The sequence below is a fragment of the Olea europaea genome, chromosome 14, assembly GCF_002742605.1.
Source record: "Olea europaea var. sylvestris chromosome 14, O_europaea_v1, whole genome shotgun sequence".
Lineage (NCBI taxonomy): Eukaryota > Viridiplantae > Streptophyta > Magnoliopsida > Lamiales > Oleaceae > Olea > Olea europaea.
The window spans coordinates 8,446,327-8,518,415 of NC_036250.1; the positions used below are offsets into that span (position 1 = coordinate 8,446,327).

Sequence of the window (72,089 nt, forward strand, 5' to 3'; positions counted from 1 at the left end):
TTAAGTTTGGGCTAAATTAATTAGTTATCAAAATTTTTTAGAAAAATAATAAAATAATTTGGCTTATTTATGATAAATAAATTTTAAAAAATTAGGAAGATTCGATTTTTCGGTTCTTGGTCTAAAATCAAGAACAGAACACCGAACCAAATCGAACTCTCTGTTCTTGATTCAAATACCCGTTCGAATATTTAATTTAAGAAGAACTACTCGATTCGAATCGGGTAGGGTCCAATTCGGTTCGGGAGTTTTGTTCGGCCCTACCATTGAGTACAATAAATGCCTCCGCAACTAAGGTAACATATTTATCGGTCTTATAGATGTCTATGCACTTGACATGTCTCGCCATGCACCGCAATCAAGTTTCTTAGGATTCAGGGGATGTGGAATTATTTTCATGGACTGATACCTCTAATGGAACAAGGACTTTGGTGTAGCACACATTAATATAACATTTCAAGAAATTAAAAATGGCCACTACTAGCAATAGTTGCTTCAACAGCTTTCATATCAATGACCTTGAATTCTACATAGTTTTTAGGTTCAATAAGTTCTTACGGTTACTCAGCCATTCGAGCTTGAAAATTGATCTTATGCAGGTACACTATGTTGCAATTTCACCATCCATTGTAAAGTGCCATTTTCTATGTTTCTTCACAAATTTTTTCCTCGATTTTCTCTTTGAATTACTCTTTACTTCATGTTTTCATTCCAGATTGGTTTTGCTTGATTATTTTCTTTTCTGCAGTTAGGACTAGAGAAGAGCTATGAGATCCTTTGTAAAGCATTTGACCATGAAGCACCGCAATCAAGTATGTACTTTTTTATTGTTTTTTCTAAATAAATATATCCATACAGATTGCATAATAACAATCAATCTTAATCTACACAAGGAACTCTACACATACAAGTTGAAGCCATTGTAATTTGGAGGTTATATTATATTATAGGAGCAGGAAACCTTCAATTAGGAGAAAATATTCATGCACTGTCAAAGACATTACCAGACTAATATTACAGTACTCGATTGAACTCTGACTTATATTAGATCCAACTCATTCTCTGTCTTCAATTCTTGACTTATATGCTTGCACCGTTTTATCCTGACAGTCTTGTAGACTGAAAATATGTTTCGTTCATGAAACTTGTATTATACGTTGATTTTAGCTGAGACTATGGGTTACCAGATTTACTTTTCAATTTTATCCATCATTACAACAAAGCCTATGATAATCATCATGTATCTTCAATAGATCTATAATTTGTCATATGATAAGTATGGATCCAGGAGACTTCGACTTTGGAAACGACAAAAAGCAATGGATTATATTGATTACTAGTCCATGTTACGTGCGTTGCACGAGATTTGTATTTGTTGTGTTTTTATTAGTGTAGAAATTGTAAATTTTTGGAGAAAAAAATTTGAAAGTTCAAGTAAATGTTTTTACAATTTTGAACTAAAAGTTAATTACTTATTGATTGCATATTGTAGTTAGTTATTTATGTGATTCATGTATAAGATGAGAATGATATTATTGGTAGGTAAAACATGGATATAAAATCCCATCAGATTTATCATCTCAAAATTGTGATGAAATCTATGAGTCAAAAGTTGGAATTTGCAAATGAAGATATTCACTTAATAATATAAGAGAAATGTGAAAATCCATAATTGAATATATTTATTTAGAAAAAACAATAAAAAAGTTGAAATTAGGTATATAGTGAGTGTAACAAATATAAAAGAATTTGGTTGAAAATAGGTGTATTTAAAGGGAGTGTAACTAATATAGAATAATCTGTGTAACTTATCGATGGGAGTGCATACTTACGTCCACTCAAGTAAATGTGTCATAGATGTATTTGTATTTGTGTTTGTACAAAAAGGGGCAGAGAATAGAAAAATGTGAGCATGAGCATCCCCTAAATGTTTTTCCATGCAGTAAATGAATCTCAACATGAGAATTTTTTTCCCTTCAATTTTAATACGTCTTAAAATTGTAATTCCTAAATGTTGAATTTTCAAAAAGCCCATTGAATCAAACTACAACATCACTTTACACAACCAAAGAATGGAAAATATTGAAGTTTCATAAAGTAATAATATGTCTGTTTTAGACTTTCAGTTTAAAAGAATAGCATAACAGAAAATATTGTACAACATGAACAATGTACAATGATAGATTTTTTGAGAACTAAAGCATTACTGAAATAGAGGTCAAACATGAATTACAATAAGATCTTGCTGTAAAAAGTGATCATCAATTTACACTATGATTACTTTCAAGAACTTGGAAGGAAGAGATAGTTGAGAAGGTCATCAATTCACCACGATCTACCTACATGGAAAAAAATGGTTTAAGCATCGATGTTATTGTTCAAAACACTAAACAAAAGTTAGTAATCAAAGAAATGTATTAGATGTTGAGGCAGTTGTAAATAGTTTGAAAGAAAGGGAAATGAGTGTAAAAATCGTAATTGGTGAAATTTTTTGGTGCCATTTTGGATAATATTCTCAATTTAGTGATAGAAATTAGTTAGTTAAAAATAAAAATAAATGATACAATACTTACATGAAACTTTCGTCAAAATTGAAATTAAATTTAAGCTGAAAATTTTGAATCATTTGAAATACCAATTACTTCTATTGCTTAAATCCCACAAGTTCAAATGAGAAAACCACCAGAACATTAAAGAATACTTCCCAATTGCTTAAAAGATTACTTGAGTTCACTATTAGTTACATTAAGAAGGTAAGCATAAGGTTCTCCATCTTGAAGAATATAAGCATTCAATGTGGATGTAGAAATAGAAATAGAAATAGCTATTAATTACAGAGATGAAGAGAATATAAAAACATACCGCAGATGGATTCAAGAGGTATAATAGACATCTTAAGTTCTAATGGCTGTTCTCTAAATGATTTAAACATTGTAGTCACCAAAGTTTAGAAAACTCAGTTTTCCAATGTAACCCAATTTCTATATGGTTGGTTTGATGGGTTAAAACCTTCTTTGTCGTTTTGCAATCATAAAAGAGAATAATTTTAATATTTTACAAGAAACTAAAAAAAATGGCTTATTTAGATTTAACACTTTGCTTGATTTGAATGTTAAGAAGGAAGCCAGCCTTATTCATTACTTTGATACTATCCAGGACATATTTCTGTTTAATAACAACTTGAAATCTAACAACTAAATAATTAGCTTTCTATTTATCTACAGACACCTATTTATGGAACCTTGAAATATTTGAAAATTACTTATGTGACTATTCGTAAGGATTGTTTGTATAGATATCACAATTGTAGCTTCCAAGATCATCTTTTTTTTACTCAATAAAAAATCTTTATATTAATACATCCGCAGGTTCACTCCAAAGGCTCATCGAGAACATATTAAACTTCCTTTCTCATTGCATTATCTTTGAACAATTTCCTATGCATATATTGGATTTTTCAAAAGAACAAGAAGACTACAGATGAAAAAATACCCATTCAACCCGATACTCATGAGCCCCAACCTGAATGAGACAGAATTACCTGTGTAATCGGGTGATCAGGACGGGGATAGACCAGGTTATTGCTCCAAGACGAGTACATGACGGATACGAAAAACAGTCGTTGTCCCTCTACCCATCCTGTTTAATTTTTTTATTAAACAAAAAAAAAATCTTTTTTTAAAGAGAACATAAGTTGTTCTTAACAAGTTGGAAAAAAAAAATATTTACTAACTAACTAAAGATATAAAAAATAAAAGCAAACGGTAAAATTTAAAAAAAAATTAAATGGGGTGATAAATGGGGTTGGGGCCCCACCTCGAACCTACCTCGACGACCTTGTCCCGCTTTAACTAGGTATGGGGATACGGAGAGGCGACAAAAATACCCAATAGGACGGGGGTGAAAATGGTTGGCCTGCCTCGTTGTTATCCTTAAAGGAAAAGAACAATAGGAAGTAAGTTTGTCATGGGAAAATCTTAAAACGAATTATATGGACAAGCCACTAAAATTGAGTCTACAAAACCATAACATTAAAGTCAAATTACATATTGAAGTCACTTCACATTTTCATATTATTACCATCATAAAGAGATCATAGGCATATACTTATACATACTGACTAAATAAGTGTAAGTAGATAGTAAATCTGCCTAAATGGAAAAAGCAATGAAGCATACATGGTAGTAAATGTTAGGTTAGGAGTTATTTCTTAGTGCTGAATACTTATTGGGGTATATATATTGAGCGTCTTCCAAAGTTCTCATCTCTAAATTTATGAAGAAGTCTTTTAGAATCCCATCATAGATTAAAAGAGCAAATTAAAATTTTCATCGAAAAGTTTTTCTTTAGCTGTGCTTTATAATATTTATCTTCAGTTACAAAACAAGGAAATTTTTTGTGAGATATTTAGTTGCTCTTTGAACCTAGGATAGGTTTCTAGAAACTTCTTTCTAAATTAGTGATAAATGATTTGGAAGAGGCTCGGTCATCAGTGTTAATACTTGATCTTTTAGTATCAACTGCAGAATGAAGTGGACAGGAAAGAAATATTAGTAGCATTCTTTGAGCTGCTTATAAGATACAAGCTGAGAATTTTAATCAAGAATTGAAATTCGTCGCCTTCATATTAGTCAGAAAGAATGCTGAATCTATAAGAAATGAGGTAGGATCCTAAAATTTACAAAAATCAGTAAGAATATAAAATTATTGTCTTCTCTTATAATCACTCTTCAGACAAAAAAATGTATAAATATAAAAATTTAATATGTAACTTCACATAATTTGTTTACCTAGCAATGGAAATAGAGAACAGTTACTTACTGGAACGTGTAAAAACTTTCATTGATCTCCTTTTCGTAATTTAGTAAGGAACATTTACGTTTCGAAGAAGGATAAAAAAAGAACATACCGTGCTCTTCACTAATGTGTGACGTCCTTGAAACAAGATCATACCCTTTGTCAAATCTCCCATGAACAATATGATATCACTTGTTAACTCAATTCTTTAAGAGTGTTATCTATATAAGATTTATGATAGACCATGATATGGACAATATGTGTGATAGAAGAGATCCCATTTGCTTCCTCCAGCAACCAGTTATAATTAGTAAGTAATAAATTGACAAAAGTTTTAGAAATGGTATATTATAAATTGACTTAATGATGCACTGTGTTTTGAAAGTATCATTCACTTAATGATTATCTTTAGCATTGCTTCTAAAAGACTAATAATCCTAGTGAACATGCACTAAAAATGATGAAAGGAACACAATAATGACATAGGTCATAGCAAATTGAACGAAGAAAATTGCAAAGTTTGAGCAACTTTGGAAAGGCAACGACAAAAATAAGTAGGATACATAAGAGGCTAATATTTTTGACAAATGAAATAAAGAGAACGAACTGATATGAGCAGTTGGATTAAAATAACAAATCAACAAATTATAATTTAGCTAATGAAACTGCAATATGTTCAAAAATTAACTGGAACAAATAATTATATGCATCAAGAAATTTATATTGAACTTAGAATGTCCAACATATTCAAAGGCGATAAAATAACCATCTTCGAAGTCGTGATGATCAAAAAAATATTCCCATCCATTACTAAGGAGTATATTATCATTAACTCTTTCTTATTGAATACTAAAGATTATTCCATCATAATCAATTAGCGGAACAGCATCGAAAAATCATTAATCATGTAAATTAAACCAGTTATAATTTTTAGATAGGGTTATTATTTGACAAGAAAGAAATTATTACTATACAAATTTGTTTTAGAGAAATATTAAATATAGCAAATGCACAAATTTGTTTATAAAAGTAATCTTTTTGATCAATTACATACATAAAGTAGCTATTTTGAGATACAGAGCCACCAAAAAAAAATGAGCTACGAGCAATACTTTAATGATATAAGGCAAGAATTCTACACCAATGATCTTGAAAAGCATTCCAGAATTAAATTTTTAGCTATGATTTATGTAAAATAGTGTAGAGCAAAATCAGAAGAACTAAATAAAATAAAAAATAACAACAAGAAATCTCCGTTATCTAAGACAGAATTCTTGAGCTTAAAAGAAACTATAGAAACATACCTTACTCTCATAATCTCATAGGCTTATAAAAATGCATAAAAATACATGTCAAAAAAATATTATGATTTCTATTTGAATTTAAATTTTACTTACCTTTGGATAAAGTATTCCAGATTCTTCACTTTTGTCGCACTTTCCAATTAATTTTTCCGTCTCAACTACCTTCAAAGACTAATTCTTAACCTCACAGAAAAATAACCGGTTTAAAGTGTCAATCTTGAACTTAAATATGAAATAGAAGACGAAAAAATGCACTTATAGACACTTTGGATACAGAAATCATGAGATGGCATGAAATTTTTCGACTATAGAAAATGAATACCAAGACATTGAGTTACATGTATGTTTCTATAGATAAAATTCACTTGGACAATAAAAGAAATCAGAATAAACACAAGAATTTTTAAACGATCAAGAAATGAATGAATACGCAGAGAGATCAAACACATTAAGTGCAAGAAATGAAACCACAAGAACATAAAAATCCTAAATATTTAGCTTTAACTTCAAACAAAAATAATACAAGCCATAGTGAAAAAAATCACACATTCGAACCCTTACTCTTCATCATCAACTAATAAAAAAATAAATAATAGATTGAAACTGTAAATTTTCAACAAAAAAATGGAGAAAAAACCTTCAAAACCTAATTTCTAGAACAAGTATAGAAGATTAAAAAGCATTTTCGAACTACCAACACTTCAACAACAAGAAAACGCCTTCAAAGACTAACTCTTGAGGTCACCAACAACAAAATTAGCAAAGCCAATAAGTGTAAAAAAATAAAGCCACAAGGACATTAAAATCCTAAATCTTTAGCTTTAACTTCAAATGGAAACAACACAGTTCATAGATAACAAAATAATACATTCAAACACTTACTCTTCATCATCAACTAATAACTAACCAAATAACAAATTAGAATAGTAAATCTTCAACAAAGAGAAAAGAAAAACCTTCAAACCCTAAATTTTCAGTTCAAATATAGAAGACCAAAAATAACACGTTTAAAGGGTAAATCTTGAATTTAAATATGAAATAGAAGACGAAAAGATGCACTTGTAGACACTTTGGATACAGAAATCATGAGATGGCATGAAATATTTCAACTATAGAAAATGAATACCAAGACAATGAGTTGCATGTATGTTTCTATAGATAAAATGCACTTAGACAACAAAGAAACCAGCATAAACACAAGGATTTTTAGGCGATCAAGAAATGAATGAATACGCAGAAAGATCAAACACATTAAGTGCAAGAAAAGAAACCACAAGGACAAAAAAAATCCCAAATATTTAGCTTTAACTTCAAAGAAAAATAATACAAGTCAGAGAGAAAAAAAAATAACACATTCGAACCCTTACTCTTCATCATCAACTAATAAAAGAAAAACAAATAATAGATTGAAACTGTAAATTTTCAACAAAAAAATGGAGAAAAAACCTTCAAAGCCTAATTTCTAACTCAAGTATAGAAGATTAAAAAGCATTTTCGAACTACCAACACTTCAACAACAAGAAAATGCCTTCAAAAACTAAATCTTGAGGTCACCAACATCAAAATTAGAAAAGACAATAAGTGTAAAAAAATAAAGCCACAAGGACATTCAAATCCTAAACCTTCAACTTTAACTTCAATTGGAAACAACACAGTTCATAGAGAACTAAATAACACATTCGAACACTTATATCAACTAATAACTAACCAAATAACAAATTAGAATAGTAAATCTTCAACAAAGAGAAAAGAAAAACCTTCAAAACCAAGATTTTTAGCTCAAATATAGACGATCAAAAATAATTTTTGAACTTTCAACATTTTAACAGTAAGAAAACACATTTGAATAGTAAATCTTGAGGTTACCAACAACAAAAATAACATCTTTAAAAAGTAAATTTCAGAAAAAAGACAATAAGCGTAAGAAACAATGAAGAAGAAAAAGACAAAAGAACATTGAAATCCTAAATCTTCAATTCTAACCTAGAATGAAAATAACACAAAATTACAAACAACAAATAACACGTTAAAACCCTAGATATGTAGTCAACTAATAGAAAACCAAAATAGATCTAAACAGTAAATTAAAAAAAAACAAAGAAGAACAGTTTGGAAGCCAGATAAACCATCATTTAAAAAAATAATACAAACAAAGAGCTAAAGAACGAAAAAAAAAAAAAACAAACAAACAAACAAACAAACAAACTTACCCGTTGGGAAAAATCAACTTCAAATATTAAAATCCTAAATACCAAGGAAAAAATTGAAAATAAATAAAACAAATTAGTTTATACACAAAATAGAAATACACCGAAAAAGAAAATGAAAGGTTGAAGAATCTAACTATAGATTACCTAAAATTCAAATTGAACTCAAAATAAGAATTTTTTCAAGGGTCAAGCATTATAGAGACCAAGTATTTGAGGAGATAGGGGAGAAGAGTGGGAAGTATGTGTTGATGAGAAGGAGCAAAAATGGAGAAAATCTACTATGTCAGATTCTTCGTTTTGCCATAAGTTAAGACAAAACGACGTCGTTTTGTCCATGACAGGAGGAAAAATTAAAAAATAAAATTCATACGCACAAGTAAAAACAAAATAAAAAAAAATTTTAACTTGGAAGGAGATCAAGGAAAAAAGGCCACAGTGAGTGAAAATAGTTTATTAGTACAGTGATTTCCCATTCACTTTTTTATATGGTAGTGAAAATTGAAAAATTAATTTTTATTATAAAAAGAGAAAAGAATTAAAAAAAATTTTAAATTGAAAAAAAAAACTTATCTAGATATTAAAAAAAAGAAAATGGTATCTCGGTGCACGGACTCCATTTACGGAGGCAAAAGTCTCTGTACACAGAGAGGTTTTTTTTTTTTGAATATTTGTGTTGTTTACATTATAAATATTTTTTTTTCAATTTAAAATTTTTTTCTCTTCAATTTTTTACTTACAAGTAACTTCTTACATTTTATAGAAATTTTTTCTATCTTATTATTAGTATTTTTATTTTTTAGTAATTCCAAACAACATTTAATTTTATAATAATCTTTTTATTAATATTTAATTTAAAAAATTAAATATATCTAAATATTACTTTAAATTTTAAACTAACTTGGTGAGAGATATGAAAAATTGCGTGTTACAGTAAATTTAGAGGTACATTATATAATAAAATATTATGAAGAGAAAAGAATTAGAAAGAATTTTAAATTAAAAAATCATTTTATATTGTAAAAAAAATTAAATTAATAAAAAAAATAAAAGTGTCTCCATACATGGAAACGTGCATGGAGACGGACTTTTTGTCTCCATGCACACAAAGACTCTTCTAAGAGTTTCCAAAGTCCGTGCACGGAGAGATTTAAATTTTTTTTTTTGTTTTTGTTTTTTTTACATCATAAATAATTTTTTTTCAACTTAAAATTCTGTATAATTCCTTTCTATTCAATTTTTTTTACTCACAAGTAACTTTTTACTTCTTAAAAATATTTTCTGTCTTATATTATTAGTATTTTTATTTTTTAATAATTCCAAACAATATTTAATTTTATAATCTATTGCTAATATTTAATTTTTATCTAAATATTACTTTAAATTTTTTACATGAGGTATGAAAAGTTGCGTGTTGTAGTAAATTTAGATTACCTTTTTTTACTTTATAATAAAATATATATCAAGCAAGGCAAACGACGTCGTTTTTGCTTCTCCACTTAAAAAAAATGCTATAGTGAGACAAAATAGAATAAGTTAATGTTGATTTCTACTGTAACTTCACATTCTCCTTCTTATATAATAGGAACATACTCAAGTATATGCACCAGGAAAAAAGTGGCTATAGATAATATATACAGGCTTTGTTGAATATTCTTTCAAAGTCAATGGAATGATAATGGGCTAATTGTCGAGCTTAATTGTGGAATTAGTAGAATCAAAAGAAATTGAAAAATGAGAAATTTGATTTTTGCGCATAGACTTATTTTTGTGCGTACACGATATGTGTTTTGGCCAAAACATAATCAAATTTGCTTCTACTATGCGTACCCAAGATTTATATTATACATACGCATAGTGTTAAAAAATGACTGTTTGCTGGTTTTCCAATTTGAAACTTGGGGATTGTTTTGAATTAAAAATTGCCACTTTTCAACATATTTTAACAACATTTCATGGTATATTAATTGAGACACATAAATAAGTGATGAATAATCAATAAAAAATATTACAAACATTAAGAAAAGCACTTGATTACAGTTGCAATCATAATATTCATTCCACAAAGAAGAAATCAAAGTCTTTTTCATCCATATTCAATATTCCCTTTGTGTTCTTCAAGTTTTGGAGAATTCATACAAGTGATTAAGTATTGATTCTCTACAAGGCTTGATTAATCCTACAAACGATTTGTTACGAGACCCTTTAAGCACCAAAATCATATATGAGAGGGGACAAATATCGTTTGAAAATAACGATCACGTGTTTGAGCCATCATATTCATTTTGTTCTTCATCTTCTCTTCTTTCATCTTCTTAATATTCTGGTTGTTTGTTTATTCTCCATTTTACCTTGGTGATGATATTTTCCCAACAGGCTTCACATCAACAAAATCAAATTGAAGCGAAAAAAGCAAATTAAGCTACACGTCGTTTCTCTTCTTCACAGCTAGACCACTTGGTATTTTTAGATGAAAATCGCTGGCCTGGGATTTCAGCTGGTACTCCCATAGTTTATAAGGTCAGATGAGAATTGATCTTCTAAAATACTTGTTGTTTCCAGTTAACATGAACCTTTTGTAACTTGTGTACTTCCAATTTGTCTCACGCAGATTCATCAAGATGTAAATTGCATATCATTCGGCACTTACATCTGTATTCATAATAGCCTGTGACTAATTTATTTCATTGTGGAAAGAATTTGTATTGTGTTATAAAGACATAAACGAGGTCCGTTCTTTGGCTTTTGGTCTTATGGCTTTTCTTTCTTCCCTTTTTTTGAGTGGGGTGGGGTGACTATAGAGATGGATTCCCATTGTGCAGATCTATATCTGATATTTGGGAAGCAAGGCTTGTTCCTAACTTTTTGCAACCCTTTTTAGGTAATTGACTTGGAAAGAGAAATATAGAAAAGTACAAGGAACTCATCTATATTAAAATCAGAAAGGACAAATATTCCCCTTGGTGCATCTTTGCCCAAAATGTATCAAACTTTCATGTGATTTGAGTGCATTTTTATTTTGGGAAAATTGCAGTAGTTGTCTGCATCCTTTTGGGGTCATTGGCACCTGTGTCTCTTTACTTATGGGTCCCAAACATCACTTTTCATATCAAAGAAGTCCTTTCAGATGGAAACAGAACAAGTACTACTATACATTTTTTGGTCCCCATCAAAGAGATACAAAGTGTATTCAATTGAGACTTCTGAAAATTTTGGTGGACTATGTCTTCCGTAAATTTCATGAATTTTTTTGTAAATTTGTATGAAGTTGGTGGAAGTCTTTTGTAGACTTTCATTTTAAAATTTTTATATAATTCAAAAGATTTTTGAAACTTTCATTTGAAGTAAAATTCACATAAATCTGGTATAATAATATGAAACAATTTCCCTTCCCCTTCTTCTCCCCATAAAACAAAAAGTTATTTTAAAAAGAATAAAAATTTAAGACCTTAATCAAATAAATAATAATCAAAATCATACATACATATATATACATATACACACTCATATATAAAATAAATTTAATATTTAATATTATTAATATAATATACCTTTAAAAATAAATAAATAAAATCAATATATTTAAATTTAATTATAAATTTGCCATATACAATTTTATAATTAAATAGAAAATAGATATTTTTTCACAAAAAAGAATGAAAAAAAAAGTTATAAGAATCTAATTTAATTTTTTCATAAAAAATAGATATAAACAATAAGGAGAGAAAGATAAATAGAAAAAATAAATTTCCATCATAACTTTAATATTCATAGAAGGAAAAATGAAAGAGAAATATGGAAAAAAATACATTTTTTTTTTAAAAAGTCTCTCAAAATCTTGTGATTAATTAGGCAGATTTTGAGATTTCTTATGAGTATTTTTTGTTTAAAAGTTAGTCCCCCAGAGACTTTTATAAAAGTTTTTGGAAGTCATTAAAATTTGAATATCCCAAAACTTATAAAGACTTTTAAAAAGTTTTAATTGAATATATGGTGACTATAAAAGTTTCAATTGAATACATCGTTATTTTTAGAGAGTCACGAAAAATCTATTGAATACTCCTAAACTTTTAAATCCCAAAATCTCAATTGAATATGTACCCTTAGTGTACTTTATCATTTCTTTCGGGCAGTTTCCAATTGAAAATACCTCTTCGCTACCAGAAATTGAAGTTTGATTACTCTGTATGCCAGAATATGAATTGGGACTGACGCAAATGTTATATTCTTTTTCCTCAATCATTTTTTTTTCCCAACTTTTTGGGAGGCGTCAGAAATCATAAATGGTCGTAAATTAGGAATTAATCAATAATGCATTATGTGAAATAGTTTCATAAATCATCAAATTTGTTAGACAAGACATCGACCTCTGCCATGAAAATAGCTTGGACAGGTCTGTGATCCGACAGTCTCATCCCTCCTCTATTATATTGAATTTGCTTCAATCCGTTGCCAAACCAAATTATTCGATCGCACCTGCATAACTTTCTTCGTCGTCAAATTATAGGTACAGTTTGCTAATGCGAATGAAGAAATCATATTCCGCAGCAACTTACCATGCAGGAGATCTCCTCTTTTTCTCTTTTATTCTTTTATTGCATCCATAATAATCATCAGAATTTTGATTGTATTTATATGTGGGAGCAAACTTGATTTCCTCCTCATGCCAACCCTCAAAGACATGGTCTTTTGCTAGCTCAGTCTTCAGCTTTAATTTCAAATAACATAACTGAGTTATTTTATTTCTTATATCCAGTTTTTGATGTGATTCTTGTCTTTTAAATCTTGAAAGTGTTCTTTTCTGTATTTAGTTACCTGATCATTTTGTAATAAAATGCTCCACTCCTTGTTCTTTACTAAGTTTCTTGTTGTAGCCTCTGGCAGGTTTATCCTGTAGTTCAAGTCGCCTAGCCAAATCACCCGACTGTACGAAAATCAGAACCCACTGGCTATTGTTAGGACAATATGTATCAAGACACCAACATTGTAATAAGAATTTCCCGTTTTATGAGTAATTAAGTTGGAAATAAAGTTCATTTCTGACCTCTTAAGATGAATAGAACAGATTTAGTACACATACTCGTGGTCTAGGATGTTTCTTGGCAACTTTTGGAGGGGGCTGGTAGGGAAGATTGTGTGTGACAATATTCGTGCTGCATCTGCATTTCTCTGTTTCTCGTCGCCTTCTTTTCCGCCTGAAGCTAAATGACTACACACAAAGCAGATGCTTGTTTGCCACAACCAAAATCTGACAGAAACTGCACCCTGTTCATCAAGTATCATTATACATTTAAGAATTGCAACGATAATAGATGTCCTCTCTGATATTGTCAATTATTATACGGGAATGCTGCTTGTACAGCCCCCTCACAAGTGGGGGAGCCCGCAAATTTTTTATTGCACGTGAGCCCCCCGAACTGTGAGAGGGGTGTACATAGTGCTGTGTGCACAGCACTGCTCATTATTATAAGGTTTTAATAGTTTCTTTTACTGAAAGAATGACAGATTTTTTCTTACTAGAACTAATACTACTTGTGTTACCTTGTTTCCGAGGCGTCCTAAGAGACCGCAACCTACACGGGAAACACTTGGATAACTGATATGCTCATGTAGCTCGGCTCGGACCCAAATGGTAATATATATTCCTACCAGTTGTTTACTTATTATGCACTGGAAATCTGAAGCACTTGAGTTGGTAGAGTTGTGCATCTTTATAGGATGAACTCTTGGAGTCTCTCCAAATTCTGTATTCTGAAGTCTGCCTTCTATTTCCATTCTCTTGTTGAGAGTTTCTTTTATGAGAGCATTCCATGTCTTGGAAATATTGCTGTTTTCCGAGCCCAAAATATTTCCTGCATTGAGGGGCACAATTTCTTGGAACCTGCAAACAGTTTGTATGCCTTGTTTTTCAACATAATTTGATTCAACTGTTTTACATTCAAATTTGTTAAGGCATGCTGATAATTTTTTGCAGTTTTATATACTCATATAGTAGAATTACCCAAGAACGTATATATCTGCCATGCTGTTTTGTGTGTCGAGCAAATCCTCGAGGCTCAGGTTATCTGGTGGTGTGATGCCTCCAACGTTCCATGAACTCACAAACAGCCTTTAGTGGTAGAAAAATGAAAAGAAGAAACCATGTTTACTAGTATTCTTTAATAGGAAAAGTTGTAAAAAGGTATTAAAAAAAATAATAATAATAAAATAAAGAAGAAGAAGAAGAAGAAATCTAATACACAGTGTATAATAAGTTATACTATGATTTGGGGCATAGAGGAAGAAATTGATTGGTAAAGCTCGCACTTGAAAGTTTCTTGAGCAATGAAAGACTTTCTGGGACTGAAAGATCCTCGATTTGAGATTTGAGTTTCCACCATTGTTTCGGACAAATCCTCAGAGTGTGTAGCATATATATTGTTGCTCATTCTCTTTCTAAGGCTCTTTCCAGCTGCCATGCTAGGCCACATGACCTTGAAATCAGTAAGCCAGGGAGAGAAAAAAATAAAAAATAAAAAAATAACGAAAAAAGAATCTGCTCAGTTGAGCAACACAAGGAAACCAGAGTTGTGTTGGTGGGGTAGAGATGGGGAAATCAATAGGATCGCTTCAGCTTCAATCCACTTCCATCGCGAGGTTTCAATGTCACTTTTTGTGTTGTTATTTATAAGTGGAAGACGAAAGAGATGTCAAGATTAGCGGGAGAAAAGCAAAAGGATTCGTGAAATAAGATCGAGTAGCATAGGAGGGACTTGACGAAGTTTAACAACAAAAATAGGGAAATAAAGATAAAGAAGATTTGGGGAAAACAATAGAACTTCAGTAAAAATGATCTCCATTTGGGAAAAGAGTGCCTTTGGTTTTTATAATTTGTGCAGAGGGAATTAGGCTGCAACTGGGTTAGCTTATGACTTGTTAATTTCTATTTTACTACTATGGTCCCCCACCTCACCCCACCCTACCCTACCCCACCCCGCATATTTATAATTGTATATTCAACCTTTTTGCCTTTCTTTTGAAAATTAAAAATTAAAAAAAAAATACGAAAACAGAACTTAATTCTTAGTGATTTGCAATAAAGGTGTATTGTTCTCTTCCATTGTACTTGGGACTGTTTCTACTTTTTTAAATCTTAATGCATCTTTATATCAACTAGCAATATAGAAGTAAGTTGACTTACTTCCTATATGCTATTTTCTTTTTCAACAATGTTGTGTGTACAAACAGCATTTTTCACATGAAGGCCACAAAATACTCACAAGGAGGTGGGTGGGTGGTTTTTTTGGTATTTTTTTAATTACACCATGAGACCCATCTATGTGAGTGTCTGTAGAAATTCTGTGAAGAAAATTGCTGTACAAACAGCATTTTTGTTTCTTTTTTCTTTTGAAGGTATGATTGATTTTGTACTTTCTCTCGTCGTCAAACGGGCTTGTAAGGTTTACTTTTATTAGTGTCTTATGCATATTATGAGACATTAGCTTTTATCAAACTTTTACGTGCTTTACATATTTGAAATTTTGAACGACCCAAAAAGACTTTTCATATTCTTTTTTTTTTTTTTTATGTGTTGAGGAAATGACCTAAATGAGTAAATTGCAATTCTTCTCTAACAACTGATTTTTCGATTAGATGGTTAATAAGGCATCATTGCTTAGTTTAGATGCAACTCATTAATTTGAAGTTGTACTCATGCAATGCTTAGATAGGAAAATGAATCTAACCTACAAGAGGGAAGCACGTGTAGAAGAAATAATTTAAATGCAAACATTTGGTTTTCCTTTAACTTCTTCAATTTTTAGATGAGACTTCTCAGTACCCAAAAAAAGAAAAAAAAAATTTAAAAATTCAAAGAGGAATGCCATTGCTGCAGATAAGAAATCTTGAGACCCTATCATTTGGGAAATATAAAAAGATTTTGCCAAAGACTTTTGAGGATCTAATTTATGTTATCTTCAATATATCAAAACTTTGAACTGTGTAGAAAAACCTCGATAACTTAATTATAACTTAATTTGACTCAAAACGAGATAAAATAATAATTTCAACCAATCAATGCTTAGGTGCAAGACTTATCGACATGACGTAAGAGATTAGGTAAACTGATATAGTTTAAAATTGCTCTTTTCAACTTCAATCGTTTTGTCACTCTCTTAATCACATCATTTGATTGGCCCTCTAAATTAAAGCATTTGATTGGCCAGGCGGAAATAACAATTAAGATCAAATTGGTCCCCTAATTGCAACTATTAATTAAGTAATTGTCACTTAAACTAATTAAATAAAATCTATTGGCTGATTCTATCCAATCACAATCAAAAGTCCAGTGTTTGGAGAGCACTTTTTCTCTTTTACATTTAATATTTGAATAAAAGGAAAAAATGTATATGACAACCCCAATCCAACCTGGGCCTACCCCATTCCACCCCAAAACCGATGGAAAAGGTATATTATAGTTTTGAGGGTTAAATAAAGATTTGGTTCCAAAATTTCTAGTCCTTATGGTTTATTTTATTGCAAATCTGTCACTTGGTTTCTTTACGGTTCCCTTCTAGTTCGTCTACAAGGGATTTTCATGATGGGGACGAGAGATCTGTAACACCTTGAAATTATTTACATAAAGATTCCTACTTTCTATCCATAGTTAGCATGTATTTCCACGTGTCATACTTGAGTATTACATCTAGACCGTTTCCCTTACTCTATCTTCCTTATGAGTGAACTGAAATATAGCGCATGGGTAATCTTCGATGCAACAGTACGAAACATACCATCGATCGAGTACAGAAGTGCTTCCCTTCGTTCTTGACAATATGGAATGTCTCAAAATTTTGCATTCTTTTATACTGTCATCTGCATCCCTTGCATCTCTTTTAGAGCTCTTTGAAAGCCGTCAATCACGTTTCCTTGCCTTCCCTCCATCTGAGCATATATAGCATTTGGTAAACACGTCTCAAGAACGAGTTTCACTTTCTTTTCTAGTTGGAGGTCGGTACATGACTTCAAATCAACTAAGAGCATAAATTGCTTTGTTGATAACATAAAACAACCATTGGTAGATTCACCCACTTACCCCTCTATCATTTTGGCTTTTGTCCTATCCATCAATTATTAATAAGAAAAATTCAAGGGTCCTACTTTTGCTCACGAAAGCATTTTTGGTTGAAATTCAATTCTTGGTAGTGGATGCTCTCGATCACAATTTGCTTATCATAAACAAGGTTCTAAGCCTTACTTTTCTTTTCCTTGTGTGAGGATAGAGCCCTGCTCCCTGTCCCGGGTTGAGGACAGGGTCAGGGACAGGGGCACCACATGGCACCCCCTATTGGAGGCGCGCCTGCCCCTGGTCGGCACCCCTCCAATAGCTCTTCAACCCTATCCCCAACCCGGGACAGGGAGATTTATTCGTGAGGATGTTATTACCTTTTTTTTTCTTTTTTTAATGTACCTTTCATCCCTTATCTGGGAGAAGAAAATTCAGTTATATCTACATTATTTTATTCGGGATAACACGAGAGAACGTGATATCCAATGCAATCAAATAAGTTGAGCTTAGAGCCTTTACTTCCTATTAGATTAGTAAGAGCATTCACTCAAATGCTATGATAGGTCCTCGAGGAAATGGGAACATTAGCTTAATTCATTAGGTGTAGGAGCTTTCCAGTGGTTTAATCTTCCGATTCTTGTTATTTTACCACAAATTCGTCGATCTAGCCATGAATAAATCGAAGAGAGCATGTATCAGACAATGGGAATTTCCTTAGCTTTAGTAAGCTAGCTTTGTAAGTTAAGTAATCCTGCTGCTTAGGACACTATGATAGGGAGTGGATTGATCATGATGAGATGGACTATAATGTAATAGAAAAAGCACAAGCTAGGAACTCCTAGGCTCTCCCTTCTAGACTAGACAATGGAGATGAATTCAATTCAAATGAGAAAGGGGCTTGGCTATATCGTATGATTAATCAGGTTGGAGGCAAAAACTAGAAAGTTCATCATTCAGTTGCGATATGTTCATAGAAGAGAATTCATCGCCTAACAAGTGGCCCATATGGATCGAATTAGATAATCCTTCTTCCACCAACTAAACTAGGCACATCAAATTCCATTCCAATCAACTGAGTGGCTTGATGCATATTGGTTTGCTATACCTACTTAAAAGAGGATTGTGTCATGGGGCGAAATTATGTTAAGAGAGAGATTCAGGGCTGAGCAATGCAAGCAAAAATGGGCTAAGGCATCTTGACATACTCAAAATATCGATGAAGTGATGAAACCCCTTTTCACTTCTTTTTCATTAACGCATTAAAATATTTGAAATAGACTAAAACAGACTTTAGAGATCGTCGTCCTATTTTTAGCACTATTAAGGCTCGTGTAGCAACGAGATTAATTCTAGTTAAAATATAATGTTAACAATTCTCGCATAAGATTTGACATTAAACTATAAGGACTAACTCAAAATTTTCTTTAACTTGAAGACCCAAAATGTATATTTAATTAAAGTTTTGATTACTGAAAGGCACTCGTGATTAGATTATTTAATATAATAGGTAGGGATAACATCATAGCATAATATTCTTCATGTTATAAAATTTATTTAATATTTTTAAATCATATCGTAATTTTGTATGCAAGTCACTATCCTAGAATTGAGCCAAATTTGGGTGCAGGCCACTGTATGACAACCTCTATTAGATACTAATAAAATCTTATGGCCAGCTAATGGCCAAATTTTCAATTCGATGGTTGGTGTTGTGACGTTGAGAAGAAGAATTATGCACTACTTTTTTCTTTAAAAAATAAAATTGCTAGATTACTTAGTGCAATACATTTTTCTTAGATAAACGTTGCCGTGAACTACAAATTATGTAATTGAATAAAGAAAATGCCCCCATGGCACATCTCCAAGTGGTAAAAGGGGAGGGTGGAAAAATCCAGCTTTGCTTGAGACTGCTGCGTCAAGGGTTCGAATCCTGAAATATGGATTTGGCTCTTGGGTAAGTGCAAGTGTACAAGCAGCCTTCCACTCTATACATTTAGAGGCATAACCTGTGATTTACCTCCCTCACGATACTCCAGGGCAGAGATGATGAGGAACCCCTAAGGTTAGGGTTTAACCTTTTTTGAATAAAGAAGATGACTTTGGAGTGACCAAAGAACAAAAGTCCAAATCATAAGAAATATTTTTTGGCCCTATACATGCAACATATTATCACAATTAATTCAGTGTCAAGTGTACGTGTTAAGTTAAGATGATCCATGCTTTTTTTCTAAACACGATGAAAAGAACGTCCCGTCTAACGTATCCGATTGCCCCAAGTAATATTAGATAATTCGGGTGGATTTAGTAATTTTTCAATAAAATAAAAAGTAACAAATCCTACTGATGAGCCAAAGGTCAAATTTAGGGTGTAATAATGGACGGACCAATTCAAATCGACTCACACATGTAGCTAACCCGCTTGGCCTAATCCTATTAAGGACCAAGCTACATGTACAGTCCGATTCGAACTGTACATGTACAGCCCCTCACATGAAGTAACGCTTAATAAAAAAATTGTTGACCTCCCCCCCCACCCCCCCACATGTGAGGGGGTTGTCATCCAAACTGTGAGCTCGGATTTATGAGCATCAATTCCCTCCTACTAAAGGACGCGTTTGAATCACTATATTGAATTAATTATCTATTTAAAGGCTGTCCAACCTTTAAAAAAGGCCAATGCTGATGGATAGAATGTCCGTTTGTCTTTTAAAATCCAACTTAAAACTTTTTTTTTTTCTTTGTAACAATAATAACGAAGGCCTGAAAATAATTCTACGGATTAACTTCGTAAAATTAGAAGGTGAATGAACGAAGAGAAATAGTCTTTTCGTTTCTTCTCTATCAAACAGTTGGGAGAAGTAAGTTTTCTAGACAAACAACACAAACTCCTTTTTATAAAAATAAATAAATCTGATTCAACAGACAGTAAAGTTTGTTCCCATTCACTGTGAAAAATCTTATTTATCAAAACAGATATTGCATGCCCTCTTTACTCCAAAGTCGATCAAGTGCTCGTCCATGGAGTATACAACATTTGATCTATTAATCTAACATTAAATCATTTCGTAGCTGTTCCTTGTACCACTTTATTGTGATCCACCATATTCGTCCATTCCGTCATAAGTACCTCAGTATTGTACTTTATGCAGTCCTTTTTTCATTGCATGACCTCATAATCTACTATTCAACCATGTGATAATGGTCTTAATGATTTCTTCTTTTTCAGGTTCAAATAATAGGTCGTGCAAGAACCCTTCATAGAGCTTGATCGTTTTATCGGTCGAAGACGCCTCTTCGTAGAGCTTTCGAGAGGCTTCAGGGTCAGTTACTGAATCAGCAGTGCCATGAAGCACGAAAAATGATACTGTTAACCTACTCAAATTCTTCTGCAAGTAGGCACTGAGTCGAAGAATTTCATATCCCGTTCTTATTCTGATAAATCCTGTGTATACTAAAGGGTCTGAATACTTGGCAACTAGAGCCTCTGGATCCCTAGAAACTAGAATACCTCGCTTGTCTGCGGGACTGAATTGAAATCTTGGCAATAAGAAGGAAAAAACTGGGGCAAGCACCTACAGTTTAATCAATTCAGATCTCTGACATCAATTCTTGGTCATCGAATGTAAACTTTGTTACAAATGGGGCATTGATTCAGAAACGAATAATGCCATTCATGGTGAAGACACTGGTGTATTTAACCTGCTAAAAAGTAGTGACTGGCATTAAAGAAGATCCTTACGGTGAAGATCGGATGCGAAGGTTGAACTCCTACAGCGGGCGAAGTCACTACAATGCCTGCTACAAGTTCTCTCACCTTTTGATCAAGTACTGCCTATGCATCCACGAGAAACATCATCTTATAATCAGAAGATATATAGAAGAACAGATTAAGAGACACAAAATTACCTTCAAGACTATAGCGCCGCCAGTCGAGTGTCCAAAGCAAAAACATGGAATTGCTGGGTTTTCATCTATAACCTTGTGGAGAAACATTTTCTGTGCACAGTATAAGTTAAGTCCTATAATATGTAATAGTTCTTTTTTCTGTACATACTCTAATGGACTTGAGACCATACCATATCAGCAACAACATCATCGAGAGAATGAACGTATGCGTGCAGTCCATCACTTCCACCATGCCCTGTCATAAGGTAACAGATCAAGTCAATCAGAAAGTACATTTTGAACCATATAACAACTGAATGTCTCAGTCGACCAAATAACAACTCTGTATTTGTATAATTAAGCCATTTGAAAAGATGCTGATGGGACACTACATGTTATTGCAATGAAACTGTAGCCCTACAGATACATATTCTTTGATACGAATTGCAAGTGAAGGTCAGTCCTCAATTTTATGGATTAAACCTAGCCTAATTCCATGAGCAACAATGTGCAAGCCAGATTCAGGGGGGAAAACAAAGGAATGCACAGATTAAAACTGTTCCATCCTCAATATAAGAGCTACGTCCACTCGCCCTTGCAGATTCTCACTAAAAATCAAGGAAGTATAAAATTGACACACTTCTCTCGACTTGTCTATAATTAGGTCCACAGAGTACAATACTCTCACTGAGACTCGAGCAGTTTAAACCAATATCACACGTTTACTTGGACAAAGGATCTATAATACCAAACCTATTAACATGTACAGGCTTACATTTTAATAGCATGCCTTCTCCCTCTCCTGCTTGTGTATACAAAAGGTAAATGTAATAACTTAAGCCCCCGTTTAGCCCCAATTAATATGAATTATAATGGGAGGAATAGTTTCTTTTTTTTTTTCTTTTTTTTTTTTTTTTTTAATTTTCCATTTTTTTTTTTTTTTCTTTTTTTTTTTCTTTTTTTTTTTCTTTTTTTTTTTCTTTTTTTTTTTCTTTTTTTTTTTCTTTTTTTTTTTCTTTTTTTTTTTCTTTTTTTTTTTCTTTTTTTTTTTTTTTTTTAATTTTCCATTTTTTTTTTTTTTTCTTTTTTTTTTTTTTTTTGAATGAATGAATGGTTGTAAAAGAATTAAAAAATTCGATTTACGTGAAATATTATTTTATTGAAGATTGTGGACTGTAAATAGGAGAGAAAATTTTAATTTAAATTGATGAGAATTAAAGGGGGCCAAACGAGGGCTAAATAACAAGCTTACTTATGGAGGGTTACATGTTACATTTTCGCGCCAAATGTTGATGCATATTTGAACACTACGATATCTGGACTGTAAACAAGTAACAGAAGGGTCTCTCTAGGTATAATCAACCAATTGATGCATGATGCAAATAAAAAGATTGACTTTAAGGAGAATTCGTCTTAGGTCTTATATTTCCTAAAATAATGTTTATTTCTAGGAAGGAGCGTCTTGGGTGTCCAGCACTTATCAACATATTGGAAATGCCAAGAGTCACCCCCCAACCCCAAAAGAACTGGACAACAAGGTTGAAGACAGCAAAAGAGAAAGCAACCTGGAAAAGATACTTTCCCTGCATTGCGATACAATGGAAAGTCGAAGACAACAAAATTGCGTGGTGGAAGAGGAGATGGTGCTAGGGTAGGTGGAAGAGCAGAGGGAAGATGGTCTCTAGGCTCTCACGAGCAAAGAAGTGTCCAAGATAAAACCCCTAAGAGTATTGAACGTAAATCTATTCTTAAAACAATTTTATCTTCTCCATATTTCTATATCTCTAGAGTCCCAATAATTTTATACAAGGAACCGCTGAACTCAATCACTAAATAGTCTTGGAAGTGGCAATGGAGCATGAGTAAAGTGCAAAAAATTCTCTAATCTCAAGATAGCATTTACTTGTGATGGAGATGAAGATGTTGGAGAGACAACTGAAGATGAATGACAATTTATTTAAATTATATTTTGTTGACCTTCATGAAACGAGAGACAACTTAGGGTTAAGTTAGTTTTATATATGTTATATACACTTTCATGCAACAAGTATACAACATTGTATTTGCTTTACACTATAAAAATAATAATAATAAAAATAACAATAATAACAACAACAAAATCAATAAATAAAATAAAATAAAATAAAGTGAAAAAAAGTAATTTCAATGTTAATTTTATGATGTCTCATGTCTTTCTTTCTTGAAAAATCACGTCCACATGTCCGTTCAACATCGTGTCTGCATCAGTGTCCATTTATTCGATTTGTCTTACTTTATATTTCTTGTTATTGGGGACAATTGGTACATAAAAGCAGGTACTCTTATGAGGTGACCCTCGTTGCAGAAGGGGCGGCCTGATGACGACTACTTTCAGTAAAAGTCACCTAGCTAGGAAGGAAATGGGTCGTCATGGACATCAATTCTGAGGACGTAATGACCCTAATTCAATGCTATGTAACTAGGCTAAGGCTTGGTTTGTGAGTTTATAGCCAATTAGGAATCTTCCCCTACCAACCGGTTTTAAGGGTTGTTAATACCAAATGTGGTTGTTACAAGCCCTCAGTTTATTTATTATCAGCTTTCTTGATCACATAAAAAAGGATTGGAGTTCTGTTATGGTAGAGGAGTGTTCTATTAAAAGAAAGGAATGGTTCATGTGAAGGATACCATTTAATGAAGAACAATGCTATTCAACAAGTTGACTTGACTATGCCAACCAATTTCTAAGATAAGTAAGAATCCTTGTTCAAGTCAATTTGATTTTCCTTGTATTAGAAAACCTCGAGTAAGTCATGCTTTCAGAAAGGCTGTGATAGGCCACCCATACGTTTTACATATGAGAGGCGTCACAAGAAGGCAATTGGCTAGGATTTGTTATTGTAACTAATTCAGTTGTTTTGGGAAGGGAGTTAGTTGGTTAGAAGAGAATAAAAGGGCAGAGACGGAATGAAGAAATTCATTCACGGGGTGGGAAAAATCCGTGAATCAGTGGGGAGAAGGGCAACTCTCAAAATTTGCCATTCTAGCTTTAATTTGTGTCAATTCATTTCTGTAATTGTTGAGTTTATGAAGTTCATGTTAATTTCCGTCCACATTCATTTTCTTCCATAAAATCCTGAGTCTATTTTCACTGTTCTTCTAAGTTTGAAGTTGAACCGAGTATCCAAGTGCAAGATAATCAATCAGCTTCTATCATTTGGTATCAGAGCAGTCAATCCCTGGGTGGACCATGCCAGTGACGAGAATGGATACAAGAGTCGAAACACTAGAAGCTTCGATTTCTCAAATTCCGACATTGGGAAAGTCAGCGCTAGAATAGCAGGGAAATGTGGAGCAACTGAATGCGAGATTGGGGAGAGAGTTGGAAAAGATGAACGATAAATTAGAAGCGAGTTTGGCGATGGGTCGAAGGGTCGAAGGGAACTGAACGATAGGTTGCAGACAATAGCGAAGATGATAAGGAATTTGTCGTTAGACCCGCTGCTCTAAGTAGGAGAAGGGAGTAGGGTTAAATCATCGACCACTGCTGTTGAGCAAACCGAGTCAGAGAAGATGGGAGTGGATAAGCAAAGCCTTGAAATCAAGGAAGGCCACTATCGTAAACTGGAGCTACCCTTATTCAATGGGATAGATCCGAATTCACGGATTTTCAGGGCCGAAAGGTACTTCAGCATGAATAAACTGAATGATGTTGAGCGGGCTGTGGCTGCTGGTGTGTGTATGGAGGGCAGTGCTCTCTCGTGGTTTCAATGGGAGGATGGGAGACGGCCTCTGCGCAATTGGGAGGATCTGAAACAACGATTATTGGAAAGATTCAGGGACACTCAATATGGCACTTTGTACCAGCAATTTTTGGCAATCCGACAAACAGGGACAGTAGCAGAATTCCATGAAAATTTTGAGATCATGGCAGCACCGCTTAAGAGTGTGAATGAGGAGACATTAGAAGGGGTCTTTATTAATGGGCTAGAGGATGAGCTGCAAGCAAAGGTGTTGATGGCTAACCTAAAGGGGCTGTCTCATATCATGGATATGGCACAAAGGATCGAGGATAGGAATGTGTGAATCAGTAAAGCCCGCGAGAAGGAGTGCCCACGTTATAAAGGTTCGACCTATACTCCTCCTGCTAGAGTGGAGAATCGGACTATTCAGTGGAATCCTCCTAGAGGGAATATTCCAATGGAAAAGGCAGGAGTACCCTCTACAAATACAAACCCAGGATTTAAAAAGTTGACACAGGTAGAAATACGGGCAAAAAAGGATAAGGGATTGTGTTTTCGGCGTGATGAGAAGTACACTATCGGGCATCAGTGTCACAACAAAGAGTTGCATGTGTTACTAGTTGATGAAGACATTGAGGAGGGTGACAAGGAGGACTATATGGAGGAGAAATAGAGAGAAAAGAGCTGGAGGGGGTCAAGCTATCCATGAATTCAGTAGTTGGTTTAACATCTCCCAAGACAATGAAGGTGAGAGGTACACTCAATGGACAGGAGGTAGTGGTGCTGATAGACTCAAGGGCAACCCATAATTTCATCTCTATGGAGTTGGTTCGGAAATTGAAATTACCCATCACTAAAACCAATGGGTATGGGGTGCATGTTGGTTTGGGAATGGCTGCTAAGGGAAAAGGGATTTGTAAAGGAGTGGTGCTCTACATGCAAACCGTGGTAGTTGTTGATGAGTATCTACCATTGGACTTGAGTAGTTCTGACATAATTCAGGGGATGCAATGGCTGAGTACTCTGGCATGGTTCAAGTGAATTGGAAGCAGTTGATGATGAAAATACCTATGGGGGATCAAACAATGACTTTGAAACGGGATGAAGGGTTACGCAAATCCTTAGTTTCCCTGAAATTGATGCTAAAAACTATACAGAAGGAGGGAGATGGATTGATGGTGGAACTTAGTGCCATTCAGGTAAAAGAATCTAAGCTCGAACGGAGCATTCCAGAACCTATCCAGAAAATTCTGGATACTAATAAAGCGGTGTTTGAGATACCGGTTGGATTGCCTTCCCCAACAGGCCATGAACACGCCATCACATTGAAGCCAGGGACTGAACCAACTAATGTTAGACCGTATCGCTATCCTCATGCGCAGAAGGCAGAGATTGAGCATTTGGTGGCGGACATGTTGGAGACAGGAATAGTTCAAACCAGCATCTGCCCCTTTTCCAGTCCAGTGCTGTTTGTGAAGAAAAAAGATAGGGGATGGAAGTTTTGCGTAGATTACAGAGCCCTAAACAAGGCTACCATGCCGGATCGATTCCCTATACCTACAATTGATGAGCTACAGGATGAATTGCAGGGTGCAACCATCTTCTCCAAGCTGAACCTTAAATCACCAGATACGTCTAAGGGCTGAGGATGAACACAAGACGACTTCTCGAACACATGAAGGGCATTATGAATTCTTAATAATGCCTTTTGGGCTTACTAATGCCCTGGCCACATTCCAGTCATTGATGAATCGTGTTTTCAAAAACTTGCTGAGAAGGTGCGTGTTGGTTTTCTTTGACGACATCGTGATTTACAGTCGTTCATTGGAGAAGCACTGCAGACATTTGGGAGAGGTGTTAAGGCTTCTACAAGAGCATCACTTGTATGCAAACAGAAAAAAGTGTGAGTTTGGATGTGCAACGCTAGAATATCTGGGGAATGTAATTAGCAAAGGAGTGGCAGCTGATCCTAAGAAAATTGGTGCTATGCAACATTGGCCTATCCCTCAAAACATCAAGGAGCTACGAGGGTTCTTGGGTCTAACAGGGTATTACTGAAGATTTGTGGAGGGTTATGGAAAGATAGCCGAAACGTTGACCAGACAACTGAAGAAAGACGGTTTCCATTGGGATCAGGAAGCCGAACTAGCATTTTACAAGTTAAGGGAGGCTATGACTAAAATTCCGGTGTTAGCACTATCGGGTTTCACTCGGCCCTTTGTGGTAGAAACTGATGCATCTAGAGTTAGGTTAGGGGCTGTTCTATCACAGCAACAACGACCTATCACTTACTGCTGTCAAGCCTTATCTTCCAGAGCTAGGCTCAAATAAATTTATAAACGAGAACTCATGGCTATAGTTTTTTCTATTAAAAAATGGAGGCACTATCTTCTTGGGAGACACTTCATCGTTCACACGGATCAAAAAAGTTTAAAGTACTTGTTCGAACAACGGTTAGTGTGTTGAACATCACAAATGGGTTACTAAGCTACTTGGCTATGATTTCGAGATCCAATACAGACCTGGCCTTGAGAACAAGGCAACTGATGCATTATCTCGTCTCCCAGTCAAGGCTGAGCTCGCAGTTATTTCCACATCTAAGGTACTGGATCTAGGAGTAATACAAGAACAGGTAGCAAATGATGAGAAGTTAGCCAGTATCAAGGAAGCTTTGCTCAAGGACCCCTTATATGTAGAAAACCGGTCAGTAAGGGATGGTTGTCTGCCGTTTAAACAAAGACTGGTGATTCCCAAGGGGTCTAATTTGATTCCCAGTTTACTATAAGAGTTCCATGGTAGTGCACTTGGAGGCCATTTAGGTGTCTTGAAGACTTACAAAAGAATTGTCGGGAAGTTGTTTTGGGTAGGAATGAAGAAAGATGTTCAATCCTTCGTGGAGTTCAATCCTTCGTGGAGTCATGTTCTATTTGCCAACAGAACAAGTACTTGGCACTCTCCCCAGCAGGGTTACTTCAACCCTTACCAATTCCAGAAGCAATATGGGATGATTTAACAATGAATTTTATTGAGGGATTACCCCGATCAAAAGGGTAGGATACCATCTTAGTAGTTGTGGATCGGTTGAGCAAGTATGCTCATTTCATGACTTTAAAACACCCGTTTTCGGCTAATCAGTGGCTGAATCATTTATACAAGGAGTGGTGAGACTTCATGGCTTCCCCAGGTCATTGGTGTCGAACAGGGACAAAGTTTTCCTAAGTTTATTCTAGAAAGAGCTTTGTCAACTACAATCTACTCAGTTCCGTCACAGTACAGCTTATCACCCACAAATTGATGGGCAATCGGAAGTAGTGAATCGATGTTTGGAGACATATCTGAGATGCTCTGCTAATAGCCACCCTCGTACCTGGTCGGAATGGATACCGTGGGCTGAATTTTGGTATAACATCTCATTACATACGACTACTAAGACAACTCCTTTTAAGGTTGTCTATGGGAGGGACCCTCCTCCGATTATCCGTTATGGACATCAGCAAACCCTAGTGGCTGAACTTGATCAACAGCTGCTACTTCGCAATGATATGCTTGATGAGCTGAAGTTACAATTAGCACGAGCACAAAACAGGATAAAGAAGTTCGCAGATGATAAAAAGAGACCGGTACAGCTTGAGGAGGGGGAATTAGTGTATCTTAAACTCCGACCGTACCGCTAAAAATCTCTAGCTAAGCGTGTGAATGAGAAGTTGTCTCCTAGGTTCTTTGGTCCTTATCCAGTTATTTAGAAAACGTTGTCCAAAGAAGATGTGAAAAGAGTTCCTATTTTGGTGAAACTCTACAATCTTCCTCTCGAGTTCTCTTTTATCTTCTTTGTTTGATTTTCAAAGTTGGCGTTCGAATCAACTTGGACGGAAATACAAATTGTATCACCGGAACCAATCTCTCTCTGGATCTGAACCAAAATCAGGGAAGATGGAATAAGACTGTCTTTCTCACTGGATGGCCTAAAGGCGTCAGACAAGTTCTTGTGCTTCCTCCGCGAAGATTTCTCCTCAGAAATCGCCAACATGAACACAAACGAAATCTTGAATTGCAATATTCACCCAGGCCGGATTGATGAAAACAAATAAATAAACAAAATCGTCTGAAGTTTGGGTTGAAGTCGCTCAGGTAAGGTAGGTAATCTTTCGGGTGGGTAGGTCGACCTGTGAACAAGGTAAACCCAATGGGAACCAAAAAACGGGGGGTACCGCATTGGGCAGAAGACGATCCGAAACAAGAAGAATTTCTTTCACTGCACTAAATAGGAAGTTACATTTGTAGCACTCCAAGAACCTTCGCCTAGAATGTAAGCAAATAGATCCATGTTTATTGCTCAACTGTACTTTGGCCTTTGCTGCTTGAATGAAGGAATAAAGCATGATTGCGAACTACACTAAGATGCAGAACCTGAGGGCTACGCTAGCGAAGAAAGATAGTGGAGCCCACCAACGGAACCCACCAGTGGGTCCAAAAAGCACAATGGATTCTTTCTATAGGCGGCTTGCTTGGAAGCCAAGAATGAAGAAAGAATTCTTGTTCTAGCTAAAACTCATTTTCCACATTATTTAATCTGAGAGAGAGGGGCGTTACCCAAATAACCTAAGGAAACTGGGACTGAACCTACTATATCAGAAGGTTTGGAACCCTACTTGCTTGGAGTGGGGAGGTATATGAAGGAACGAATCAGTGGATTGAGGAATGAAAGCTCGAAGACAAAGAGAACTGGGCTTTTCCAAAGAACTAAGATCCGAATTCGCTTTCTCTCCCTTGCTATAGAGAAGAGTAATGATTTCAGCAAGAGCAGCCAGACAGACTACTATAGTGAGTCTATAGGCTCAGGCTAAGGGCGAGAGATCCATTTTATTAACAGAGAAGTCAGGCAAGGAAGTTACCGAATTTTGGGAAAATTTTGAAAGGTCTGGAACTGGCGTGGGAGTTGGGGTTTAGGAGTCTTCTTCTTGAAAGTAACTCCCAGAACTGCTTGCATCTCATTAAGCATGCCACGACTCAAGATAGGCACTCCTAGCAGCAAGATAGGTTGTCTTTGCTTCGCTCCTGGGTCATACCCTAAAGAAGGGTGCTCAAGACTAGACTGAAGGTGGAGCCTTATTCTAGCCTGTAAAACATATACTTAGTTGTACATACTAGATGCTTGGGAAAGGATTGTAGTAAAGCCATTATTGTGGAGAATGAGAAGGACAAATCCATGCTGCATAACCTGGCAAAGGGGAAAAATGGAATGGACTAAGACAAAGCAACATCTCTTTATCGTCCGAGGGTCAACTTTGAATCCCTAGCGCCCGAAATGAAATGGATGAATATTTTTTATTAAAAAAAAAAGAAAAAATAGTTTGGCTTTGTAGGATGGTGAATCACTATCTACCTAGGATTCTGCTTTTGAAAGAGACTGGAAAGTCCTTAAGTGGGCTTTCCCTCCTCTCGAAGAGGTACACCAAAGAAAAAAACCTATCGCTCGGTTAGAACTATCATCCGTCCTAGGACCGCCTTTTCGCACAACCTCCAACTCAAAAAGACGGGATATTAATATGTGAATTTGTTGGAGTGGGTTACTTTTTATTGGCATTGGAAGCTCTTTTATTGTTTATATGCCCATATTTCATACTTCAAAATTCCATTTCATAGTTTAGTCTTATTTTTTGAATTAGATCGCTCATACCAAAGCAAAGGGCTTCTATGTAATTCCTTGAGTGGAATGCTCCCCAACCTTGGCAAGCCAGAACCCGGCGAGAAAGATTTCTAAATTATTCGTTGTGAATTACTTTTATAGGAGAGAGGGAAGGTCGGATTGGCTTTGCCAAATCCTGCTAGAAAACTGGCAAGAAAAAAGAAGGTAACTCAGATCCTACAAGTTGCAATTGCCGGACACGGCTAACATCCATCCGATTTTCCATGTCTCACAACTACGTAAAGCAATTAGTCCGATGACACATATCCAACCTCTTCCACCCCTTCTCAGTTCAGAGTTGGAATGGGCTGTGCAACCAGCTGCGGTCTTGGGCATCAGGCCTAGCAGTGATCCTACAAGTGAAGGTCAGGAAGTACTTGTTCAATGGAAGAATCTTCCATCTTTCGAAGCTTCTTGGGAGCCCTTCGAGCTAATCAACGCTTAATTTCCAGAATTCCACCTTGGGGACAAGGTGCTTGCATCGGTGGGGGTTTTGATAGGCCACCCATACATTTTACGTATGAGAGGCGTCACAAGAAGGCAACTGGCTAGGATTTGTTATTGTAACTAATTCAATTGTTTTGGGAAGGGAGTTAGTTGGTTAAAAGAGAATAAAAGGGCGGAGACAGAATGAAGAAATTCATTCACAAGGTGGGAAAAATCTGTGAATCGGTGGGGAGAGGGACAACTCACAGAACTTGCCATTCTAGCTTTAATTTGTGTCAATTCATTTCTGTAATTGTTGAGTTTATGAAATTCATGTTAATTTCCGTCCACATTCATTTTCTTCCATAAAATCCTAAGTCTATTTTCACTGTTCTTCCACATTTAAAGTTGAATCGAGTATCCAAGTGCAAGATAATCAAGCGGGTTCTATCAGGCTGCATTTTTTGTAATTTTGTTATCAAGCTACACTTTCATGATCTCTCAGTTTTTCGTATGTTCAATTGGATGGAAGCATCTAATGGAAAGGAATGAATATTGCACCAAGGATATATTAATGGTAAAAAACATTGACACTTGAAGTAACCTGTTGAAACTGAAGAAGCAGTAAAATGAAAGGGACAAAAAGAATTCAAAAAAATTAAAAAGGCAGCTGGTGTAAGAAGCCTTTGTCTATGTTTTGATGATTGCAAGGTTTTACGACATAGACATAAGAATATGTGTTTCTTAATATTAATTTTAGCATTGAAAGTTCATCTACTGAGATAAATAATATAGACAGTTGAAGAACACAGTAACCATACAAGCATAGCGAGGTGCAATAGGGATACAGGGAATCAAACATCACTTTAGCATGTTGTGTTAGGTGCAAAACCGAACCAGTCCAGCATGGTATTTTAAGTGCACAAGGGTGCTCTATAATTAACTACACTACTGTTGAAATTTTTATTAGCACATTTGGCAAAGATTTTTCAAGCTTATAAGCTCATCAAACATCACTTTTAACTACATTTTTAATAGAATCCACGACTTTTATCTACATTTTAACCACACTTTTCCTAAGACCCACTGTACTTAACAGCTGAGCCCAGCAAGCACTATATTGACTTGGAATGTCAAAACTAAAAAAACAAAAAATAAAAAAAAAAAAATGAAGGAAGAGGAAGAAAATCAGTGTGGTTCTCAGTTAAAACTGAAAACCGGAGTAGACCGCATAGTCGAATTAAAGATCTTTCCAGTTCACCTAGCTCCAGTGATTTTGCGCAAAACATAAATCTATATGTTTATTATAACAGAATTTCATGTACCTAGTTATAAGATTGGCATAATTAATACATTTTAAATAATGAAAACATTAAGACTTACATAATGAATGAAATTAGTGCAATGATTTACATATAAAACATTCATTCGAATAGGAATAGAAAAAGGGAATTTGGCCACTGAGCATTCAGAGTAAACTGAATAATCAAAATATTATATTGTCTAGTCCCTCAGATATGAACACACCAAAGAGAACATAACCAAAAATAAGACAGGTGCAACCTAGATTTCTGGTACGTATCATATAGGCTCTAAAGTCCATAAGAAAAAGTGGGCAACTGACATTAGATTTTCTCCATGTAGGCCTCCCGAACAATATTTAGATTCAATTAAAAAAAAAAAAAAAAAAAGTCTTTTCAAGCTTTCTATTAATTATTGCTTCTTATTTCTTTTGTATTAGACTAAAAAAATAGAGAACAATGAAACAGAAAAATAACATTCTGTAATCAATGAACAAAAAAGTAAGCAAATAAATTTTTTTTTTGTAAGAATCAAATAATTTCTTATGCAACATGGTTTTCAACTTACCAATCCAGTCCATTCCATAAACCTTGAAGCCATTCATGTTTAGTTGCTTGGCAAAATGACTATATCTACCACTGTTACAGAAAAGCGCGTGAGCCTAGCAGCAGAAAGACAACAAGAACAAAAAAATTGAACTGAAAATTACATCAGATCTGACAATAAGATGTGAATGGACATACACACCTATGTTCATTCAGGCCATGCAAGAGAACCACTAATCCCCTATATACAGGAAAAAAAAATATTAGTTTTACGATCCACCAATTAAATTCACAGTAAGTTTGAGTAGTAAAGAAATATCGATAGAAATGCAACAAGCCTATTCAACTTAAAAATGTAAATTAAATATACGTAAAACACTTCAACGTGCATTACTCTGACTTTAATGTATTAACGACTCAGTTAAAAAAATGTTTTAGATAAGAGAACCCCAAGCACTGAATTGTATAAGACTAGATATACAGCGCATTTAGTACAGTTTCACTGCATTATAGTGATCTTTGACACTCACACACACACACACACACAAAAAAAAAATTCCCAGCATGGACTTACGTAGTCTAGTAAATACCAAATTATTCATTCATTGTAAATAATTACACTAGTCTGTGAAATTATAGAGTTGTAGAAAAAGACTTAAGCTGCCGTTATTGTGAACAAGACTTAGTTTCTTTCTTCCTACTTGTTGCAGTCAGAACATGAAGAAAAGTAGGAAAATGAAAATGTAATGCATCTTGAGAGGAATTTTATATCGTTGAATCCATGATTATATTCCACTCATAGCACTCTTGCGTGTAGTACTCAACTAAACAGAATTGGATAATATAATGAACAAAATTTTAGCTTTTTTTTTTTTTTTCCCTTTATTGCATGAGTGCTATCTAATCTTCTCTACCAAACATGTTAAAAGTGGTTTGTCCGTAAAAGGACTGGAAACAAGAAAAGGGTAAAGCAGCATTAGGCATTGTCTGAGAAATGTTCGTGACAGGTAGCTAATCGTATCTTTTGTTTCATTTATTTTAGTTAACTTAGAAACTGAGCTATGGAATAATTTAAAGCCCTGCTAATACAATAGCAACATATACATTTGCATAAATCTAATATATAACATTTTATCTTCCCCCATATCCTGTTACATAAACTTGCTTGAAGTAAAACAACAATACAGTCATCCTCACAAAGAGGAACTTCATTTTTTAGCAAACCTAGGGATGCAGTCCAATGACGAGGTACTATACAAAAACATTCCTACTAAATTCGATTACCATGATGTAGGAATTCCATACAACATGAGGTATTCGGTAAGACATCCTACATTGTTATTATGCACCTAATTAAGTTGTCATAGTCAATAAGTTTAATGCTCAGATGAAAAGAAGAAGAATAAAAGAATCATAGTATCTTTTCATTCCCTGAAGTATATCAACCGTGTCACGTCGCTGTCTTAGGTTTTTCCATATAGCAACTATTACTTCAAATATATGATAAAAATTTAAACAATAAACCTTGAGGACTAAAGTTTTTTTTTTATCCCCTTAAAGAAAATAAAAAATGAAAAATGAGGGCTAAAATTAATTAATAATAACTGCACTTAACTGTTACCATTTGTCCTCACAACTTAAAACATATTTTTGAAGAATATGAAGTAGATAAAAAGATCAAGAACATAATACACCAATTCAAAAAAATTGAAGAAAATCATTTGCAATATGACCAAAATGGTAAACTAATCCTTCATTTTAAATATGAAAACAGTAACCAACATATAAGAACTTGGGCTAATATGGATGGACCAAAAGCTCATATAAGAAATTAAATCCATCTAAAACTTCCAAGAATAGTTTATCTGGCCACAATCATATGAGGCATGTTAAGATTAAAATCCCGTGTCAGTTTAAAGCACATCGACTTAGGTTACTAAGAAACTGATTTAAATGATTGAATTAATTACCTGACTTTAACATTAACAGGTGTCCATGACTGAGTAAACATAGTATCACCTCTTGACGTAACAAACAATGAAAAATCCCTCAAACTCTCCTCATTCTCCTTATCTTCCATAACCCTCTTTATCGCCAGCGCCCGCCTTGCCGCCACTTCCTTGTCCACCGTCCTCTGCCACTGCACCATAGCCACAGGTACTCTCACCAATCTCGACGATTTCTCCTCCCTCTCACCACCACGAACGCTGCCGCTTTTCTCCGCCGTCATGCACCGCCGCCTTCGTCGGAATGGCAACAACAGTATCCGAAAAAACGTGTTGAGAAGAACCCAAAGGCTCCTCAACGCCCGCGGAGAGAATAATGCATCGATTCTACCGCTCGCGCCTGATGTCAGAATTATGGTGGCTGAATCTTTACCCTTTTTCACCATTGAATCTCTTCTTCTTCTTAACAACGGCGATTCAAATTTTAATGAGATAATCAAGGTAGTATCGATTTTTAATCTGGGTTTTCGTTGAAAATGACGATGATTAAGAATCAAAGAATTGGGATTTTGAAATGCCAAGCAAATCATAAAACAGAAAAGGGGAAAATTCGAAATTTTGGGGCTGAAATAATTAAATTTGCAAATTATGGTTTGATTGGAGTAGAAAATGCGAAGAAAAAATTACGTACTTGAGAGAGAATTAAGGTGAATTGATCGGACTTGTGGTTGTGTGCCACATGTGGAAGAAGCGCGGGGGTTTGCAGAATTGTTTGGTTTAATCTAGCATGTCCAATAATTGAGTAACACGTTTCTTCTACTTATTGGTGGTAGGACTCTGAGACGTGGATACTGATTGTAGGGGCAGTTCGGGAATATCAAAGAAAGGGCAAAATTCTAGTTGGTTTGTAGACGTAAAATAAATTATGAATCTTGCTGCATGTACACGTATACATTTTAGTTTATATTTTGTCACTTGTCATTATTCTATTGAACAGTTTAAATTTTAAATAATTTTTTCATCTAATTGACACTTAACAACAATACAAGTATGAATTAAAGTGTCAAAAATCAATGTACAAATAGCAAATTTCCTCGAATTATAGCATTTGTTTGGAAAATATTTTTAAGTTGTTATCACAACAATGAATTTTTGGTACACCACAAATTTTTTATTTACTAAAATATTCATGATTAAAATGACATAAATGTCCCATTTATTATTGACTAATATATTTATTCATTCATTCACCATTAAGATATATAAATCATATGAAAACATAAAAATGCTAGGATTCACATATCAAAAAATCCAAACATTATTCACTGTTACGTATTTCTCCGGCATGATTCCTTAAACAAACAAATGATCAACGTGTAATTTTTTGGTATGAACCTAAAAAAATAAAAAAAATAAAAATAGAGGCAAATAAATGATGAAATTTGTGATCATAAATAAAAGTTGTCAAAGGATGAAGAAAGGGGTAAAAATCTAAACAATTTCAAATTAACAGGAAAAAACTAATCCACTAAGGCCAAGCAAGGTTTGTAATCATACCATTAGGCTTCATTCCATTGGTTGCTTTGGTTCTTACCTCCAGAAACGAAGCAGATCGTCAAGAAAGCTATTTCCTAACCATAAACGAGAAAGCTTTCTTTCATTCAACTAAACAATGCGTCAATTAATAAATAAAGAGATATAAATAATAAGCTTTAATTTATTTAATCATCTGCTCCAACAAGGATTATTGAGCCTGTGGGTAGGGTTGGTGAGGAAGAATGGGTGGGAAAACATCGAGGAAAAACAGCTTCAACAATACTGTATCTTTTTTTTATATTGAGTTAGGACTATAAATGTAAATATGTTGTAGTGTATTTATAAGACGCATTTTCTTAAAATTATGCCCCTAATTGACTTCATTAAGATGAATTTTTTAGGAAAATATATATGTTGAAATAATGATTTTTTTTATAATATATATTATAATTAATATAAAGTTTTGAATTACGTGTAATGTTACTTTATGGAAGAATATGTAATTGAAAATGAATTTAATATATATATATATGGAGCTCAAATAAAGTCTTTACGTCCAATGACAGATATAAATTGCAATCTACTTTACAAAATTAGATTAGACAGCAATCATCATTTTTTAGGCTGTGTTTGATTCTCATTTTTTTTCAAAATACATTTCTCTCTCTCTTCTTTTCAATCACACATTCTTCATTAATATAATATGGAAAATGAACTTGAACAATCCCCTAAACATTCAGGGGATTGTTCGACCAGCACTGCCCAAATAATATTTTACGTAAATCAAAAAAATTATTTTTCAACTACACATTATTCATTAATTTACTATTTTAAAATACATTTTTTCATAAAAATAGGGCTAAAACACCATATCAAAGAACAACAATAGTGCTTGTAATTGTTGTATACTCTTACATCCCTCTTACACTGAAAGGGGTCCACAATTATAAAATTCATGTGAGTCTCCTCACGTTGTGAGAGGGCTGGTGTACACGAAGCTTAGAACAATGACATAAAGGGAAATTTTCAAATAATTTGTACGGACTTTTACTTAGCACAATTTTATTGACAGTTAGCAAATAAAATAAAATCTACAGCACCTGCAAAGTCCCTTTTTACTTTATCAAGAAAAATCCTCCTTTATGAAAAGGAAAATTTTCAACTTATATATGGCAAGCAGCAGACCCATTGTACCGCCAAATACACTATAACCCAATCCCTTCATGCTCACCCCCAAATCATTAGGTTTTGTCAATTCTGCAGAGCATTGGCATCAAACTCCACCCTTATTAGATACACACAGGTTGCAGCACTCTGTAAGGAAAGCAGGGGGATCGAGACAGATGAAGGTGGCAGCGATGATTTGAGGGGTTTCACTAAATGGTCTCCCCGTCAGAGCGGTGGCCAAACTCCCGCAACAGCTGGAACACCCATGCGGCACACAAAGCTGGTAATATCATGCGGCGGCCCCGACCATTGACTTTACTGTGACTCAACGACAGAGGAGGCAGAATGCGGAATGACAACCATGAGTAGCTAATAAAGGTAGTTAGGACTGTGGTTTGGGGGATTTGATAAAAAAGCCTAGTCAAACAATGATTTTGATAAAATAACATTCCTTCAATGTTTCTTGGTCAAATGGCCTTCATTTATAAAATACAATAAACAAATAATGTCAAATATCAAAAATATCATCATCATGGAAAATACCTAAATACCTCTTTCAATTCAATTAAATCCCTCAATTCATCTACAAAATGCATTAACCTGTTTTCCCTGTGATTTCTTTCCTAAAATCTTGATATTTATTGTATTTTTCTTCTATCTTCTCCAACATTGTGAGCATTTGAACAAGAATTTTATTATCTATATTATCTACATTGAGATTTCCACTATATTTAAAGAAAAAAGAAAGGTATTTTTAAAAATCTCATTTACATTGGTACTTTTATTGTTTAATATAGTATAAAATGATATTTTAATTGATTTTATTTTCTCATTTGGTCTATATTTGTATCGTCCGCACTATTGGACGATAACGATTGGAAACGATAGTCCAGTCGTTATCTATAGTGTAGAACGACACTACAGTCGTTATCCTCTATGTAAAGTGACAGTACAACCATTATCTGTTATGATCTGTCTCTTATTGATAATATATTGTGGTTACTTTGATAATTTAAATATTGTAACTATTTTCATATTATTTTAATATATACTTGAATCGATGAAGTCATAATGATAGATATTTATTTTTTGTTATAACAAAATATCACGGTACCATTTCGAGTATTTTACCTAAAAAATATAGAAATGATGTTTAGATATTAAATATCATTGATCTAGTAACAATTTATTTTTAAATATACAAGTTATCAATTATTCGTATCGTGTTTACATAAGTAACGACACTTGTACTGTTTTCATAACAGTAACATCACTAGTGTTGTTTTCATTTTTCATCTTGTCCAAGCAATGAGAATATCTTTCAAATTATGTGAGCGGCATGTCCATTTCGCAAATTACATGAGTTGAAATTATGGAATATCGAGGTCTGGAAGGCGTGTGACTGCTCATACTCGTGTTTATCGACAGAACGACACAAGTGACGTTTAATGGCATCTATATTGTTCTGTTGGTTTCTCCTATATTTCGCTTTATTTTCACCGCGTCGATCTTAAGGATCGGGCCTCCTAACTTAAGAAAGTCAAAATTATTAATTACGTAACAAATAAGAGAAGAATTGGCATAGATTGTAGATATCGCGTTGGTGAAATCACAAGTCACCATCCACATTCATTAGAAAACTAAAGTAATGAGGGTATCTCCCAAATTATGTGAGCAACATGTACATCTCGCCACTCGTATGAGTTCAACTTCTCGAATATAGGGGTCCGGAAGGCTCGTGGCTACTCAAACTCGTGTTTATTGAAAGAACGACACAAGTGCCGTTTAACGGCACTTGTGTCGTTCTGTCGATTTATCTCATTTTTCCCTTCATTTCATCCGCACATCGACCTCAATGATCGGATCTCCTAACTTAAGAAAGTCAGAATTATTGATTATGTGACGGATAAAGAGAGAATTGGCATGGATTTCGGTGAAATCACAAGTAACCATCCACATTCGTTAGAAAACCAAAGTAATGAGGGTATCTCCCAAATTATGTGAGCGACATGTCGATCTCGCGACTCAAATAAGTTCAAGTTCTCGAATACAGGGCCCGAAAGACTCGTGACTGCTCAAACTCGTGTTTATTAACAGAACGACACAAGTGCCGTTTAACAGCACTTGTGTCGTTCTGTTGATTTCTCCCATTTTTCGCTTCATTTCCTCCTCGTCGACTTCAAAGATTGGACCTCCTAATTTAAGAAAGTCAGAATTATTAATTACGTGACGGATAACGGAGGAATTGGCATCGATTTCACTGAAATCACAAGTCACCATCCACATTCGTTATAAAACCAAAGTAATGAGGGTATCTCCCAAATTATGTAAACTACATGTCCATCTCGCGACTCAAATGAGTTCAACTTCTCGACTACAGGGGCCCGGAAGGCTCGTGACAGCTCAAACTCGTGTTTATTGACAAAACGACACAAGTGCCGTTTAACAGCACTTGTGTCGTTCTATTGATTTATCTCATTTTTCACTTCATTTCCTCTGCGTCGACCTCAAAGATCGGACCTCCTAACTTAAAAAAAGTCAGAATTATTGATTACGTATCGGATAATGGGAAATTGGCATGGATTTCGGTGAAATCACAAGTCACCATCCACATTCGTTATAAAACCAAAGTAATGAGGGTATCTCTCAAATTATGTGATCGACATGTCTACCTAGCGACTCAAATGAGTTCAACTTGTCGAATACAAGGGCCTGGAATGCTCGTGGCTGCTCAAACTCGTGTTTATTAACAGAACGACACAAGTGTCGTTTAATAACACTTGTGTCGTTCTGTTGATTTCTACCATTTTTCGATTCCTTTCCTCCGCGTCGACCTCAAAGATCAAACCTTCTAACTTAAGAAAGTCAGAATTATTGATTACGTATCGGATAATGGGGAATTGGCATGGATTTCGGTGAAATCACAAGTCACCATCTACATTCGTTAAAAAACCAAAGTAATAAGGGTATCTCTCAAATTATGTGATCGACATGTCTACCTAGCGGCTCAAATGAGTTCAACTTGTCGAATACAACGGCCTGGAAGGCTCGTGGTTGCTCAAACTCGTGTTTATTGACAGAACGACACAAGTGTCGTTTAACAACACTTGTGTCGTTCTGTTGATTTCTACCATTTTTCGATTCCTTTCCTCCGCGTCGACCTCAAAGATCGGACCTCCTAACTTAAGAAAGTCAGAATTATTGATTACGTATCAGATAATGGGAAATTGGCATGAATTTCGGTGAAATCACAAGTCACCATCCACATTCGTTAGAAAATCAAAGTAATGAAGGTATCTCTCAAATTATGTGATCGACATGTCTACCTAGCGACTCAAATGAGTTCAACTTGTCAAATACAAGGGCATGGAAGGCTCGTGGCTGCTCAAACTCGTGTTTATTGACAGGACGACACAAGTGTCGTTTAACAACACTTGTGTCGTTCTGTTGATTTCTACCATTTTTCGATTCCTTTCCTCCGCGTCGGCCTCAAAGATCGAACCTTCTAACTTAAGAAAGTCAGAATTATTGATTACGTATCGGATAATGGGGAATTGGCATGAATTTCGGTGAAATCACAAGTCACCATCTCCATTCGTTAGAAAACCAAAGTAATGAGGGTATCTCTCAAATTATGTGATCGACATGTCTATCTAGCGGCTCAAATGAGTTCAACTTGTCGAATACAACGGCCTGGAAGGCTCGTGGCTGCTCAAACTCGTGTTTATTGACAGAACGACACAAGTGTCGTTTAACAACACTTGTGTCATTCTGTTGATTTCTACCATTTTTCTATTCCTTTCCTCCGCGTCGACCTCAAAGATCGGACCTCCTAACTTAAGAAAGTCAGAATTATTGATTACGTATCGGATACTGGGAAATTGGCATGAATTTCGGTGAAATCACAAGTCACCATCCACATTCATTAGAAAATCAAAGTAATGAAGGTATCTCCCAAATTATGTGATCGACATGTCTACCTAGCAACTCAAACGAGTTCAACTTGTCAAATACAAGGGCATGGAAGGCTCGTGGCTGCTCAAACTCGTGTTTATTGACAGGACGACACAAGTGTCGTTTAACAACACTTGTGTCGTTCTGTTGATTTCTACCATTTTTCGCTTCCTTTCCTCCGCGTCGACCTCAAAGATCGGACCTCCTAACTTAAGAAAGTCAGAATTATTGATTACGTGACGGATAACGGGAGAATTGGTATGGATTTCAGTGAAATCACAAGTCACCATCCACATTCGTTAGAAAATCAAAGTATGAAGGTATCTCCCAAATTATGTGATCGACATGTCTACCTAGCGACTCAAATGAGTTCAACTTGTCGAATACAACGGCCTGGAAGGCTCGTGGCTGCTCAAACTCATGTTTATTAACAGAACGACACAAGTGTCGTTTAACAACACTTGTGTCGTTCTGTTGATTTCTACCATTTTTCGATTCCTTTCCTCCGCGTTGACCTCAAAGATCGGACCTCCTAATTTAAGAAAGTCAGAATTATTGATTACGTATCGGATAATGAGGAATTGGCATGGATTTCGGTGAAATCACAAGTCACCATCTACATTCGTTAGAAAACCAAAGTAATGAGGGTATCTCTCAAATTATGTGATCGACATGTCTACCTAGCGACTCAAACGAGTTCAACTTGTCGAATACAAGGGCCTGGAAGGCTCGTGACTGCTCAAACTCGTGTTTATTGACAGAACGACACAAGTGTCGTTTAACAGCACTTGTGTCGTTCTGTTGGTTTATCCCATTTTTTGCTTCATTTCCTACGCGTCAACCTTAAAGATTGGACATCCTAACTTAAGAAAGTCAGAATTATTGATTACGTATCGGATAATGGGGAATTGGCATGGATTTCGGTGAAATCACAAGTCACCATCTACATTCGTTAGAAAATCAAAGTAATGAGGGTATCTCTCAAATTATCTGATCGACATGTCTACCTAGCGACTCAAATGAATTCAACTTGTCGAATACAAGGGCCTGGAAGGATCGTGGCTGCTCAAACTCGTGTTTATTGACAGAACGACACAAGTGTCGTTTGACAGACACTTGTGTCGTTTTGTTGATTTCTACCATTTTTCGCTTCCTTTCCTCTGCGTCGACCTCAAAGATTGGACCTCTTAACTTAAGAAAGTCAGAATTATTGATTACGTATCAAATAATGGGGAATTGGCATGGATTTCGGTGAAAACACAAGTCACCATCCACATTCGTTAGAAAACCAAAATAATGAGGGTATCTCTCAAATTATGTGATCGACATGTCTACCTAGCGACTCAAATGAATTCAACTTGTCGAATACAAGGGCCTGGAAGGATCGTGGCTGCTCAAACTCGTGTTTATTGACAGAACGACACAAGTGTCGTTTAACAACACTTGTGTCGTTCTGTTGATTTCTACCATTTTTCAATTCCTTTCCTCCGCGTCGACCTCAAAGATCGGACCTCCTAATTTAAGAAAGTCAAATTATTAATTACGTATCGGATAATGGGGAATTGGCATGGATTTCGGTGAAATCACAAGTCACCATCCACATTCATTAGAAAACCAAAGTAATGAGGGTATCTCTCAAATTATGTGATCGACATGTCTACCTAGCAACTCAAACGAGTTCAACTTGTCGAATACAAGGGCCTGGAAGGCTCGTGACTGCTCAAACTCGTGTTTATTGACAGAACGACACAAGTGTCGTTTAACAACACTTGTGTCGTTCTGTTAGTTTCTCCCATTTTTTGCTTCATTTCCTACGCGTCAACATCAAAGATTGGACATCCTAACTTAAGAAAGTCAGAATTATTGATTACGTGACGGATAACGGGAGAATTGGTATGGATTTCAGTGAAATCACAAGTCACCATCCACATTCGTTAGAAAATCAAAGTTAAAGGTATCTCCCAAATTATGTAAGCGACATGTCCATCTCGAGACTCAAATGAATTCAACTTCTTGAATATAGGGGGCCCGAAAACCTCGTAGCTGTTCAAACTCGTGTTTATTGACAAAACGACACTTATGTCGTTCTGTTGATTTATCACATTTTTCGCTTCATTTCCTCCGCGTCGACCTCAAAGATCGGACCTTCTATTGAAAAATATTTATTTTATGCTTATATTGAAAAAATAAAAATCTGAATTTTTTTTTGAAATTCGGTTTGGTAAGTGAATATACAGTGCTCTGCACTCTCGGTATTTGTAAGTGCAAAAATCGTTATATAAAAATACACTGCAAATACGGTAGGCAGCATATACGGTAAGTTGCAAATACCGTAGGCAACATATATGGTAAGGTGAAAATATGGTAAGTTGTTTGTAAATACGGTAAGCTGTAAATACGGTAGGCAGCGTATACGGTAAGATGAAAATACAGTAATGTAAAAATACGGTAAGTTGTTTGCAAATACGGTAGGCTGCAAATACCGTAAGTTGTTTGCAAATACGGTAGACTGTAAATACGGTAAATTGCAAATACGGTAAGTTGTTTACAAATACGGTATGCTACAAATACGGTAGGCAACATATACGGTAAACTGCATATATGGATTTATAATTTGTTATAAATGTATAAAATTTAAAAATATAATCTTCACATTCAATTCAATCATATCAACACTATCAAAGAATACAAACAAAATAGTTTGTATATTTCTTATTCAAACATGAAATATACAAGCATATTTTTCTAGATAACATACTGTTATACAATTGTAAAAATAATTTATAATTATTTTCTTATATTATGAAAATATTTTTAGATATTGCTTCTAAAACTTTCAAAAAAAATCAAAATTCATACACTAATAAAAATATAATAAATACAAAATTCGTGCAGCACACGTGATAGCGACTAGTTTAAACATAACGACAGTTACACCGTTTTAATGTTTTATCTCAATCCAGTAACGGCACAAGAGTCGTTTTATAAGCGGTAACGACACTTGTGCCGTTCTTATGAACATGTTTTTGTCTTTATAATGCTACTTGTGTCGTTCTCCCTATCTTGAGTTATATGAATATTATCGTCGCTTGTGTCATACTCGTTATTAAGTTTGTCACTATACGGCAGTTGTGTCGTTCTCTATATCTTTTCAAGATCAGTAACGACACAAGTGTCGTTCTCAATGACTTTTTCATCCTCTAAACAACACTTGTGCCATTCTCTTAGAACTTTTCATCTTAGTAACGACACAAGTATCGTTCTCGATGACCTTTCATCGTCAAGCACTAGATCTCTAAATTATGCAAGAAAACTATATCATGTGACATAGAATATGGAGTATTGAACTAAGTTAACCCATTTGCTTGTAACGACATTTGTTCCACCCTCATAGATACTTATATAAGTCCAACAACAACACTTGTATTGTTTTAATGAAAGTTTATAATTTATGCAATGTCACTTGTGCCGTTCTCATATACACTTATAAGTCCAGAAATGACACTTATGTCTTTTTTTGAGACATAACACAATAAAGATACACGTCAATATTTAACAAAAGACAAACATATCATATAGAAAAAATTCATCTCCTGGAATAAAGTCATCCTATTGATATGCGCATTTTCAAATGTAATCTACAACTTTTTTACATTCTTCAAAATATCAAAATTCTCAAACTCGAGTGAAAAATATATATACCTTGAAACAAAATAATTTTGAGGGGTACTGTAAAACGCTAATCCTAAGCTCTAGTTACACTAGAATCATACCCCCCCACCACTATAATTAACATTATTTCAACCACTACCACTGTACTAATATGTGCTTTCCCCACTCCGAGTATAAGAGTTATCACTTCTAAAATCACGACCACCAAAATGCCCACACCACGTCTACTTTTACCTCTATATGGAGCTCGACTTGTAAACCAAATCAGCCAATGGGTACCTCTTGATTGGCTTATCAAATCAGCTGGTGGCTTTGTTGATACGTGAGCAATGTAGGGAATATCAAGGCCATGACCTGCCATATCTATCACAACCAAAATTAGTGTGTTTCCACTTTTAAACGATTTCAATGCTAGTTCTCTTTCTTGGAACAACAGGTAAATCAAAGTCAAATCAAGTAATAATCAATGTAGGCGTAATGATACAACGTTTACGCAAATAAAGAATAAAATGATTCAATAAAGTCAAGGGGAAACACAACCTTTTAAATTGCAAACTTATATACATTATTTAGTAGGTGAAATTCCAATCTACAAATAAGGGTACTGTGGTAAAAATAGGCTAAATATAATATGAAAAAATTCTGAAATCAACAAGTGTAAAGTTTAATAACAGAACTCACATAAAATAGGAATTACAGTAAAACATAATATAAAGAATTTTCCTAAAAATGCCGAATTATTTAAATCAAATTATTCTTAATGCAACTCTCTAAGTTTCAAAGCATATCAAAGAACAAGCACGTTTACATATCACAATTTCGATTTATAGCAATGCCAGTAAATGAATTTTTTTTTAACCCATCATCTTCAAAACCCCAAATGTATCAAAAATCCATTCACATTAAAAAAAACTCAGCTAAAACTAAACTAAATATACAAATAAATCACGAAATCATAAAAAAAATGCAATTTTTACAAATTTTTATTATAAAACTATAGTAATGGAAGCACAAAATCACATTTTAAAATAACAAAAAAGAAAAAAAATCGTAGAAAAAATTACCTTTTTTGTTGTCTTAACTTGTACCAAAGAGAGGGTAAAGTAATATGAAATAAACTAGAGTCAAAGAAAATTTTTTTGTAATATTGAAATATAGTGAAAATTAAGGTGAAGAAGATGGGTTTGGAATTCAAGTTTGGGGAATAGGGTTTCACAGGAAAAGGGAAGAAGAAAGAAGAAGGTGAAATGAAAGAAGTTGGGTGAATAATTTGATATAAATTGAAGGACAATTTTGTCATTTTATCAATTAAAACATTTTAAATTTTTTTGTTCCATTTTAATGATGGTCAAAGGCTATTTGTCCAAAATCATTGTCCAAGTGGGTCATCTGGCCAAATTCCCCCTGTGGTTATTGGATGAGAGTTTTAAAAAGGGAATTTGTTGATTGTACGCCGAGATTGAAAGCTCGATGTTCAGCCCTCTTACAAAAAAGAGGGCTCGAACCCAATAAAAAAATCGTGAGCCCTCTTGCGAACGGACTGTACACCGAGCTGTCAAGTAGTTAGACCCTTAAAAAAGGCTGTTTCTGGTGTGGATGGGTTTGTTTTGAGGGAAATTTTTCTAAATGACCTGCCACTATTTATTTTTGGTAAAATGTCTATAATACCCTTAATGAAGTGATTTGTCATATTTTGCACAAGATATCCTTAATATATTGGAATAGTTCTAAAATTTCTCTATTTCTCTCATTTTGGGTTTTAATATATAGTTCCATCCTTTGATCTAATAAATTAGCATAATCTGTAATATAATTATCATGTAATTGACTAAAATTATCATATTCCTTAGATGAAATATCCATAGTCTCTAGTTGAGCAAAAATATTTCTTATTTTTCTTAATAGTTTTTCTACCAGATTATCTAATCCTTTAATTGTATAACCTAGCATTATTCAGATAATTCTTTGCAAATTTTATGAATAATAATAACATGTTAAATAAGTTTTTTGCAAACATGAAAAGTAATAATCCCTACGATTCTTTCAAGATATTAGAAGAATTCTTTCTAAATTTAACAAAGGCAATAATTTTACCTTACTTTTGATCTTAAATCTGTATTCTTAGAACCGAGTGACCTTCAGGCTCTGAATCTGCAAAATGTTCCCTCAAACGGCCTTTTGCCTCAATGGGAATTCTGCTATTTCAGCTTCTGCCCTCACTGTATCTTTTCTTAGAATTAAGAGTAAAGATATTACGTAAAGAAAATTCTCTTTGTTAAAATAAGAAAGAGATTATTTTCTTCAATCTATCAAGAATCTATGGGATAGGAAGTTTAAAAACTCATATTTTTCTGATATCAAAAGATTGGGATTTTATTTCTATAATGATTTATACAAGATTTCTATTGTATACAAGGGGTTTTCAGAAAAACTGGTTTTGAAGAAAGCTTAAGGAAAGAGAATGGTTTCTAACTCGAGATGATCCATCTTTCTCCAAAGACCTCTATTTATACATGACTCAAACTTACTATTATTGATCTATTACATCATTGCATACATCATAATTTTGAAAATGCTCACATGCCTCTTTATTCTTTTCCTCCTGAGGTCTACATTTTTACATGCATTTTTTGTTTTTTTTATCAAAGGGTCATCTTTTATTCTATTATTGCCTTTTCATCTTTGGCTCCATATGTAACTGGCTAGGTGCTTTTCTATTATTGCTTTTCCATCTTTGTCTTCATATGCAGCTGGCTAGATGCTTTGGTAGTGGTAGGTTCTTTTCCATTCATCAATCTTTCAATTTTGTCTACATGTAGGGCATTCCCTCAATCTGCATGATTCTTGGATTGTTGTTGGACTTCCACTAATTTGATGAGTATCAAATTTCTGGATATATTCTTTCAGAATGGTAGATTTTTCTTTTCCATTATTTGTAAGGAGTGTCCATCCTTCATATTGGCACAAGCATCTGAATTTTTTATCATATAAATTCTTTGTAATGTTGTTAAGAACTTTCATCCCCAAAACTCTCCGAAATTTTATCCATGATTTATTGATTTTAGGCAAAGGTTTATTATTTCGGTCAACTTCAATCTGAAAATCTCGGCCAACATATCCAATTGTGATAATATGTTCAGCAGGATAGTATATCCTTCCATCAACTTCGGGACTTATTAAATAAAATTTGATATAAATCGACCTTCCTTTGGCAAATTCTGAAACTTCTGCCCTGAATATATCATCAAATTTTTCAATTTCTTTTAAATCTTTTCCTGGATAGATCAAATCCAGAAATCCATAATCTGCTGCCATTTTGACCATGAAAGGGTCTGCATCTTTGGTAATTATTAATCTGGGATAAACATGATCTCCTGATGCAATTAAATAAGATTCATTTTCTTCCAATTTATACACAATTTTGGCAAATGATCTATATTCTTCTTCTTTTGATGATAAAGGAGTATCATCATCTTCATCAGTTTTGATTCTTATAACTTTTGTATGTTCATCACCATTTTTTATAGTCACTTTCCGGGGACTTGCTATGTCTCGTTTGATATTGCTGGGTCCACTGCTGTTTCCTGGCTGTGTACCTGTTTGTATTTTTGAGATTGTATCAATTGGTATTTCCTATTTGGTATCTAATGACTCGAATTGTGAAGTAATATCAACAATTCTGTCATTCAATTCTTTGGTATATTTGGAATGAGAATTAGAGATTTCCACCAACAATTTGACATTTTGTTGGATAGATTCTGCCATTTCCTCTAATTGCTCAATTCCAATTTTCATATCTTCAGATTCTTCCATGAGGAATTTCATTCGTCTGTTGACGTCTATTAATGAATTTTTGATATTATCCATCTCCAAATTCGATATTCCTGCTCAAAAAATCTGCAAGATAGTTATTTATTCCTTTAATATGAATAATATCAAAATTGTAGAATGATAAATATGCTTGCCATCTGTGTAACCTCCTATATTGAGGTTCCATAGGTAACTTATTTCTAATAAGTCCTGCAACTTGAGAATTATCAGTTTCAACAACAAATTTTTTAGATAAAAGGAATAATGAAAACTTTTTTATTCCTCTAATAATTGCTAGTAATTCTTTTTCATGAGTAGTATAATTTATTTCTGCTTGGTTAAAAGTTCCACTTGAATATATCTGCATATTTCATTTAAATCTGTTTTTAATATAGCTGCCCAATATTTATCCGAGACATCAGTATTGACAATTAGATTATTTTTTTCATCTGTTAATCTTAATTTTGGTAAATTTTTACATTCTTCTTTTAATGATTTAACAATTTCAGTATGTTCTTTATTCCAACCTTTAGTATTTATTTTCCTAAATAGAATTTGTATCTTATGTCTCTTTTTTGAGAGATTTTGAATAAATCCTTCAACATAGTTTAAACATCCTAAAAAAATTTATATTTGTTCTTTGGATTTTAATTCATCTGGAAAGCTTTCTATCTTTTTAGATATATGAGTCTGTAATTTTATTCCTTTTCTATCTATTGATAATCCTAGAAAATCTATTTCTTGTTTCTCTATTATAGATTTCTTTTTAGAAAGTACAATTCCTTCCTTTTTGCATTCATTTATAAATTGTAATAAATGATTCCTATGCTCTTTTTTATTATTAGAGCATATTAGTATATCATCAATATAAACAATAAGAAAATTACTATACTTTTTGAATATATTATCCATTTTTCTTTGAAATATTTGTGGTGCATTTTTTAGACCAAATGGCATAACTAACCATTCATGTTTTCCTTGAGGTGTACTAAAAGCTGTATATTGTATACTATCTTCTTCCATTTTTATTTGCCAAAATCCTGATTTACAATCAAATTTGGAATAATATTATTTTCCTTTTACAAGGTTTATTAGGACTTCTTTATTTGGTAAAAAAGTAACCATCAAATTTAGTATATTTATTTAATTCTTTATAATTTATTACCATTCTAGCTTTTCCTCTAACCTGCTCAGAATGTTTCATAACCATAAAAGCTGGACTACTATGAGGTCCATTACTGGGTCTAATTAACTTTTGTTCTAATAGTTCTTTTATCTGACTTTTAAATTCTTGCATATTCTGTAAGGTATACATCATTGGTCTAACTCTTATTATAACATTTTCTGTTAATTCTATTTTAACTATAGGATGATATGGTTTCCAAAATAATAATTGATTTTCTCCATAAATTTTTTCTAATTGTTCTATAATTTTCTCCATACTTATCTCTATTTCTGTTTTTAGGATCTTTTTATATGATAGTTTTTTATTTTTTAGTTCATCTTGTACTATTGGTCTTTTTTCCTATTTATCACCACGCTGGGCTGACTGAACTCTGTAGGGTCTAAATTCTCTTGGTATTTTTAATAGATGTGCACAAGGTGTTTGTAACATTATCGTGTAATTATTTTGTTTATACTATTGAAATTGTTGGATAAAATCATTTCTTAATAATATATCACATTCTAACTTATTATAATTATATACTTTATTTATTATAACTTGTTTACTACCAAGTATTATATTAACTTTTTCAGCACTATCAATTATTTGAGTACTTTCTCCAGTCACTCCTATTATCTTTATTTTACTATTTTTATTCCATGATTTTATTAAGAAATTTTTAAAAATTGTTATATCACTTCCTGTATCAATCAAAGCACAAGTTGTTATATTCGTTTCTACTATAGTAACTTATATATATACTGCCAATGGAAAACTAATTTGATTATTCATCCACTTCCTATTCTACATAATATAGTTTGTCCTTTATAAGTTATATATAATCCTTCTCTTTTTATACTATAATCTTCTAATCCATTTAAGAAACTCATTCCTAATAATATATGAGGTTCAATATCCATACTTTCATCCAAATAACAAGGTACTAAAAGATCAATCCCACCTATTTTTATTGGTACTTTTACCTTTAATTTTGTAGCATATAGTTGTCCATCAAAATTCCCGTATTCATATGGTTCTGTCTTGTAAGTCATTAATCCTTCATTTTTATTTGCAGCCATATGACATTCACCGGCTCCTGTATCTATCAATATATTTGGTCCTTTTATATATCTTCTACCGTTGAAATATTTTCCTTCTATTTTCATATTTCCATAAGGTTTTATTTCTTTTATACCACTAGTTTATCCTAAATATTCTTTTTTATTAGGTAGTTTAAGACTTTTTGATTTCTTTATCAATCTTCCATTGTGAAATGTTATTTTATAATTTTCTTCTTCTCTAAACTCTGTTATTTCCGACTTATTTTTAGTTATATTAAATTCATATTCTTCTGGAATAAGATTTATTTGTTTGTTTGGTTCCACTATTCTACTAATATCCTTGCATTCCTTATGAATTTCTATGTATGGTTTATTTGGAATAAATATTCCCATAATTGGAATTAGTAAATGCAGATAATGCCCTATATTCCATAATCATAATTTGATCTCCTGGTTCCATTATATCATTTCTATGTAATTTGAAATGTAATCCTAAGATTTCATTAAAGTTTTTATCTTTCAATAAGACACAATATTTTAGGTAACAAGTAAATATTAGCTTTTGATGTGTTAAATTTCCTTCTAAAGTTCCTAAATGACCATCTCCAAGATTTATAATTCTTCCATTATGTAAACTTACAGTTAATGGTGAATCTATTCCTTCTCTAAATAAGGATTTAAATATTATTCGTATTCTTGCTAAACAAACATATTGGATCTTTTCACTATACTTTTTGCTTATTTTTGATAATAATTCTGATACTGTACTTTTTGTTAAAAGATTTATTTTATGTGTTCTCTGAGTTGTCCTAACATCTATAGTTTTTTCAATCTTATGATATTCATTTATTGCTATTCTTTCTCTTCTCCATATTCTATCTAAAATTTCTCATTTTCCTATTTTCAAATCTAAGGATAACTTTTGTATCTTCTTGAATTTATTATTATCAAAAGTTACATTTAATCCATAACTTTCTATTCCTTCATATTCTTGGATTTCTATATTATTATTTTCTATTTCTTCAATTTCTCTATTCAGATTCTGATCCATTATCTTCTGAATCTGCTTCATTTATAAATATTTCTTGATTATTATAATTTTCAATATCAGATATTTCACTTAATTCGCTTTCTATTTCAAAATAATCTCTCTGTAATATTCTTACTTTTTTCTTTGTGCAATCTGGACTTATGTGGCTTATTTCTCCACAATTCCAACACTTACATTGTTTCTTATCTTTCTTATAAGGTTTATTTTTCTGTATATTATTTTTTCTTTTGTAATATTTTCTTCCAGGTTTTATGTATTTTTCTTAAAGTTTCTATATTTTTTAAACTTTCTGTTTTTATACTTTCTTTTATTTCTTTTTTCAGAATTACATCCCCATCTTGTAGGTTTTTCCATATTTTCACAACATATTCTAGTTAATTTTTCTGATTTTTTCAATAATTGTCTTTATTGACATATATATGCAAGTCTTTCAAATAAGAATTTTATTCTTAATCCTAGTGTTCTAGGTATTCCTATATTTTCTTTAATATATTTTTCAAATTCTATTTTAAAATATATTTTCCATGATCCTGGTAATTTATTATAATACATATCTTGATATACTTCTTGATTTTCATTACTATAAAATTGAGTATAATAGTAATCCTTGAATTCACAAGTATATTCCTTAATTTTACACATATCACAAATTGTTAAATTAATTAGCTTAACTCTTGCATTATCTTTTTCTCGTATTGCTTCTTCTTCATAATTTCTTAGCCAATTTTCCCCTAAGAATTCATCTGCAATGTATTCTACCAATCTTTCTATTCCTAGTTTATCTGATTTTATTATTTCTGTTTGTATATTTTTTTTATTAATGATTTTGTATCACTACTAATTCCTTCCCACCAATTTCTAACAGTTCCTTCAAAAGATGCAATTAAAAAATATATTCTTCTTTCAGTATTTTCCTATGTATCATCTTTATTATATAAAAAGAATAATATTATTGAATCTACCCAAGTTATTAAAGCTTTCTTAGTGTCTATTTTGCAATCTAAGTCTAATTTTGTTCCTCCATGGTTAACAGGTTTATCATAACTATTATTTAATTCAAATTTATTACTATATTTATTTCCTTTAGACGGTTGTTTATCTCTTATTTTATCATAAAATTGCTTATATGATTTATTATACATCGGAGCATAATTTTCATCTGGATCTATTGATTCTTGTTTAGAGGTTCCTACTGGATTAGGTCCTCCTCCAGTATTCATTAAGATTTGGTATTCATCATCTATACTTTCTAGGCTTAAATGATCAAAATTATCTATAAGTAGATCTAATTATTCATTCATTTTCTTTGTCTTGATTTTCATTAATTTTATGTTTACTTAACATTTTTTCTCTAGATTCCTCTTCTTCTAATATTTTAGGTAATATATTTTTTTTAAACTCATCATCCATGCTTCCTGTTTCTATTATTATATTTTCTCTTTCAATATGTTTTTCCTTATTTTGGTTATTTCTTTTTCTATAAATTTTTTATCTATTCTATTATTCTTTTCTTCATTTTCTTTTAATTTTTTGACTTCAAATTTCAATATATTTATATCATTTCTAGCTTCTTTTATTTCATTCTTTATTTCTTATACATCATTTATTAATGTTCTTATTAAATGTTTTAATTCTTCCATATGTTCACTGATTGACATCTTCTGTTATCGATTTTTCGATTGACAATAATTAAATGCAATATGCTCAGCATTTTTACAATCTCTTATCATTTTATCATAGTTTTGTTTTATAACTTCAATACTTGTTAGTTCTTTTAACTTTTCATAATACCTTGCTTTTTCTTTATACATTTCTTGTTTTAATTTTAATATCTGTTTTTCTTGAGTTTTAGTCATTTATCCAGGTATTAATAATTCATCTAAAATTTTATTATTTATTAATCTTATTCTTTCTAACTTCCTTTCTAAAATATTTTTTGTTTTTTCCATTATATTTTTATGATGATTCATATATTTCTCTCTGGTATAATTCATTTTCAAATATTTCGATAATTATTTCATATGTACGTCTATCTTTGATAAATCCTATAATTAATTTATGTAATATTTGTTCCTTTATTTCTCTAGGTAAATTCCTAGTTATATATAATGTTATTATTTTTAATTTATTAGGGATAGGGTTGTAAAATATATAATATCCTTTTTCTTCTATACACTGATAATAATTATTTATTTTTATGATTTCCATAATAAAGTGAAATATATATATGCTTAATATTTTTTTAATTATTTTTTCATGATCTCTCTGGCTCTGATACCAAAGGACGTGTGTTACTATGAGCGAACAAAAATCTAATAATCTAAAAATCTAATAATTATGAATTTAAAAATCTAAAATTTTAATATTCCAAAAACTCTTTTATTTTTGCTATTAAGTGTATAAAATCTTAAAATAAAGACTAATTTTTTGTATGCTTGTGGTAAACTATTTTTTTTTTATTAGTCTTCTTATAAATTTTTAAGTAATTCTTCAAAGTCTAGTAATATCTGAGAATTTATAATATCAATATCTGTTATCATATCTATGTCTGTTCTAAAAGGTATATCATATTTTGAGATATTTTTCTTTCTTTTTTCCAATTTATCTATTATATCTTGTATATCTTTTATGATTATTGATCTTATAATTCTTTTAGCAAAATTTCCTAATAAGTTTTCTTTGAAACATTTTAATATTTCTTGTGATACATATAATTGTTCTTGATATCCTATCTTATCAATTTCTTTTTCAAACTTAATTTTTTTTTTATTTTTAACAACCTTTTTTATATTATATGGTCCTCTCTTATATTTGGATTTTTCTATTTTATAATTATTCATTAATAATTCTCACAAATTTTTAGAAAAATTACTTGTTAGATTTTTTAAGGACTTAGATAGAAGATTTCTATTATGTAAAGGGTTGTTTTTAATATTTGTTTAAGGGTATTTTAGGTAATTCAAAATGTTTAGAAAAGTCAAAAGTTATTTTGGAAAATGACTAACATATTTGGGTTACTTTCATGCATTTCCCTTGTTTTGAGAATGGTTTACTTTGGGGGCATTGGGTTGTGATTTTGTGTATGGTTCGGTGTTGGGGTAGACTTTAGTTTGTCTGGGTAATGTTGGGCTGGTCTTCACTTTGGGTTTAAATTCAGAATTGGGCCAGGCTTTAGTTTTGTTATGGGTTAAATGTTGGGCTAGGTTTTAGTTCGGTTTGATTCTTAACGTTAGCTGGGCTTTGGTTTGGATTTGAGTTTACTATTAAGTTAGGTTATTGCTTGGGTTTGGGCAAGATTTCAGTTTGATTAGGCTGCGAGAATTGAGTTGGGTTTGGTTCAATGTTTTTATGGGATCTAGTTTTGGTTTAGTTAATGGGTTATTGTTTATGTTTAGATTTAGATTTGGGTGGGGTTTTATTTTGGAGAAAATTACCTACAACCTTACCATTAAATATTAGTTTTCTTGAATAATATTTTTAAGTTTAAATTTCAGATTTTAGGTGGTAAATGAAATTTAAAATTTAAAACAGGAACCGGAACTAGTAAACCCTCTCTCTCTCTCTCACTCCCCACGCACCCCCTCTCTAGAAGGTGGCTCTCCTCTTGAGCGATCGGAGTAGAAGATGGTGCGTATAGCAACGCGAAGACCTCGTCGACCTCCGATCACCGAAGTAGCGCTCTTCACTATCCATTGGCAGTTTGTAGATCTCACACCTACGATGACCCAAATCGCCAGAGACTCTAGAAATCGTAACTGCAGATCATGATGAGAGTTGAGTTCTTTGTTCGATTAGAGCCCTTACTTCGCCGCCATTGCTACTGTGGTGATGCTTGCAAAAATCTAGGCGAAAACTAGGCGATGGTGATTAGTGTTGGCGACGTGGTGATGATATTGTCGGTGTGCATTGGTGTTTAACCAATTGTGCAGATCTGGTGTGTAGTAGGTTTCTAAATTTAGATCCGGTTGGTGGTGGTGGTGGTGGTTGTATGCGGTGGTGATAGGTAGGTGTGTGCTGTGGATGCATATTTAGTTGACGTTGTTTGGAGTGGTGGTAGTGCGAAAGTGGTGGTGCCGATGAAAATCAAGTGTGACCAAGTCTATCTTTATTGTGATTGCTTGTAACTAAAACTATGTTAAATGTGATTGTATGTGACTTGTTTACATACGATCACAAGTTAGATTGATACGGTCACTAACAGTCACAATGAAGACAAAGCTGGTCATAATTAGTCACAAATAACATAGGTCAATGAATGTTGTACAGTTGAAGGTGAAGGTTGTAGTGACTAGTAGTGGATTGTCGTACTAGTCTACGGTGTGTGAAAATTTTTGTGGTTACTTTTTGTGGGTAAGTATGTGTTTATTGTGAAAGTTGTGACTAATTGTATTTTTTTTGTGATCAACTGTAATTTGATCACATATCGTCACAGTTAATACTGACTTGGTCACGAGCAGTCACACTGAATACAAATTTAGTCACAATTCGTCACGTTGAACACAAATTTGGTCACAATTAGATAACACATGTTAGTGGCTTGAAATTTTTTCTAGATAGTATGATCACAAACAATAAATCTAGTCACATATAAATTTTTGGAGATTTTTTTACAGTGGGGCATAGAGAGAAATTGTTATCATTTTTTGAAGATTTTTCTATCATCAAAGCCATTCCGATGTCAGAGCAATAGTCGGAGAGGTCGTCGGAATGATCACCAGAGTGGTCATCGAGGTAGTTTGCCGGAGCGATCATCGAATCAATCACCGGAGCCGATGACCATCTCTGATGGAGAGGTGAAGGGAAGGTGGTGTAGTGAGGTGAGTTGTGGTGACACGGGATGGAAATAATTAATGTATATTATATTATAATTTAATATTTTAATAAATTTATTTATCACCTAATTTTTTGAAATATTTTAATGAGTTTGTTATTTATGAAAGGGAAAATTTTATAAACAAGAGATTAAGTACGGCATATTTCAAAATTAAGAAAACAAGTTTCAAACATCAAAAATCTTATTTTTATTAAAATTTATTTATAATTTAATTAATTAATTTATTAATTAAATATATTTATGTCACATATTTATATAATATGGTCACAAATTAACAATTTAATTAATCATTTATTATTTTTTAGTCACAAATCAGAAATTTTATGTCACAAATTAATTTATTAAACATATATTTTACTAATTAAATATATTGAGATCACAATTTCATGTAATTTGGTCACAGTTATCTAATTAATTAGTCACAGATTAACTTTCAGACACAACTTATTAAATTATTGGTTACAACTTATTTCTATGCTACAAATAAAAAATTTTATGGATCACGGATTATTGCTCAGTCATGAATAAAAATTTTTAAAGGTCATAGAATATTCATCGATCACAAAATCAACTTTTATTGTTCACAATTCATTTATTCATTGCAAATTATCAAATTAATTGGTTACAATTATTTTCATCGGTCACAATTAAAAAAATTTATAAGTCACAGTTTATTTGTATGTCATAGATTTTCAAATTAATTGATCACAAATTATCGAATATTTAGGTCACAATTAATTAATTGGTCACGAATAACCAAATGGTTGGTCACAGACTACCACCACCAACACTACCGCCACCACCACAGCCACTTGCGGTCACCACCACAACACAATAATAGAGCCACCATGATCAACACAACCCCGCCACCAGCAATATGACACAGACAATCCTAGCAATCCATCACTACCGGCCATGACCACTAAAAAAAAATTAGATCCAAATTTATCAATCACCGCCCCAACCACCACCAACATCAAATCGCCCCTGTCTCCTCTATGTTTTCCACATCACCACCAACTCAACATCACTGCCATCACAACCGCCTACATCCCGACTACCAACTACAAAACATCAACAAAATCAAAGCAAAACCTGATCTAAAATGGCATCATCGTATTCGTTCAACACAAGCTTAGTGTCATCGTCGCCGTCTCCACACCACCATAAAAAAATCCCCAAACTCGGCAACACAGCGCCCTGCTGCAACGACCGGTGGTGTTCTCAACAACACTGCGCCCTGTTGCAACGGTCGGCAGTGCTTAGCTGGTGACGATGGGCAGTGTTGGCAACTCCAGTGAAGAGAGACGGTGTGAGATCGAGACGTAGAGAGAGAAAGGAAGGGGAAATTGTTAGGGTTTGGAATGAAAATTATATATTTAATATTTAATTTTTTTAAAAATAAAATATCTGATTTGTGAAATATGAAACTTGTCATCTAATTTTAGAACTCACATCTTTAAACTTAGGATTTTGTGTAATTTTCACTTTATGAAATGTAATCTTTAGAGTTAGGACTTATGTGATGATTCTTTTTATTTTGGGTACATTCTTAAACTAGGCTGTTGTTTTGGTTTTGGATCGCTATTGACTTGGGCTTTAGTTTGCATTGGGTTCATTGTTAGGTTAGGTTTTAGTTAGGGGAAAAATTCATAAACCATGTATTAACTATGCACAGTTCAAAAATCATCTTTAAAGTTTAACTAATGCAAAAATCAGGTTTTTATCTAATTAATTAAAAATATTTTTTAATTAAATATAATAAATACAAAATTATACAATTAGTGGTCACGTGTACACATTTATAGGTCACAGATTTATTCCTTGGTCACATATCTTCAAATTAATTGGTCACAAATTATTTCGAGGTCACGAATCACAATTTATCCATCAATTTTATAGGTCACAGTTTATGTCATTGGTCACAAATCTAAAAAATTATAGGTCACGAATCACAACTATAGGCCACAAATGGTTATAAATCCAGAATATTATAGGTCACAAGTCACGTAATTTTGAATTTGATGGTCACAAATTATTTTTTAATCATAGAATGATCGAATTTCAAGGTCACAGATTAATTGTTGGTCACAGACACCAAACACCGATTATTTCGATTCATAATTAATTGGTTACAGATTGTCAAATTCTTAGGTCACACTTAAACAGTTGGTCACATATAATTAAATGGTTGGTCACATGCGTCTAATAGTGGTCACATACCACCATCACCAACAATATCGCACTGCCACTACCATCACAGCCAATCGCAACCGCCCTCACCACGTTACCATCGCCGCCTCCACAACAGCACCTCCACCAACACCAACAAATTGCCACCACCAAATCAAATTAAATGCCAACAAAAATCAAGACTACCACTACTAAACCACCTCCATCGTCGAAAACCACCACAACTTCCACCACCAAACACACCAACAATACCCAATCTACAACCTCACCAACACCACCCACATCACCACTGCTAACACGAACTACTCCGTCGCCACCAAAAACCACCACAACCGCCTCACCAAACACACCAACTATACAACTCACAACATCACCACCTTCTCCACCGCCAACACGACTGCCTTTTCTTTGTGACCACAACCACCCACCATTGCACATCGATGCTGCACAGAGAATGCAATGCTACTATGTAGTGGCTTAAGCAACAAAGCACTATTGCGCACAACGGCGGTCAGGGACGGCCATAGTGAGCACTGCATCACTGCACTAAAATCCGAATATAGACCTCATAAGCACCGCCATTTGAAGTTACGATTGCAACGACCGCCATCGCATTGTCATTATCGCTGCAGCGCAAGATCTCAAGCGGCGACTACAACGCCATCATCTGCGTGATCGATGCCCGAGCAGTTTCATCGCAGCGCACACCAGAACCTCCACCATCAGCGCCGCCCAAAATCGTCACCACAATCACCACCGCAAGCTCACAACCACAATTAGCAGCACTACCCCCAACAAAACACAACCCAAAATCCCCAAAATCATGGTTGCGGTCTCAAACCGTCATGAGGATCCGAAGCGCCACGCATATCAGGGCCAAGATCTCTTCCAGCGCCGACGCCACTACTGTTGAGAGAGAAGAGAGATTAGGAGGAAGAGTGTTGTCCCTGTCACTGTGTGTTTTGAGAGAAAGAAGAGAGAGACGAGAAAATGGGTTTGAAATTAGGGTTTGAAATTGGTGGATATATTTATCCATTGATTCCTGATTTATGAATAATAAAATTTGACCTTTGATTTTTGAATTCTAATCTTTAAACACCTGGAATTTTGTAATTTACCCTTTAGTTAGTCTCGGCTTGGGTTGGGCTTTTATTTGGGGCTTGGGTCACGTTATCTGGGCTTTAGTTTTTCAACTGGATTTGTAATTGGGCTGGTTTATTGTTTGGATGTGGGTTTTAGTTTAGATTTGGGTAACTATTGGGTTCCGTTATTTTTGTGCTTAGACTTGGGTTAGGGGTCGGGTGTAGTTTGGGTTTGGGTTCAGAATGTAGTTGGATTTAAATTCAGGTTTAATTTGCTGTTGGGATGGACTTCAGTTTGGGCTTGAGTTCACATTTGGGTTGGCTTTTTATTCGGTTTTGGGCTGTATTTTGTACGGGTTTGATGTACATAAAGTAAAAATATTGAATAAATTGAAATGTAATGATTTCTTTATGATAGACTTTGGTTAGATCTCTATTTTCAACTATTTCAGTGACATCAACAAATTTTGTGATACAGACAAACACAAAAAAAAAATCAAATTAAAAGATGTACATTTGGACCCCGTTTGGTAGGGAATTTTTGCCCCAAAAAATTGATTTTTTGACCGTTATTTTACTATTCAAGCCGTAATTTTTGACTTCTTCTCTTACATGTGGACCCCACTTTTCTTCTAACGGTCAAAAAATCAATTCTTAAAATCCCTACCAAACGGGCCTTTGATCAAGTTTAAAATATTTACGTACAAGAAAACTAAAAGTATGTAAAAAAAAATCCAAATTAAAAAATTATTCATTTTGTCTATACTATAAACTTTTTTACCTAAAACATAAATATAAAAAATTATCTTATATAAAGTCCAAACATATTTAAAAACAAAAAATTACATATTAATCAATCTCGTCATATTAATCCATAGCATTTATTTTAAATTAGAAACCAAAATTACATTCAAAATAGATATCAAAATGAAAAATCTTACACAAAAGAGTTCCTTTTCTTTTGAATGGGATTAATACAAATGGAGGAATAAAAATTCCCCATTTAATTGTATCGAGATAAAAATCTTTTTCGTTTCTTTATGTATTTATATATAAAAAGTAACAGGATTATCATTAATTTTTATGCTTATACAAAAATGAACATGCAATAATAAATATCCAATACTATATTAATTATTTTTTAGAACACATAATAATATTTTTATGAATACTTAAAAAATTGGATTTGGTTAAAATCAGAAAATGTGTAATTGAGATGCAAAGCTTGTATTTAGTGTGTGGATACAACTATGGAAAGTGTAAGTATCTCCTAATTATTATGAGTAATTAGTAAAATTTTTAAGATGAATGGATAATTTCTCCTATTATCAATTCTTTCCCTTCTAATTGTTGATCACATTTAAGCAATTTTTTCTTTTTAATTTATTGTCCTTTGTATTTAGATAGTTATATTATCAACTATTAATTAATTTAACGTGAATATTGACAATGTTATATAAGGACAGAATGGTAAATTGAACACTTCTCATCTATCTTCACATTTTATTTTTATTTATATTGTAATTATAATATAATTATATAAGTAGATGAACATCGATTTTAAATGAAGTTCACGTGTATACACACACACACATATAAAATACATTATAATATATTAAAGGTGGCATCAATAATAGATTAATTAAAATTTAATTTCATGTAATCTTCTTTTAATTATAGAGTTCATTTTTCATATTGGAATACTCATAATTTTAGTTTAATTAAATTCAGTTTAATCACTTAAAATCAAAGCTCTTCTACATATATAATCATATTAAAAATATAATAAATATTATTTTATATTATCATTAATCTACCATTATATTAATGCAACCTTTAAATATTTTATTATATAATTATAATAAAAGTGCATCTATATATGTGATCTTAGAATTTAAGTGGTAAACTTAATTTAAATAATATAATTTAAGTAATTAAATTTAATTTGATTAATGTAAAATTTTAAGTATTCCAATATAAAACAATAAATATTACACTTAAATGGATATTAAATGAAGTTAAATTATATTAAATGATACTATATTAAATATATAAAGGTAGAATTGGCGTATAGCTAAAAATATAAGAGACTTTTATCAAGAGCATTACTTCAATTTATTTCACAAGAAATTGAAAAATGGGGGTATTACTTAAGGAACTCAATTGATGGCCCTAAATTCTCATTTTTATATTAAAAAATTTATTTCAATTTGATTAATAGTATTAATTCAAAATGAAATTGAAAAACGAATGTTTAAGGGAGCTCAAATGATGGTCTTAAATAATCATTTATAGAATTTTTTTAAATTTAATTAATAGCATTACACTTAAATGGATATTAAATGAAGTTTAATTTATTAATTTATATTAAGCCTCCGTTTGGTAATAACTTTTCACTCCAAAAAATTAATTTTTTGATCATTATTTTACTGCTCTAACCGTCATTTTTGACTTCCTCACTCACAGGTGAGAGCCACTTTTCTACCTAATGATCAAAAAATCAATTCTCATAGTCACTATCGAACATGCGCTAAATGGTACTATGTTAAATATATAAGGGAAGAATTGATATATAACTAAACAAGTAAGGATAAAATTGGTATTCAAAAATTTCTCCTCAATCCACACTTTATTGAAGATGTAGGGAAGGGGGATCCACAGTACTATTAAGATCCCGTTTGTTTTCCATTAATGTAAAAATAAGAATGAAAAATATAGTCGTTACGAGTCTCATACAAGAAAAAGAAGTTCAAATATGATGATTTGATGTGATAAATAACAATCATATTTTTCGTTTTAATGGTCAAATAATGAAAAACAAACAAGGGCAAAGTTTAAGAGAGCTCCCAATTTACATCCCCATGTGCCGTCTCCAACTTTCAAAATCAAATTGGCGTAATTTTCACACCATTTTGCAGAGTTGTTTTCAATCATTACACAAAATACTACACCCAATAAATATAAACCCGTTTGATAGCAATTTTTCATCCCAAAAAATCAATTTTTTTGACCGTTATTTCACTATTACAACAATCATTTTTTACCTTTTTACTCACAAACTTTTCTATCTAACGATCAAAAAATCAATTCTCATAATCGCTAACGAACAAGCACATGGTTTAATTAATTTTCTTGTTTTTTGATTCTCAGCAATTAATTTATTTTAGAAAGTATATAATTACAAACTATATTATTACAAAATTATAAAATTAAAAATTATACTTCGAACCTACTTGAGCCACATTTTTTTTATTTTTTTTTTGCCAATAATGTATTTTGAAATAGTGATTCAATAGAAACTATGTGGTTAAAAAATAAAGAAAAATTTTGGATTCAAGTGTAATATTATTTTATTGAAAAATGTGTAATTAAAAATAAGAAAGAAAAATATATTTTGAAAATAATAAAGACCAAACAATGGCTTTAAGCCCAACACGTCTTTCCATTGCAGCATATTTTAGGTCAGTAAAGCCTCCAACAAATTTTATGTCAACAGAGCTTAATTTGCAACAAAATGGTACCTTGAGTCGACATAGCTCTCCACGTCCCGGTGGAATGAAACAAAAGTCACCGCCTCCAAAACAAGTCTCTTCAGACCACCAAAGCTAATCTTGATGAGTTCTTCTTTCGAAGTATCAACGGTCCCTTCAGGTATGATGATAATTTCAGGTCTACCGAACAATGCTTCGGTATGTTTCTCAATGATACTAACAGCCTCTTTAGATCGGATCGTTGCATATCTCTTAAGTGTCTCCCCATCAAACGACATCACGTAAGTTCGCAATCTTGAAAGCTTCATCGCAGGACCGAAACCTCCGGCACTAAAGCCACCACCAGACAATGATGACAATTCGGGGTGGGGTTGAGCATTCTGAAAAGACTCGTCACTGCTTTCAAGACTAGGCTTCCTCTTCCGTTGGATTTCAATCTCTTCATTGTCAACCCCCTGTGGAAGGATTTTCATCGTCTTCTCTAACTGAAACCGTTGGTCGACTCGCTTAAGGAAATATCCATACATCACAGATGCTGCATAAACCTGGCCAACCCTTAGTTTGCTTATTTGGGCGACTGAGGTTGAATCACCTAATCGATTTCCCAAAATAAGAGCCAGGTGATTTTGGATCATCTCACAAGCTTCCGGAGAATGGAGACTCTCAAACTTCCCTTCTTGGCTGGGCCATGTATCAACTCGACCAGAATTGTCTGATGATGGGATGAGAGTGGGTATCAATGACACATTGGCATCCATGAATTTCTGTAACACCAAGGCATACAATATCTCTTCCAAGGCCTTTCTCCTTTCATTAGCTTTCACTCAGAAATTCTCCTGATCACTAGAGATAACCCATCAGACTATTAGTTTGTACACATCAAGCATAATGAAGTTTCCAATTAAACAATGAACCCATAAGAGAGCATTCTTGGTGGTGAAGGAAAAAAAAAAAAAAAAAAAACTCCACAATTTTATGGAGTATTTTTAGTTTGGTTATTGACAAAAATTTCTAACGACTATATATATCTCAGCACCAATCAACTCCTGAGAATTGCATTACTTGGAAGCAGTGTCTTCTAGGCATAAGCAATTAACTAAGATCCATGCGTCAACTGAACTACTAAGTTACTAACCTGTACATTACTAGGTCGGTGCCAGATGCAGCTGGTTCTTCCTTCTCTTTATCTGCATCACGGCCAGTTGAAGCAGCTCGAGCTGCTGTTCTACTTCAGCAGGAACAAGGTGTGGGTGACTTAACAGAATTTGAGAGAGAAATTGTCCAATTGGAGACTCTAGCCGAAGTGGAGCAATAGGAGCATCTGAACCAGCAGAATCAGAAGATTGCATCGATGCTCTAATCAAAGCGCCCTTCCTGGTTACAACATTCACTTTCTTGTTTCAGAGCTTCACATAAGAAATAGACTGTTGGCGCTGCCATCAGCATACAAATAAAGTCAGATGAACTGCATTTTGGGACATATGAAACATGGGATTCTAGAATCCAATGTAAATTAACATTGGTCAACAAGCTACTATAATTTTTCTCTAATTCTTCTCAACATTACCATTAATTGAAAAATAGATAAACTACCAAAATTGAAAATACGGCTGGCTGCTCATATAGGACATCATCACTCAATTATTAAAAATGAATAATTGCATGCAAGGCGATCAGAAAGAAACATTTAGGAAATAGCAGATTCTAAAAGTCACATCATAATGCTCCAAAGAGTTTAAGTAATATAAAATTTGGACCGCAGATGCTCATATCAAGATGTTAACAAACTAGAGAGTTACAAGCCACATGAATTCATCTTCTGAACAATGGCATTGCAAAAAACTTGAGTATATCACCCCATTTGTTAGAAGTATTATTATTTGAACTGCACACAGATCAATGTTAACAAACTAAGTGCATGTTTTGAAAAGCTTAAATTATAATTTAAGTTGGTCAAATATACATTTTATACACATATTTTGTAAGACCCACAACTGCTACCCATTTATTATCCACACATTTAGTAGGACCCATGACTTATAATCACTTATAAGACCTCCCAAGCACGCTTTAAAAAGTTTAAAGCCACATAAATTTATCTGATGTACAACAATGGCATTGCAAAAATCTTGAGTAAATCTCCTAGAGCCCATTAAATCATGCATTAAGGGAAGATAAGAAATTTCTCCAAAATAAATTAATCATTCAACTCACAAAATCTGTAAAGTAAATGAACATAGATTCATGTCATGTTCAGACATAATAGATACTCACTTTGATTTTCTATTCGAGAGATTTCGGCATTGACCTATTTCAAAAATAAATGGATCATTTTCACTAATATAGATAAAGCGCATGATAGGTCCTCTGTTGGTGCCAATTGTCAAAACTTAATGTTGATCAGGGAACACATTCAAAAGAGGGGAGTGCTGATGCCCTCTATCTACAACATTCTATGATATAAGTGTAAGATTTAGTGACGGTAGTAGAAAATTTTCTATTACAGTTGCATCAAAACTCTTTCTTTTGCTTTAATCTCAACCAGTTTTTAAGAACATCTCAAAATGAGTTTCCTCAGCATATATTTGCATGATGTAGTTTTCAATGGCAGATAAATCGTAGTAAAATTTTGGAAGAGTAATCAGAATCTATAGAGTTTTAGATTCAGTAGAACTAAGGCAGAATATATAGAATTCCCTTTCAATCACAGCAGGAATAAGACTGATACTATAATAAACATGGACAACCATATTTCTTAATAACAATTATGTAGTTAAATTTAGTTATTGATAAAAGCCAATTAAATGAAGTGGAGAAGGCTACAAGAATTTTATGTGATTGAAAGATTTCTACCAGGTTAAAAGTAAAATCCATAAAATGAATATTAGATAAATCTATACTTTATTATATTACGTATCGTACCATTGAGCACAGATGGACATGAGAGGATAAAAAATAGAAAAAAAAATTAAAAAAATGAGGATATTGACATGAAAATGAGACCACATTGTAATTCATAAAATTGAGATGAAATTTTGCAAAAAGTGAAAGGACAACTAAACTGCTAATTTAATATACATTGAGTGAATGACTTATATAAATGGTCGTATGGCTTGCATGAACAAAAAAGTGACCTAAAGTTCCTCCCTAGAACCATAGGACGAAATCATCCATAAGGATCTCAAATAGAGCAGGCATGTGCAAAACAAGAATCCCACATAACATTTTCCACCCTATTCATCGTTCCTTTAATTTCCCTCATCACATTAAAGGTCAAAAACTATAATTGGGATGGATTGTCGGCTCCTCTATTCCCAGGACACCAAAATTATCAAACTACGAACAAAGAAAAGAAGGTAGAAAAGCCTAATGACTAGTGATTGTAAGGTTCCATTCGAACATTTATTGGTATAGTAGTTACTACTTTGGATTGAGCAAAAGGTAAAAAGACTCTATAACCAACTCCAAGTTTACTACAAATATGACTGACCCTATGAATTTGCTTACTCAATATTTTAATTTCTTCATATTTCATGTTATACTTCAGTTCACTCCAAGGTTAGCTAACTTTCATGTTCATAATTCAGCAACAAAAAGAAGAAAATAGAATAACTTCATTCATATTTCTTCCACAAAAAAATCCAAATATACTATTAAATTGCCAAAATTAACTAACAAACATTTTTTTTTTTTTTCCCTTTCCCTTCTCATGGACTGAAAAGAATCCTCCAAATATACTTTCTTCAATTTTATTTATTTATTTATTTATTTTTTTAAACTAACTATGCCCCTGCATCAAAACTGATATAATTCAATAAATTACAAAGAGTAAAATCAGAAAAATGACCTTCTCAAATCTTATTTTAAAAACCCGACACAATTAACAGTATCTGGCTCTCTTTATCAAAGCTAATAAAATCCCAACTCCCAACTCAATCCACAAACTATAGATAAAGAACAAAAACCTACTCAAACACTACAATTCACAAATCCACTACTCAATTTGATTTTATCTTTTTTCGTATAGTAAATGAAGAGAATATTACCTGAAGCCATGGGGTTGAGATCAGGGATTTGGATCCAAAACACAGGAACTCGGGTCGGATAGCTCCAGATCGGAAGAACCGGTTGGGAGTTCCGTGAGAAATGCAGCTGAAAGATGACCCGAAAGCAGCTGCTGTTTCCATCTAAAATCAAGAGCAACAAAAAAATGAAGTAATTAACCAAAAAATAAAAAATACCCAGCGCAGCAACAAGCCCCAAAATGAAAACACTACAATTCTTAAGTACCAGAGAAGTTACACACATAAAAATGAAATAAAACCTCTGTTCTTCGGGAAAAGTGAAGTAACTCGAGTATTGAAATGAAAAACTGAATCAAGATGATTTGAATTGAAAAACTGTCCTTTTTACTTCAGGAAGATATGATTTGTATAATACGTATGGATTTGTTGGGTGGCAATTGATGAATAAAAGTTTGTTTTGTGAAAAATGGGAATTAATAGATGCTGCATGTGACAAATTTCTACTTTGCTGGAATAAAAAAGCCCTTCGTTTCCATAATTTCATGGAAATACATAATTATTTATGAGTAATTATGAAAAATAAATCAGAAATTAGAATGCAAAGCGCCTTGATTAATAATAAATTCTACGTCAATGTTTAAAACATGGGTCTTGTTTTAAAATACAATATGCAACTCATGTTTCACGAAAATTATTTACTTCGTACATGTGAACTGCAAGTGTTCAAATTTCAATTTTAAGGAATTTCACAATTTCAATAAAAGGGTTTTATAAAAATACAAATTGATTACATTAACTACGAATTTATTTGCGACATATTTGAGAGAGAAATTGATCCTCTTATTTCACACTAGTTCTCTCACATCAATTATGCATTTACCACTTAAAACACATTTGTCATATCAATAGAGTATATAGAAGGCGACTCAATTGCACGAATGAGACATTTGTATATGATACCATGGACTCGTTTGACATGATGCTTGAGTAGTTTAAGAAGTTTTTGAATTCATTGGATTAATTTTATGAAAAGTGTCTCTTGTAATTAAACGTAGTTTTTTCTTTTTAAAAAACACTTTCGAAATATGTAACTCTTTCAGAAATTAGTTTTTAGACAAAAATTTAAGATAACTTTATCGAGAAGTTAATCTATAGAGAGAGCAATAGTCCTGTCAAAATGATACTATATTACGGTAAGATTATCAAATATAAAAATTTTATGTACTGTGGACAATTTTTCCTTTCTTGGAAAGGAAAAATACTTCAGTAGGACGGTCGCACCAGTTGAAGTGCCACCTCAGTGGGTGGCCCACACACCTCGGGGGTGTGTGATGAGCCACCCTCAAAAGTTGCCCTCTCTTATAGGACAGTCACACAATGTGGACGGTTCGATCGTCTTAATGGAATATTTCTCCTCAGAAAGGGTCTATGTTTGTCTTTCACTCCCAGATTGCATGAATTGCCCGTAAAGTACAGTTGATACCTAAAAGCTTAGCCAAACAGCTCCAAGGGCCAAAAGCTGTAAATGAAAATGATAATTGAAAAGAAAATGAATAGAAATTTTATCACAACTTGCAGTTCAATTCCACGTTGCAATTGAATTACTTATTTTCTTGTTCTTTCACGTAGGGTCCGTTTGGTTGCAAGAATGGAATTTGGGTGGAAAGAAAACGAATTTCAGGAAATTGAATTGTTTAGAACTTGTTATATTGGAAATTGTTAATTAAATGTGTTTGATTGATATAATTTTTCACCTATAAAATATTGAAATTTTGAATCTTTTGATATTCGTTGGCTTTATTTTTCATAGAAATTGTCAATTAAAGTGATAAAATGTATTACAATTGAGGATAGAATTTGTTTCAATTGCCAAAACAAAAAATTTGGAAAACAGAAAACCACCAAACCCATGGAAAAACATTTTCCTTAAAAAGTGGAAAATGGTGCAAAAATAGGTTGTAACAATAAAACCAATTCCATAGAAAATTCGGCCAATCAAACATGAAAAAAGATGGAAATTTCCATAAAAAATGGAGGGTATCAAACAGGCCCTTAATTATATAAATGTACGGAGCTCCACGTCACGAATAAATAATTCATTATATAAAAATAGGATGCAGTTATTCCGCATACTTGACATAATACGACCACGTCAAAAATATCGACAACGGACTACAAATTTGGGGCAGCGAGAAAGGGTAGTTTGGTAATTGACTATTCGTGAGAAGATCTTTTGGTTGTGCATGGAGAATGGGTTGGTCTTGTCTTGAAATATCTATATTGTAGAGCACATTTTTTATTGAAAACGTTGGGCTAAAAATTGTGGTCAGCGACATCCAATGAAAATTCTTATGCGCCAACCTTTGTAGGTTGACGCATCTTCTTTTGATACACAAATTCAAATTAAAATTAAAATTAAAATTAAAAGAAAAAAGTAATTATAAGTGACCTTTCATAGTTTTTGAATTATTTAAATTGGTTTGCCTCACAAAAATTTAGTGTAAAGGAATGATCCGCCAAAGTTAAAAATAATAAAATAAAATAAAAAATCAAGCTCAATAAAGATGTGGGTGACCTAAAGGAAATTCAAGGCATGCATGAATTGGTAGAATGAATAGAGATGACCAAAAAAAGGGAAATAAGCGAATGTGGACAATATTGAAAGACTTCGAGTGTAATATTGATCGAGTTTTGAATAATATTTTGAGGTTAGACCTTATGAAAGATAGAGTATTTTTGAATGTTATTTTGACGACATACCAAAAGAGATTGAGATAATTCGCGCATTAAGCCAAGAAAATATTTGTACATGCTATCTAGTCATGTGGAAGAGATGCAAGTAGAAGTACGATCATATTACATAATCCATTGGAATCGATAAAATTAACTTTCTTATTTAAATTTATATTTATTCACTTATATGTAGACACACATGTACAACTCATACATATTTTTCGAGTCCCATCTATGTTGCTTGATGGAGATTACTTTAAAATTAATCCTATCACTTTGGCTTGGAGATGAAGAAGTCAAATTTATTTTAAGAAAGAGTGTTCTATATAGGATTAGGACACTATCTTGTTATCTAATCTCAACCATTGTTAAAATACAATTAAGAAATGAATTTCATTTTGGAAAACCACACAAGAAAAAAAGTGCAACATGCTTGGAATTACATTGATTTATACCTTAAATTGTGCACAAATTTTATTTTATATATATATATATATATATATATATATATATAGGACAAATAATACACTATTGAAAATATAATTGATTTAGAATTCAACGCAAAAGATCGAAGTATGATTAGAAGTTGTAGATCATAACTTATGCGTGTTTGAAGTTAGGCAAATTGAGCAAACTTCAGTTTTTTACAAAAATTTTGATATTTGCTCAGCATACTGACTTCATATTTATTAAGCATACGCAACTTTTGCACATCAAACTCGAAATCTTTATTGCAAACTCAAGATTTGACCAACTAATTAACCAGATATCTATAAAATTCAATATTTATCTAGCAAAAATCTTGCAATTTCACCTATCAACCCAAAAATTATAATGTAGATAATCTGAAACGTTAAATTTCTCATGCAGATAATCAAGAATAAAGTTTAGTGAGCATTTATGAATTAAATTCATTGTTCCTCTCTTGTGCCAAAAAAGATATGGGTGCAACTCCTGTCCTTATCTGCACTTATCCGATAATGTTTCGCCGGAAAACCCTCGATTCTCTTTCAATTGGCATTAAAAGTTGGAACAATACTTTTTCTTTCTTAAATTATTGCTCTATTATTTATTTGACTAATTACACGCAGCTATAGTTGAATTTTATGCTTTACGATCAAACTCTATCCATTTTTGTTAATCAGTTTAATGCTTGTATGTATTTAATACTCACTTACAATCTCAAAGTTGTATATTTGTAAATTAGTTTAGTTCTTCTTATCAATGAAATTATGTTAGTTTTTTAGATGAATTGATAAAAGAATGAAAAGGGGCGGCTAAAATTTGATGGTGCAGCACTGCAGCTCATTATTCTCATTTTGCCCTCCATTTTTTTTTTTTTTTTTGATATCCAGGTATCCCAGTTTACACCAGACTAAATCCTGGACCTCCAAGATCCATGCCCCTAGAACCTTGGAGGGGATAAATCGCGGGATATGCCTCAATTGG

At 33.1% G+C, this 72,089-nt stretch overlaps 3 protein-coding genes across 7 annotated transcripts; all 3 read right to left on the bottom strand.

Annotated features, from left to right (window-relative positions):
• Positions 1–12,613: 12,613 nt before the first annotated feature.
• On the bottom strand, positions 12,614–15,196 carry LOC111409034 (type IV inositol polyphosphate 5-phosphatase 9-like). 2 transcript variants are annotated; one of them, XM_023038932.1, is made up of 7 exons: positions 14,615–15,196; positions 14,310–14,417; positions 13,850–14,189; positions 13,389–13,573; positions 13,124–13,232; positions 12,865–13,016; positions 12,614–12,784 (listed from the first exon to the last, which is right to left on the bottom strand). In XM_023038932.1, exons 1-7 carry the CDS (start codon positions 14,776–14,778, stop codon positions 12,640–12,642), a joined length of 1,203 nt encoding a protein of 400 aa, XP_022894700.1. In that variant the 5' UTR covers positions 14,779–15,196; the 3' UTR covers positions 12,614–12,639. The 2 variants fall into 2 exon arrangements, with proteins under 2 accessions (XP_022894700.1, XP_022894701.1); XM_023038933.1 differs by having other exon boundaries at positions 14,569–15,194.
• A 5,072-nt stretch (positions 15,197–20,268) lies between these two features.
• Positions 20,269–35,622, bottom strand: LOC111409035 (monoacylglycerol lipase-like). Its single transcript, XM_023038934.1, has 7 exons — positions 34,891–35,622; positions 33,123–33,161; positions 32,943–33,013; positions 21,431–21,495; positions 21,261–21,350; positions 21,094–21,186; positions 20,269–20,926 (listed from the first exon to the last, which is right to left on the bottom strand). The coding sequence occupies exons 1-7, from the start codon at positions 35,454–35,456 to the stop codon at positions 20,525–20,527; spliced, it is 1,326 nt and encodes a 441-aa protein (XP_022894702.1). The 5' UTR covers positions 35,457–35,622; the 3' UTR covers positions 20,269–20,524.
• A 28,191-nt stretch (positions 35,623–63,813) lies between these two features.
• On the bottom strand, positions 63,814–68,605 carry LOC111409036 (UV-B-induced protein At3g17800, chloroplastic-like). 4 transcript variants are annotated; one of them, XM_023038935.1, is made up of 4 exons: positions 68,207–68,604; positions 67,929–68,069; positions 65,018–65,315; positions 63,814–64,725 (listed from the first exon to the last, which is right to left on the bottom strand). In XM_023038935.1, the coding sequence occupies exon 4, from the start codon at positions 64,638–64,640 to the stop codon at positions 63,891–63,893; it is 750 nt and encodes a 249-aa protein (XP_022894703.1). In that variant the 5' UTR covers positions 64,641–64,725; positions 65,018–65,315; positions 67,929–68,069; positions 68,207–68,604; the 3' UTR covers positions 63,814–63,890. The 4 variants fall into 4 exon arrangements, with proteins under 4 accessions (XP_022894703.1, XP_022894704.1, XP_022894705.1 ...); XM_023038936.1 differs by having other exon boundaries at positions 68,189–68,604; XM_023038937.1 differs by having other exon boundaries at positions 63,814–64,718; positions 67,929–68,605.
• Between the last annotated feature and the right edge of the window lie 3,484 nt (positions 68,606–72,089).

Excerpts from the sequence above, each read along its gene's own strand:
- LOC111409036 (XM_023038937.1), bottom strand. The coding sequence starts at position 64,640 with ATGGATGCCAATGTGTCATTGATACCCACTCTCATCCCATCATCAGAC.
- LOC111409035 (XM_023038934.1), bottom strand. The coding sequence starts at position 35,456 with ATGATTTGCTTGGCATTTCAAAATCCCAATTCTTTGATTCTTAATCAT. Across the intron at positions 33,014-33,122 it reads CATGGCCTGAATGAACATAG|TGGTAGATATAGTCATTTTG; the intron begins GTGTGTATGTCC and ends TTTCTGTAACAG. Across the intron at positions 21,496-32,942 it reads TTATGGAATGGACTGGATTG|GGCATGGTGGAAGTGATGGA; the intron begins GTAAGTTGAAAA and ends ACCTTATGACAG.
- LOC111409034 (XM_023038932.1), bottom strand. The coding sequence starts at position 14,778 with ATGTGGCCTAGCATGGCAGCTGGAAAGAGCCTTAGAAAGAGAATGAGC. Across the intron at positions 14,190-14,309 it reads GCAGATATATACGTTCTTGG|GTTCCAAGAAATTGTGCCCC; the intron begins GTAATTCTACTA and ends AACTGTTTGCAG. Across the intron at positions 12,785-12,864 it reads AAGAGGAGATCTCCTGCATG|GTGCGATCGAATAATTTGGT; the intron begins GTAAGTTGCTGC and ends AAAGTTATGCAG.